A 71,398-nucleotide genomic window follows, 5' to 3' on the forward strand; every position below is an offset into this window, starting at 1 on the left:
CGGTGTCTCGAGCACAAACACAGCAGCCCTTTCTAAATCACATCCGAACTTGCCCAAGCTTATACATATATGTCCAAAAATGATACAACTAGAGCTCAATCAATGCAAAGTATACTAATAGAACTGCTACTTGCTTAACCAGTTGTGTATGAGATGGCCTAACTGTCCCTAAAACCCCCGTTAGCTGTGTCTGAAAAGAGCCTGCACACTCCTCTAGGGACTGCCTCCATTTTGTGCAGGTGAACGACCCCACATGCATGCTGGAATATTAATAAACGCTCTTTGCTTTTGCATACTTTTGAGTCTGGGGTCTCGCCTCAGTGTGTCCTTGAACCCTTCCAGTGTGTGTGTAGGCGTGTGTGACTCCGCATGTGGAGGCTAGAAGGGGCTTCACGGGTTCTCCCCGTCACTCCCCACCTGTTCTTTGAGGGAGTCTTTCCCTGATGTAGGCATATCAGTTTCTCCCCGAGGCTGGAAGCCAACATAGCCTAGTGACCCTCCCATCTCTACCCACCTCAGAGTTGGAGTCAAAATTACCAGGAGAAATGCCTGGCTTGTCACATGGGTACTGGAATTGGAACAATTCAGGATCAATACTGAGCAGCAATCACTGCTAGCAGCTGAAGTAACGCTCCTGCTTGAACCTACCCCCTTTACAGTGTGCCGATTTATTCAACATTCTCCTCTGGTAAGTTACCTGTTCGCATCTCTGGGCCATTCCCTTATTATTGAGTTTCAATTGATAGCCACTTTTTTTCACAGCACAAATCAGAAGTGGGTATCTCTCTCTTAGACCCCTCACTTGTCCTCCTTGGGTACTGCCACTGAAAACTGGGCTACCAGGGCCTCATCCTTCCAAGTCCTGTCCCAGGCAGCCTCTGATCAATGTCCTCTTTTCTCTTCAGTGCCACCTGGCTATCCTCTAATCCAGCCAGTATGTCCCAGGACTCCTCTTTACTTTGTTTAATTTTTGGATTGAGAGCCTAGCCTTTAACTACTGAGCCCTATTTTTATTTATTTTTTATTTTAATGTGTGTTCTGTCTGCATGGGTGTGAGTGTACCATGCCATGAAGTAACCAGAGGCCAGAAGGAGGTATCAGGCCACTCCTTGACCTGGAACTGTTACAGATGGTTGCAAGCTACCGTGTGGGTGCTGGGAATTGAACCTTGGCAAGAGCAACAAGTGCTCTTAACAGCTGAGCCATCTCTCCAGCCCTGCCATTCATCCCATTCAGGGCTACCTGGTACAAACTGCCCCCTGCCCTAAGCGGCTGGGGCTTCCTCACATCCTGGGTTTCTTGCACCCCTTCCGGATGTACAAGGGAATGTAGGGACTGTCATCCTGAAGACATCACACTGCGTTACCATCAGTGCAGAGAAAAGCTTCATCAGGTAAGACGGTAGCAATGGGAGATGGAAGGACAGTTCATGTAATAATGTGCTTGCTGCATGAGGACCTCAGCTAGATCTGAGTTGAATCCCACGTATAGTGGTCATACCAGTTCTGGGAAGACAGAAACAGAACATCTGGAGCTCATTGGCCAGGTAAGTCTTGTAGAATTCCCATGTACTTGTAGTTCAATGAGATTTTTGTCTCAAAAAAATAAGAGACCGCTAGCAGCACCTCGATGCAAGAGTATGTACACACACACACATACACACACACACACACACACACACATTCACACACGACATGCACGTCCGCATGCACACACCCATGGGTAGAAGGGTAAGATGTACAAAGGCCCTGTGGCTTCTGTTTGCTTGAGGAAGCATCAATTTGCATGAGGGTGGCGTGTGGGGGGAGGGGGAAGCAAGATTAGTGATTTAAGCATATCTGGCTGAGAAGGAAGAAAGAAGAGGTTTCTTAGAGCCCCACAACAGTTCAGGGAGCTGGAGTGTGGGACTTTTTGGTGGCAAGAGAGCCTCGGTGATGGGCTAGTGGTGAGGGAGGACAAGGACAAGTCCCAGATCTCTGGTTAGTCCAGCACAGGAAGAACCCAAGCCTCAGGCAGTTAACAAAAGAGGCCCGGAAGGAGGACAGGCTGAAAATTGATGGGAGTGTGGCCAGGGAGGGAAATGACCGGGGAAGAAGGAAGATGGGCTAGCCAAGGACCTGCAGGGGGGGGGGGGGGGGGGAAGTAGTGGGGAAACTCCGGGAGGATCTGAGAGGGGGTAGGGAAACAGCAAGAGCTGACAGCTTGCTTAGAGCCGAGCCAGGAGAGGACCAGGTGGAGAACCTGCCCTGGAGATGTCTAGGCTCCTGGAAGGTGTAGGACACAAAGTTAGTTCAAGCTTAGACAGAGAGCAGAGTCGCTAAGAAGGGACAATTAGGTGGTCGGCGCTTCGTTACGCTCAGGGGAGACAATAAGTGGGTCTGTGTCCACCAGGATGGGGTGCGGTGAGAAACAGTACTAGGAAACTCCAGGCCATAGGCCGCACAGAGCACTCCGGGCTTTTGGGGTCCGAGGGGACTGGGAGGACCTGGGTACAGAATCCAAGGGGGCGGGGTGGAGTGGAAGACATGGGGAGGTGGGTCCTAGAAGGCAGTATGGAAAGGGTTGGGAGAATGGGGCAGGAAATAGGCAGGGCAGGGTAAAGGAGGCCGTGGGAGACGGGGGGTGGGGTAGAGGGGGCAGGGATGATCGGAGAGGCAGTGTGGTTCAGGGGGTCAATGAATGGGGAAGTGGGCGCGGCAGAGTCGAAGGGGGAAATGAGAATGAAGGATAGGCGGAGGGGGGGGGACAGGGAGGGAGGATCCTAGGGCTAGTGAGAGGCGGAGGGTGGAAGTAGAAGGATGGAAGGCGGGGAGAGACAGACTGGGCTAAGTCTAAGGGGGTAGTAGGGGTGGTGGTGGCGTTGGTTGGGGGCGGGATATGGGCCGGGTAGAGTCGGAAGGGCTGTTGGGGAGGCGGAGATGGGAAAGGGAGGATGGGGGAGGAGGGACGGGCAGGACAGCATCCCAGGGGCGTTGTGGGGGTGGTTGGAGAATGGAGGGCGGGAGGGTGGGCGGGGCAGGGTCCGAGGGGCAGTTGTGGGTGGGGATGGGGGGAGAGGATTGAAGGTGCTGGAGGCGGAGCAGCCGAGGATGAGTCCCGGGGCCTAGTCTAACTCCACTTTTTCTCCTTCCGCACAGCGGGTTTCCGCTTCCCTCCAGGGCACTGGGTGAGGCAGTGAGGCCGAGGCTCGACGAGGTAGCGCCGCTATGTGGCCCCCGGACGCAGAGCCGGAGCCCGATCCGGAATCCGCGGACCGCCCCCGAAGTGGCAGGACAGTGCCCGGGCTCCGCGCCCTGTTGCCTGCGCGCGCCTTCCTCTGCTCGCTCAAAGGCCGCCTCCTGCTGGCCGAGTCGGTGAGTGCGCGGGCTCCCCGGGTGTCCGAAGCCCGGTCCCCGCACCCCTAGCCCGGGTTTCTGCTCCTCCAGCCCAGGAGAGTCTCGCGAAGTTGGGCCACCGCCCCCAAACTTCCGATGGCTTCTCTGTAGCTGAGCGGGAGTCAAAATCAGGCGGGAGCCGTGGTTTACCCGGCTTCTCCAGCCTACGAAGTCCTCGAAAGGGACCAGAGGACAAGGGTTCGGGGACCTGGTCAATGCTGGCACCGCGGCCTGGCTGCCGTGTGACCTCGAGCTCCTCCGCTCGCTTAGAGCTCCTTCGTCCCCTGTTCTGCACACCCTCCCACCTCCCTGGTTGAGACCCGGCCACCCGTGGGGTGCAGATCCTGCGGAGTGGGTGAGACCGGGGCTGCGTAGTGAAGATGCAGGCAGACTGCTGTCCCAGGGTGGCGAGTCAGCGGGGTGACTTCATTCCCTTCCTCCCTCCCCAGCCACACTCCTTCCTCCTTCCCCCTTGTCCCCACCCGACTAGGGAGGTCTCCTTTGTCCTAACAACACTCCTGCATCAGCGCGTGTGGGGCGGGAACTGGCACGGGGCCTATGGGGATGTTAAGAGGGGCGGGAGGAAGAAGGAAACAGCCCATGGCGACAGTCATTTGTTGCTTAGATCCCTAGCAACTTGATATCTGATCTGTACCCACTTGAGGGGGAGGGGCGGATGGGAGTTGATAGAAGTAGAAAGTGCCTTTAACTGCATCCAGGAAATTTGACAGGTGACTCAATCGAGGGGCCCTGAGAAAAGATGGGAGGGTTTCTGCCCTAGGACTTTTCCCTTGTACCCCAGGACACATGGAGGAGGCAAGACCTAGAGCCCTCTCTTAGACTGGCCTTCTCAGATCTCTGGAAGTCACGAGGCGGGGGTGGGAGAGGGATTTGAATCACAGGCCATTGAGGAGGCTTTCGTCCTACCCTACCCTCTACCTAATACCCCTTCATGGATAAGGGGTGAGTGCCAGCCAGAACTCACAAGATATCCTTGACTTAGTTGGCCTAGGTGCCAGAAATCCAGGCCTAGGAAAATAAGAAGGGAAAGGGGTGAGTGAGCTCAGAGGGTACAGGGGAGCCTCTCCTAGTCCTTCCTCCTCTTGGTCCCAGTGGAAGTCAGAGTCGACATGGATAGAAAACTAGGGGAACTGGCCACCAAGAATTGGGGAATGAGAAAACAAGACTCAAGTGTGTATGTGTTATGGTGGCGGGAAGGAAGGGTGTCACCAGAATCAGACTTAATTGAGGGAGAGAATGAGAACAGAAAGGGGAGACAAGAGCAGTCTTTTAACAAATACAGTGGGAGCTGATGACTGGCCACCTCAAAACAGGCCTTCTCTAAGCCTTAGTTTCCTGTTTGCCCAGGGAAGTTCAGCTTCCCCCTTGGCATGTTCAGGGGAAGGGGCAAGAGTGGGGTCCTAGAGATCATCAGTTCGTTCCTACAGGACATTGAGTTTCCCCCTTCGGCCCCTTAAACCACTGAGCCGTGGACAGACTCAAACCCGACCATAGTGGTAGACATGCGCCAAGGAAGATGGAGATCTTTAATGCCCTAAGTACAAATGTGATACCCTATTAACTGGGTGACACCAAGTCTGCTGCTTTAAAAGATAGGCTGTGGGCGTTGAGGAGCAGAGAAGTCTAGAAGTCTTAGAATCAGCGAGAACTGGGCTTGAAACGCCTCAGCCCTAGCATCTTCATCTTGTTTCCCTGCCACGCACAAAGTCTGCAGGACTCACCAGTGACCTTGGCATCCCCCACCCTACAGCTCTGTGGCTTCTGTAGATTAGTATAACCAGCCCCACCTGAATGGTACGGCGGGAACCTACTATCAATGCCGTCTCCAAAGGAGTTAGAATTTTGTTGAGATAGGGTTTCATGTATCCCAAGATGCCTAAAACTTTTTGTATGAAACTGAGGATGACTTTGAACCTCTGCTCTTCCTGCCTCCACGTCCCACCAAGCCTGGTCTATGCGGTGCTTAGGATCGAACCCAGAGCGTGTGTGTAGTAGGCAAGAACTTTACCAGCTGAACTGCATTGCATTGCTAGCCTCGTGCATAGGTTTTTTTAAAAAATAAAGATTTGCAGATGCACAAAAGTGTCAAAAGGTCTCTATTAACACCCCTGCATCCACCACGTGAACTGCACCGCGGTGAACACTGCTCTGCCTCCTTTATTACTGTGTCCGTCAACCTCCTTTGTGTTTTCATACATTCAAATTCGGTTGCAGACTTCAGTGCATTTCAACTTCATTCACTTCGGCATGCACATCATCGTTCAGTGACGTTAGGGTTTTCATGAAAAGTACACATCTTAGGTACCGGTAGGGGTGTGAGTTTTGAAAGCAGTAGCTTTTAGCTCTGGCTTGCCCCCTTGTGGACACAGCTGAGTTAGGTACGGTCCATTGCAGAGTCAGGAAAGAAGCTGAGCAGCCCAAGGAGGCCTGAGGGCGGGAGGACGGGGGTGTAGGCTAGAGCTTCAAGATGGGGTCATAGCAGGGATTCAGCAAGGTATGGGGACTCAGGGTCCCGTCCTGGCCTGGCCTGGCCTGGGGGAGGTTGCGGGGGGGGGGGGGGGTGGCCAGAAGGTTCGAATCTCCTTGCTCTTCCGCAGGGACTCTCATTCATTACCTTCATCTGCTACGTGGTGTCCTCGGCATCTGCCTTCCTCACGGTACCTCTGCTGGAGTTCCTGTTGGCTGTTTACTTCCTCTTCGCTGATGCCATGCAGCTGAATGACAAGTGGCAGGGCCTGTGCTGGCCCATGATGGTAAGGATCCGGGGACCCAAGAGGAAAGGGTTGGCTGTCACCTGAAGAATCTGGGGTTCTGCAACTCAGCCTCCACCCCTGCCCACCCAGCAGCACTGGGACAGCGGGACCTGATAAGTTGTAAGGTCCCCCTGTTGTTCTGTGAAGCTGGGCACTCAAAGAAGACTCCTGACCACCAGGTGGCGCTGTTGCTCTGGTCTTGGAGAAGGAATGTGCCTCAGCCACAGGCATTCAAGCCATTTCCAGCAGGGTGGAGTCACTGAGGACTTGTGGGACTCCTAGATTCTAGTCATCTGGCACCTGGCCGTGAACACTCGAGGACCTTACAGTCCCGAGAGAGTGCCCTTTAATAAATAGAGTGGATCATAGGAAATGGGTCGCAAAGGCTCCCTTGAATTTATCTCCAGCATCCATGTAACCACCTGGTGGTAGCTGCCCTCACTGTAGCCCCACCCTAAGGACTAAACAGAGACTATGATCATAAATGGATTTCACTGTGGCAAGGTCAAGCCTCTTGGAAAGCTAGACTTTCTCCACTTCCCAATTGTGCCAAACTGCAGAGCCAGTATAGCATAGTAAACAACCCATTTGCTACCCACAGAGCAGAGAAAACCCAGCGGGACCAAGGATGGGGCAATATAAGCTACTGGAAGCCTGCAAAACAAGACACAAGAAGAATAGATTAGGGCCAGGGCATAAAGGTGGAGCTAGGACAGGGACTCTGTGGGTGCTAGGGCTGATTGTGTTGGTTGCCCATGCTGTGGCACCTTCAGTGAAGACATGTCCCTCTCTCCCTAGGACTTCCTGCGCTGTGTCACGGCTGCCCTCATCTACTTTGTCATCTCTATCACAGCTGTCGCCAAATACTCAGATGGAGCTTACAAAGCAGCTGGAGTGAGTGGCTGCCCTGCTCCCTAGTGGACATACCCAGCAGTGCCCCTTCCCTGAAGCTCCAGGTCACATCCCCCTTGGCACTTGCTTCTACAGTGGGACCTAGGCAGATCCTGCCCGATTGGCACTGGGTCCCTATGTGGGTCTCTACCATGCCAGTCTATTATTAATTAAAAATTTAGTCTGTCCCAAGTTGAGCGGCTGTGTCTACCAGGCTCACAGCCCATCTCCCCTATTTGCCATAACTTAGGCTGTGCCTGTCCATGCGTCCTGGTTGGGCCATTTCCTCACTGCTGCTTGCATATGCCCAGTCTCTTGGTCCATGAGCCCAGAGTCTTCGTGATGCTTCCATCCACCCTGTCCATGTTCCCTGCCATATGTCATGCGTGTATCCCACAGGTTTTTGGCTTTTTTGCCACAATTGTGTTTGCAATTGACTTCTACCTGATCTTTAATGAAGTGGCCAAATTCCTCAAGCAAGGAGACTCTGCGAATGAGACCACAGCCCACGAGACAGCAGCAGGAGGTGAGTGGCCACCCCGCATGGTTTCTGAGGAACCTCACTGATCCCTTTTAGGATAGCTGTAGGGCTCTGCCCTTCCTTGGGGACACCTGGTTAGTTTGAGGCTGAAGGAAAAGTAGGAAGTGTCCAGCCTGGTCGGAGGGGAAGGCGAGTGTATGCCTGTACCTCTGGCCCTGCAAGGCACACCAATGTCCCCAGGGCAGCTAGTCAGGACACCAATCCATCTGAGGCCAACACACTACACTCTCTTTCCCGTTTCTCCTTTCCTGCTTGGAAGCCCACAGTACCCAGACATACACAGGCACAGTGGGCTTGGTTTTGTTTTTGAAATAGAACCTCACTCTGTGTAACTCCCTGGCCTAGAACTCATTTTGTAGCCCAGGCTGGTCTCAAACTCATAGCATCCCTTACCTGACTTGTTTGGATATTTTTTTCCAAAGAACAGGTTCTTTATGGAGCAGGCCAGCAGTACCGTGTGGCTAGACAGAGGTGCTCTCAGGCTGGTCCTGGCTGTAGGATCTTCCCCATTGTACTAAATGTCTGAAGCAGGACCTGGTTGGTTATGTTTAGAGGCCACCAGCTTCCCGTTGGGATTCCCAGGCACTGTCCCGCTGCTAAAAGTGAATGCCATTCGAAACTCATTCCTGGTCTGTGGCAAACAGGTTAAACCTCCCGGATGTTGTCTTCCAGACTTGGGGGCCTGCAGCAAATGCCGGTCAACCAGCTCAGGGATCGGAGCATAAATGTTCATGGGGAGATGCATTTTGAATATCTGGTGTGGTTTTAATATAAGACAGTAGTTTCTGCAGCAAAAGTATTTATAATTGGCCTGTATGTTAGCTATGACTATGACAAGTTTGTCTTACTTATACACCCCTGGCTAAGGGATGAGGGATAAGAACCAGGGCTTGGGAAGGTGATGAGCATTAAAATACAGCAACCATTGCTAGGGTCAGGTACTAATAAGACATGAGATTCCAGAAGGAATTATTAAATTATAATATTATTCTACAGAATAATAATTATTCTATAATTATTAAATTATTAAATTATTCTACAGAATAATCTTTAATGGTGTGATTCCAGGAGCCTTTAAAGTTATATCACTAATTGACTTTAACATGATGTTTTATATTCGTCTCACAATGTAAAATAATATAAACAGCTAAACCCATAAAATAGCTTTACAAAACAACCAAAAAGCTTGTCCATTTTCTAGTGTATTTTAGTTCAGAGACAATAAATTCTTCTTTGTCCTGCTGAATGGGGGTAGAGAAAAGGGTGCAATTGTGCAACTCCGCCATCCTCAGGTGAGAGGGGACGTCCTGGGAAGGATGCATTTGGACTTTGGGCTGAAGAGAAGTGCCTGCTCTATCCCCTTGTAGGCCAAGGCCCAGCCTGCCACTATGGGAGAAGCTGGGCCCAGGGCTCCTGCTGGCAGTGCCCCCTCCTACCCACACTCCAGGACAGTTGCCAGCACTCTCTACTTTCCTTTCAGATCATTCCAACTCCAGCTCCGACTCCGACTCAGACTGAGGCCTGCGCCTGCGCCTGCGCCTGGCGTCACTCAGGCCTGCCACCCATACTGTCCTGATGGGGCTACAGGAGCATGGCAGTGGACGCCCACAGGAGAGAAGACCGAGGAGCAGGTCTCTGAGATTATGCCCCCTGAGCCTCACACTCAAAATTGGCTGTGCTGGCTTAGCACCGCTGAGCTGGCACATGAAGAGACTGAATATCCTACCTTCTCCCGTTTCTGTCCTAAAGACCTGAGCCTTTGAACCTCGCCCATGGGAGCAGACACATCATACGGAGCCAGTCACTGCAGTTCAGGTGGCTGCATGGGGTGTGGTCACAGCAGGCTGACCCACCCAGCCCCGGTGGGCTCTGTATGGAGGGCTCCTGTTCACACCTGCACTTTGTTGAGAGGACTTTCAGGAATCTTTGTTCGAGAAGTTTCCCTCCTCACTGTAAAACGGGGAGAAACCCAACTAGCCAAGTCTTCCATTGTGGGTCTGAGACCTTTTCAGCAAAGAGCCCAAAGATCTGTCTGTCAACCAGGGCAGTGGCAGTGACAAAGTCACAAGTGGCTGGGCGGGCCCAGTCAAGCCCTTTCCTCTTGGGAGCCACCTGGACAGGCCTGCTAACATGGGCCTTCTCTGTGTTCACTTGGGGTTTGATACTGTGTGTGTCTTTGATGTTTTCTAACTTTTTTATAACTTTTTTATTCAAAAGCAATGTAACAAATGGCATTTTCTGTGACCTGAGGGGCCCCATGAATGAGCCAGAGTTCCGGGCCCATGTCTTAAGATGTTTGTAACCTTCTTCCTACCTTGCATGTAAATCCCTTCCCTAAAAGAATGCCACAATGGATTAAAAACAAAGTGCCTATCTGCTCAGAGTGTGCCCGACTGAGAAACCCACCCGCCGCCTGCAGTAACTGCCCATTTCAACGGCCACAGTGTCTCCTGGCGTCCAGCAGTGGCGCGGCAGTATTTATCCGTGCTGGGCAACAGCATCTGACCACCACTGCCTTTGACTCAATCTTAGTCAAGGCAGTGAAGGGTAAGCAGGCAGCCTGGTTAGGATGGTGTGTCCTCCAACAACCAAAACCTGGGTCTTGAGCAAGGGAGCTCAGAGCAGCTGCTATAAGGAACCCAGTCACCACTCAAGCCCAAGTACCCGGAGAGCGGCAAAGCCTTCTGCTCATCACTGGATATGCACACTAAAACACGTGCATAGCCAGAGGCAGAGGCAGAAGCAGAGGCAGAGGCTGTGCAATGCCCTGGAGCCTGGCAGACTGGTTACAGCCTGTTGATTGTGGCTATGCCACCTCCACAGAGCAGCTGTTGCAGGAGTGGGGAGAAAGGAGAGACTAAAACATTTTTATTTGTCCATTTATTAAACAAGAACTCCTTCATGACAATACAGTATTCATTAGTGATTAGTGTTGAAAATTATTTCCCTCTACATACAAAAATACAGATTTGAACACTATGAAAACAATCAAGACAAGTACCATGAAAAATTGGTCCTTCAAAGGAAAGTGGGGAGGCTGAGGGCAGTGTGAGGCTTTGTCGGCTGTCAGGGGCAAATCAAGGGGAACAAATACCATGGGGCTCCCACGGGGGTTGGGGGGCCCACCCACGGTGGCCATGTCCAATGGGCCAGGAGGCGAAGTTCAGTACTGCAAACAACACACATCAGTTTGTTCAACAGCCTTCACCTTGGAATGCCCACAGCCATGTCTATAAACCGCCAAAAAGACAAACTTTAGCTGTACATGGTGACACACTCCTGTACCGCAGCATTTAAGACAAAGGGCAGGATGATCAATTACAAGTTAAAGGCCAGCCAAGACTACCTAGCAAGACCCCGTCTCAAAGAAAACCAGACTACAGAAACAAAATGTAACTATGAACATTGTCGTCCCCCCACCCCACCCCCGAAGTACCACTAGTTAAATGAAGTGCCAGTGGCCCATCCTGGCAGGAAGCTGTCATTCAGCCACCTGATGACTTTTTTTTTTCCCCACAGAACCACGTTTCGACTCCTCAAAAGGACAAAGACAAGGAGCTACAAGTTAATGTCTCAGAGAATCCGTACCTTTACTCAACAACGGCTTGGTGAGCTTTTCCTGACCAGACAATCCCAGGAGCAGGGCCAGGAAAGCAGAAAGTGGCTAAGCTGTGCCCTGGCTTTATCCAGCCCGTCACAGCAGGGGACCCACTACATTCAGGCCACTCACCAGGAGCCTCCACAATCCTACCTGGACTCCAAATGGGGTGAGTCCCAGAGAAAGGCTGGGGTGCTGCTAGGAAGCAGTGGCGCTTGGCTAGGGTGGGAGGGCAAGAAGCCAAATGCAAGCTCTTTGTGTCAGACTCAGTGAGCAGGAAGGCAGCACACAGACACAACTTGAAAATGCAAAACCACTTTCCCCCTGCTGCTGGAGAGCAGCCGCTCTCCCGGTCTAACGAACAGTTGAATGATGTCAGGTAGAATTACAGGGACACGACCTTTTTTAAAGAAATGTCCTCTGACTCTCAGGCCTAATCAGCAAACGTGCAGTGTGGGGAGAACACAGTACATGGGGTAGGAGTGTCTGACTTTGAAAACTACATAGGAAGTTTAAGACGAAAATGGCCCAAATTTCAAGACCTACGGTACTGTGGAAAACAATATTGAAAGGACACAGTCATGCTACAAAAATAGTGTTATCTGTTTTAACTAAATGTATCCCCCCAATTCCGTGATTGACAAGAGTGCTTATGTGACACATGGAAGGCACCAAAGGTGAAGTGATTATTTATCATAAAATATACAAAGACAGAACTGCCTACTTAAGAAAATACAGACTGTAATGACTAGCTCAGTGTTTCTGCTGTGGGTTCCTAAAGTCCTATAAACTTCAACATACACAGACAGTTCACTCCCTAGCGTTTCTTCCAGCTGGAACCATGTCAAACAAAATCAAGTTATTAAAAAGCAATGATTTTAGGCAAATGGGTCAATTTCATCATGATCTGAATGATTTTTCCAATGGTTGGTAATGAAAGGTGGGCCTGGGCCACAGCACTTGCTCTTGCCCTCTCTAGCCTTGACCCAGCCAATCTAAGCCCTGAGGGGTCGTCCTCTTCACTGCCATGAAAGGGGAAACAGAGCTGTGAAACCTGCTAAATCTGCTCTGAAAAAAAGAGGGGAGCAAAGAAAAAAGAAGGAGGCGGCACAGTCAGGCCTGGCCCTGCCTTGGGCTGGAGTGAGCACAAGCCTCCTCCACTGTCCTCTCTCTTGGCCATTCCTTGGGTAGCTTTTCTGATTAGGGGGGGGGGGAAGGTAATTTCTGCTGAGGTATTAGCAGCATCTCTCTTTTCAGAAACAATTATGAAAGAAAAACAAACCTCTTGGCCCTGCCCTACATCCCATTAACAAAGCCGAGTGAAGCAACTGCAGACATGTTCTTACCATGATTAATAACCAAACAAGCCCCGCTAACCTGCCACAGTCAACCAAAGGCTCACCGGAATTGGAAGTATCAGAAAAAAAAGGCTGACGGGGTAAACTAATGACGCAAATGTACCGTTCGAGGGCCCTATAATCTCAACTTGGTTCTGGGTGAGTGGCTAGTGCTCAGAGCACAACAGACTTGTGCCCTCCTCGGCCCACACACCCTCTCTCCTCTTAGGTATTTTTTTTTGAATAGGAGAAACTAGAAAGAAAATAAAAATTCCCAAAGCCTGAGAACTTACATCCAATGCTACACTATCATGAAATCCAAGAGAACATTCCCTTTCAAAAGAAAATTCTAGATCTAACACAGATGGCATTTTCTTTCAGAGATAAAGGCTACATAAACATAGATAGGTCAAATATTTCAAATTATTTTCTCAACCAGACAGATCTGATTTCTTTTTTTTTTTTTTTCCTTTTCTTTTTTTCTTTTTTTTTTTTTTTGGTTTTTCGAGACAGGGTTTCCCTGTAGTTTTTAGAGCCTGTCCAGGAACTAGCTCTTGTAGACCAGGCTGGCCTCGAACTCAGAGATCCGCCTGCCTCTGCCTCCCGAGTACTGGGATTAAAGGCGTGTGCCACCACCGCCCGGCAGATCTCTTTTAAAGATGTCTGCTGAGAAGAGAAACAATAGATTAAGGAGGTGAGAGCTAACAAAGTCAAGAGAACAGGCCTTCTAGGGCTGCACCCCACCAGGAATGCACCTGAGGCAGCTATCGCCTGCTCAGACCCAGACTAGATGCCAGCATTGGAGCTGGTGGTCAAGTCCATCGGGGAGCACAAGCCCTCACTCTTCTGAAGAGGAGGCACAAGGACATGTTTCCAGGGCAGCAGGGGGTATGAACACATCAGATGCCATCTATGCTGTCATTCTGTTCCCGCTGCAGCCTCCTCCTCCCGCCAGGCCTGTGATGCAAACCTCGTGTCCACCAAACTCCCTGCCTGGCTGGCCCCTATGGGGTATAGGTGCTGATAAAATAGGAGAGAAACCCTGGAGACTTCACATGTTAGAAGCATTTTTTTCCTGCCTGAGAACCAGTTAACAATTCTCTATCTAGGAAGCGCATACCCCATCCCTTCTGCTACCTGCTCAATGTCACTATTGCTATGCAGGTGACATCTTGAGAAAAAGGCAGTCAGGCAGGAGCACACGAACCAAGGAATATTGTGTTCTGAACACAGATGTCAGAGTAGGAACTATTTACATGGTCACTAAATTAGACACAAGTCTTCATGCTCCAAAGACTGACCCACAGGGATTCTGACATGGGCAGGAATACCTCAGGCCACCTCATAGACAGGGAAGGGGTTTCCTCCCATAGCACAGTTTGTGTCACACACAGAACTAGTCAAGGCTCATTCAAGGCAAGCAAGAATTCACATACATGCAGGGACAAGAGAGTTAGACCTTCATTTCTTCTAAGACTGCCTGGACCACTAGAAAAACCTTCAAAGAAGATAGAAGAAACTTGAAAAGAGAAAAAATGTTTTCAGGTGAGCCACAAAACTCTCTCCAGAAGCACCCAGCACAGGTGGGAGCCGGGTGTACCAGGTCTGCCCATGGGTGTGAGCCTTCTAGCCGGGGCCTGTAAAAGGGCCCCAAGGTCAAGTGCTCACTGCACAAGGACCACGGCTGATCCTTGCTGGCTTCCCTGTGCCCAGGCTCTACCCACTCCGGTGTTTTAGCACATTGCTAAGAAAGATGTGGGCACTGGATGTGGGCAGCTTTCTGCATTCTTGCTTTTTCTGTAGACAAAAGCAATCTGCCCTGCATGGCAATCCACTTTAAGTGGAACTTCTCTGAGGAGAATCCATCCATCACTGTGCTCACCCATCCTAGGAGGCAGTAAGTACCTTGGGTTTCCTTGCTCTCCATTCATAAAGGAAAAGGGCTTCTTACCCTCTGTGCTTTGCAGGAGGGGTAGAGAGCAGTGGTGAATGCCACTCAGTCAACAGACACAGCGCCACACTTTCTCTGAGGATGTCAGTGTTTAGATCCATCCAAACTACCAAATGTGAGAGGACTTGAACCCCACATCTCCATGGCGACACCAGATGTTCCCAACAACTGCATTTCCCTTCAAGTTTCGCTCCAACTGGGAAAGTCAGTCATCCCATAGGGAAACAAAATAAGCTAAGGTTGACTTAAAATGCCCCAAACCTAAGTGACACTGGTCCGTAATAGATTTAATAAACACAAAAATATGCTTTTTTTCAATTTGCAGAGATCATTTAAAAACCCAGATCTAGATTATTTTGTTTGCATAGAAGCACGAAAAGAAAAAGACAGGCATCTTTGCATTCCCTGTAGGCAACCATATTCCTTTCATGGCTTTTCCTCACCACGTTGGCTGTACAGGAGTGGGGTTGTGCATCACGCTATTAGAACGTGTATAAGCCACTTCTGGCTCTATGGGAACTAGTTAAATAGTACAAAGAAATACATATACAAAAGCCACAGGGAAGCTTCGTAACACAAAGGATATTAAATAGTTACTGGGATATAAATAATTACAAAGATAATTCTGACACCAAGATGCAACTAACTCAAGTCTTTCAGGCCTAAGACCCTAGCACTTTTATCGTATCTCAGTATTCACGGTCTCCCAGGGCCTCAGGATTATGTCTCAGCTGACAACACTCTCAGAGGCCTCCTTTCAGCACATGATAAAAATGGTTTTATTGAAGTGACTTGGGAAAATGAGCAGCAATCCAGTCTGAATGCTTCTTTCTTCCGGCTCACTTCAAAGGTGGCTTTTTTCCTGAGGCCCAGTAACATGATAGAGCTCAGGGTGGTCCTTCCAAGGGGGGCACATCTGATGCAGGCAAAGACTTTGTGACCCTACTTTAAAGGGAATTTGATTTTGATTGTGTAGACATACTCAACAAAATCAAAATAACCATGTAAAACAGATAAAAATGCAGATGTCATCCACTCCCCCCATATCACAACATGCAACAGGTTCAAAGTTGTGACAGCACAAGGTATACTGACAGCCTCACAACATTCAAGGACAGAAATCTGTATCAGGAGCTGGGCAAGGGCCAGACCCAGGCCGCACTCTGGAGAAGAAGAGGAGCAGGGAGGGGAGTTAACCAGACTAGCTGTCCTTTGAACATGTGACCTGGACTACTGCCAACATGGAACCACAGCAGCACTGGATTACACTAGATGCTGGCTTTAGGGAGTCAACCTCTAGTACCCCCCAACCTAGCCCCCAGCCAGACACAGCCTGATCCTATTTCCTGTGGACTCTGGAGCCGCGCAGTGGTATCTGACAATAGCTCCTCTCTGCTACACAACCATACATCGCCGCTCTTCCCTGAATGATGCAGAGCCATGGCACACAGGGGCACCCACCTCCTCAGACTCTCCTCCCCCAGCCTTGCCACCCGCTTCTGGGTTATGAACTACAAAAGACACTGCTCAGGCTATGAACAGTCTCAGTAGGAAATGGCGGGGGCTCTCTGCTATTGCAATACCTTTCCAACAGTCACGTCTTCTCCTTGGTGAGGCTACACACAAAATATTAGAGCTACAATAAGGTCTGTAAACATCAACAGTTCGGAGAGAGAACCTGACATGTTAAAACAATTTTCCAAAAAGATATCATTAGTCTCTAACAACAAAAACAACAATAACAACAACAACAACAACAACAAAATTACAGCATGACAGGGGCCTGCTCAATTCATTTACCACGAAAATAATCTTCAGTTTATCAAGAACCAATCCAAAAGCCGGATGTAACTAGAATTCCTAACATGTTCCAGGACTGGTGTTCATAGTGAGGACACTCAGGCGCCCAAAATGACAATAGTGCCTCATGGCACATCTGTGGAAAGATGTGTCCTGGTGCAGATTCAAGTATTTTCAAATCCTAGATAAACTGACTCTGAATCACTTTAGAGCTTGTCTTGGATATTCAGAGAATTAGACACGTCCATACAATAGAAGAGTGAATTTGAGTGTGCTGCTTTTTAACACACATACATACAGACACTCTGCCTGCCCCACATACACGCATGTGATCCGTGAGCCAGTGCCCCTGCTGGTGGAAGTACTGTTTCTTCTGCAGCTTTCACCTGAGAAGGTAAAGGTGCTGGAACTGCCGCAATTCAGCCTCAAGATGTGTAAGGTAGGCAGGGGACTGGCGGAGACGATGGCCTCTACCCCAGGAAGTGAGTATGGACCACAGGAAGGTGATTCATTTGAGGAGGAATCAAGTGCTCTCTCAGCAGGGTAGGAGACAAATGGTCACTGTTTTGTGAGTCAGTGGTCCCACAGGGCACTAGATTTTCCTGTCCCTGTAACATAAAGACCTGGCAAGGAGGTTACAGGAGCACATCTATTCACCAAGCCCCTCAGGGTCCCACCCAGGCCACACTGGCTGCCTAGATGCCCTGGGCATGGGAGACAATGAGGTGGATCTAACCAGCCAGACTCAGCATTCACTCCTAGCTCCCTAGGGGTTGTCCAAGAACCTCACTGGCTGTTGCAGCCCTGTACCGCTATCTTATAACATAGTTCCCTTCTCAAAGCCACTTCACTTTAGACTCGTCACAGATGCACAAGGCAGGGCAGCTCAGAGTCAAATGGGACTGTGTTCTGAGACAGACAGTTAAGCCCTGGAGCAGGCCCTGCAGTCGGCTGCCCCCACAGGCACCCGATGCTGGAGGACCTGGGTTCTTCAGGCCACCACGGATCAGTCACTCTAGGCACCCTTCCCAAAGTGAATTTTTACCAAACAGGACAAAATTCAACTGGACCACACAAAAATCTGGCGTGCTGAGAGAAAGAAAACTTGATTAGAAGAATGGGTGTGAGGGCAGCGGAGGGAGGACTCCTGGAGGGTCTCATGTGTCCAGGCGCTGGATCTCGGGGCGACTGTCCACATCTCTGGACTCAGTGCGAGCTCGGATGTAGTCATTAGTGCTCTGCTGGCGGAGGCTGACTCTCCATTTCTGCACGGCCAGGAATGTGCTCACTGCATAGGCTGCTGTTGCCAAGAAGCCAAATATCTAAAATACATAATCACAGTTTACCCTTGTGCATGTGTCCTGAAGCTGAGGCTGAGTGTCGTCACAGGGACCCAAGCTGTGTGCGGCCCCTTCCAGTAACACCAGATCCCCAGCCCTACTCATGTGTAGCTGTGATCTGGAGGAAGTCAAGTGAAAATCTAGGCTGGCATGAAGAAAACTAAAAGGTCTTCTGAGTGTTTTAAATCTGTTTCTTTTCTTCCTTCTTTTTGCTTCTCTTTATAGACCAGGCTGACTTCGACCTTAAAGAGACCCACCTGCCTCAGCTTCCCATGTGATGCGATTAAAGGCGGTACCACTACTCTTGACTACTTTTTGTTTGTTTGTTTCAAGACAGAGTTTGTCTGTATAGTCCTGGCTGTCCTGGAACTTGTTCTGTAGACCAGGCTGGCCTCAAAAGATCTGACTGCCTCAGTCTTCCGAGTACTGGGATTAAAGTATGTGCCAACACTACCTGGTTTATTTACTCTCTCTCTCTCTCTCTCTCTCTCTCTCTCTCTCTCTCTCTCTCTGGGAGACAGGGGGTATCATGCATTTGGAGGTCAAAGAATAACCTTGGGTGCCAACCCTCTCTTGTTTTGGACAAGGCTTCTTGTCGTGGGTCATGCTGGCCCCCTAGATGTCCTGGGCATGAAAGATAAGGAGGGTGAATCTAACCGGTCATACTCAACACCCACCCACGGCTCTCTGGGGGCTGATCCATCCCGGTACCTCTCTACCTTGGGACACGCCGTTTCCTTCTCAATGCTAGCTGACCCCATGAGATTCTGCCCCAGGACCATTGGTATTATGGGTGTACCTGTTACCACATCCAGCTTTACATGGGTTCTGGTAGCTGAAACTCAGGGTCTCATACCTACATGGCAAGCACTTTGCCAACTAAGCCAGTCCTCCAGCCCATTATCTTTTAAAAATATTTATTAATATTGTTATTACTGTATTATTTTGAGGGTCTATGTGGCCCTGGCTGATCTAGAACTTTCCATGTGAAATTTAAGGAAACCATCCTGCCTCCTGAGTGTTGGGATTAGAGGTGTGTACCACCACACCCGGCCTTGAACTTTTTTTATTTTTAAATCACAAAAGCACCTCTTTTACTGCATACAATTCATGGTTACTGGACCCACAAATAAAAATATAACAAAGACCAAATATCATATAGAAAGAATTGCATCTCATAAGAGAACTCGACAGGAAGCCATCAAGCCCAGGCTCTGTACCACCACACCCTCCTACTGCCTCTCACCTGGGCAGCGCCAGGCAGATGAAGTAGAGTTTTAACCTCTTAGTCTAACTTGATGGATCTCCTGACATGTTGGAAGAGCAATCAGCTTTATATTTTATTGCTTCATGCTTATTCCTGGTGGTAGTGGCGCACACCTTTAATCCTAGTACTTGTGAAGAGAGGCAGGCGGATCTCTGTGAGTTTGAGGCCAGCCCCTGGTCTACAGAACAGCCTGTCTAGGACAGGCTCTAAAGCTACACAGAGAAACCATCTCGAAAAATAAAAAATAAAATGCTTATCACATGCATTTATGCATTATTTTGTGCGTTGGGTGGGAGGTGTACCATGGCATATAGGTGGTTACAAGAGGACAATTTGGACCTGTGGATGGGACTTAGGTCATCAGGTCTGGCAGCAAGTGCCTTTTACCCACTGCGCCACCATCTTGCTGGCCCCATTTCCTACCCACCCTCACCCATCACAAGTGATACATGTTCTTTATAAACCAACAGCAAGACAGAACAGAGCATGGAGAGTGAACCCTTTCTGCTATCTGACCACCATCCCTCATCTCTGGAAACACTTAAAGGAGGGTGACTAGGACACATGCCAGGGGACAGTCTCAGAAGGTGCAAACTCAGCCTATTTAAACCAATCTAGTCTGCTTACCACGGCAGCAATTTCCGCTCCGGTTTTGTGGTTTAAAGCAGCCAGTACAATTGAGGCAATAAAGAAAAAGAAAGTGCTGAGTCCAGTGTTGACCAAATCCTAAAGAAAAAGAAGAAAAGTAGAATAATTTGCAAAGCAACTGAAGAACTTTCCAACTGAGGCCCACGAAGCTTGTTTCTCTTGTGCCTGCAGACGTCATTCTCAGTGTCATGGGGATTGCTCACTGGAGAGGACGCGGGCAGGATCGGTTCACAATATACCTTTACCTCTTGTTATCAAGTCTTGACTAAAAGAGCAACCGAAACTGGTAATGCTGCGTACCAAGCAGAGTTCGGGTTAATTTATTTGCCTGTGCTCCTGAGCATCAACCCTAGGTCTTTTACATGCACAAGCCAACAGCGTGCCACTGAGTCGCACAGTCTTCCAGTGTCACCTTTTTACTTCATTTTTAAGACAGGGGCTCTCTATGTAGCCTTGGCCTGAACTCAGAGATCCCCCTGCCTCTGCCTCCCAAGTGCTGGGATTAAAGGTGTGCGCCACCAAGTCTTGCTTCACGTCACCTTTTAAAAAAAGTTCTCGTATCATTTAGATTAGGCCAAGCTTCCCAAAAATATAAATATACTGAAACTGGGGCATCTTCCGGTATTCTTTCCTGTACGCCATCTATAACATAGCATTCATACACTGAAAACAGACTTTTTTGACAGACTTTCAAGCTTCTATACCACCACAGCCTGCAGGATTGTCAACAAGCCTTTAGCAAAGTGAGTGAGGTTACTAACTAGCCTAGTGCTGCATGGATGTAACTGCTGCCTTCCTGTGGAAAGGGCGGTAGCAGTGATGCAGAGACAGCCACACGGGACCTAGCCAATGGATGACTTTAGACACGCTGCACTGTTTCTCTGTGTTTTTAAGTGCTAATAGCAATCTCTTCTTCCTGGAGCTGCTCTGGAGAGTAAATGAATGAGCCAAGAACAGTGTCTGGCCTACAGCTGGGGTCCTTCTTTAAGCATTCACCAGCACTTCTGTTACCCCTGTTTTAGCATCAGGTCTTCAGTATCCTGGGTCACACCTCATGGCCTCTGAGTTTCAATGGAGAAGCAGAGAAAATCTAATCTGTTTAAAGGGCTGCTTGACTACACCATCAACACTGGCAAGTCCCTCAGGTCTATCCAGACTCCTAAAGGTTGATTTTTTTCTTTATCTTTTCATTCTATTTTTCTTTCTTTTCACTCTTTAATATTTTATTTTTGAGACAGAGTCTCACTGTGTAGCCTTGGCTGGCCTCAAACTCGTTATATAGACCAGACTCAAAATAACTGAGATCTACTTGTCTCTGCCTCCCAAGTGCTAGGATTAATAGCACATGCCACTACCCAGTCAACACTCTATCTTAATAGCACCATGCCTGTGCAGCAGAGACCCAGAAGCCAGGGCTCCTGCTGAGCGTCTGCATGGGCTAGAGGAAAGCTGCCAGGCAGGGAGCGTGAGCTCTGTCCAGAGCTGACTCCCAGCCATCATATTATTTAGCACACTAGCAATTGCTGGCACAAGCACAACCCTGCCTGGATCCACTGAATCGATGCATAACCAGGAGCACTCGTCTCAACAGTGACCCGAGGAGACTGATGCTTGCCTATAATCTCAGCACTGAGAAGTGGCGGCAGGAAAATCAGGAGTTCGAGGTCATCCTTGGCCACATAATGAATAAGAGGCCAACCTGGAATACATAAGATCCTGTTTCAAAAATAAAATAAAACCTAGCATATAATTGTCCTCCACTTTCAAAGCTACAACAAAACTAGCTGAGTTTACAACTGACAATTTTTCTAATCAGTACCTCCTGCAGGAAATCCCTACCCTCACCCCACCCCTTTTGTGTTTTGCCCAATGGGATAACATGGGGACTATCTGATAAGAAAGATCTTCCCTGCTTTGTGACCCAGGGCATACCACAACAGCAGCCCCACTATACACACAGACAGCTTCCGTTTCTTTTCCCCAGGTGCCTGCAGGAACCATGCACCAGAGAGTCAGAGTCTACTCTGGGCTTTTCCCATGGCCCTAGGCACTAGGGTAGGGTGTGTGGGCTGCAGCCCTGAGTGAAGGCAGGACCTTCAGCTAACCCTTCTCACTCTCCCAAGGCTGTGGTGCCTATGGGTTCCTTTACAGGTAGAGAGAGTGAGGCACTCTTATGCTCTGGAGTACCTACCTCAGTGATTCCCTCTGATCTTGTACAAGCTCATCAACAAAGCAAGAGCAAGAAACCATGATATAAAAATGCTTTGACATTCAAGGACAAATAAAAACAACAAAGTTCAGGAAAGCAGGACTGACGAGTTCTGAGCATTATCAGACCAAATTGACAAGAGGGTCCAAATGAGGGTTAGAACCCAAAGTACTAAGTACTAAGAGAGGATGCATTCCGTCCACAGACCTTCTGGTCAGACCTGCAGCCCTCAAAGGCTCTAAGAGAGGATGCATTCCCTCTGAAATATTCCAGTCAGACCTGCAGCCCTCAGTGGCTCTGCATTTGACAGTACTCTTGGGATTTGCAAGTTACTAGTATTTTTACTCATATTGTTAATTCTTTCAGAATCAATATGTTGCTGTTTTTTGAGACAAGGTCTTGTTATGTAACCCAGAAAGTCTAATTCTTTATGTAGACCATGAAGGCCTTGAACTTGCAGAGATCTTCCCATCTCTGCCTCCAAAGTGCTAGGACCACAGGTGTGAGCTATCACACCTGCAAGAATTAATATTTTTATAAATGAATCTTGGGTCTAGTCTGATAAATATGCTAATGTATTATTTTCTTCCCAGCCTTCTACAAATAGCAACACGACCAACCCTCCAGGTAAGTGTAAATACAAACGGCACCCTTGAAAGGACCTACACAACTGTGTTACGATGTTTTACCATTAAGTTAGAATTCACTTTAATTGTGGAATTTTACTCAACCCAGTAAGGAAAGTTAAGGACCAAATGAACTAGAGCTAAACATGACGAGAGTCCTCTTCCTGGAAAGCCACGTGGTGTACTCACTGTCAGGCTCCAGTTGATCTGAGGGATCCTCATATGAAGGTTGAGACTGAAGAGAATCAGCAGGACCCCAGTCACCACAAATGCACTGCAGCTTACAAACTCAAAAAAGTAGAGGCCTTCGCACGGGGAGCACTCCATGATGGTCTCAATGCAGATGAATGCAATCAGGGCCAAAATCTAGCAAGAAAATTGGAAATACATGTGTGTGTATATTTAGTACACACTTATGGACATGCATACCTGCTGCATGAACTTAACAGTATACAGCAGCAGGGTTCTCCTCTGCAGAGAGCAGTGTGACTGATAGAAACACGACTAGCCTTATAGGCAGGAAGACAGAGCAATCGGAATGGAAGGTCAAGTTGCTATGAAAATAGTGAAGGCCCCTCCACCGCTATACTAAAACCAACCAGGCATGGGGTCCTTCCAGGCCCTTTGGACCTCCAGAAGCAGGAAGAAAGGCAATATCTCTGCAGTGTGTTAGCGTTCGCTTTACAGTCGGGAAAGAGAAGCTGTCCGGCTTCTCTTCACTTTTCACTTGCTAAAGACAAAGAGCCCTGCCTTCGTTAGCACATATGCTTTTGGAAAGTGGATCATTGGATTTCATCAACAGGTGGGCTTGTAGTTTACTTTTAAAAGAATGAACACTTTAAATCTTCTAATAGAATCAACTTCTTCTGAAAAGTCAAAGTAACATTCTAGAATTGTATCCCCAAAATTCAGAGATCACAAAACTAAAGAGATACCAGTAGACATGACCTTATGGACATCTAGAGTTCAGGAGAAAAAGGGGATCCCAGGCTATGTTAATGGCCCTTCAAGCAGGGGTGCTCTTAATACCTAACGCCAGATCAGTCTTGGGTTCCAAGCCTCTACCTACATAGTTATCCATGTCAACCCTCTTCCAGATCCAACACCGCTCCACTGAGACACAGGTCAATGAAGCAGAGCAAGCTGTTCCAAGGCCTCCAGAGTCAGCAACACAGCATCCCCTTAGGATGACTCAAAATGTGCAAGTTCCACCTCAGCTCTTGCCCATCTTTCCCGAAGTCTCATTCACACCTTTCCGGCCTTTCATACAACGCTTCCTCCCTGCAAATCCTCCCTGTGGTTTTCGCTGCCAGGGATGCTTTAGTCCACTGTCTATGTGTTGCCACCTTCCTCTACTCTTATGGCACCAAGTACAGAGCCAACAGTTAGGCCACCTCCCTCTACACCAAGTACAGAGCCAACAGTTAGGCCACCTCCCTCTACACCAAGTACAGAGCCAACTGGGGACTTGGTAAGACACAACAGCCTCACACATACCCTTCCTGAATTTGTCAGATTCTTCCTATGAAAGGAAAGGTGGCTCTGTCATTCCTGCTGTCAAACCACTCACCTCTCCTAATCTACATGGTCAGTTTGCTTTTCTATCCAAATCAACACACAGGATATAGGCTTGTCTGTTAAGGGATACAAAATTTCATTTAAGAATTAGTTCAAGAGATCTATTGCATGATGGCCCAGTACCTCATACAATAGATACAAGTTTTCTTAGTCCAATAGAAAATGAAAAAAAAAAAAAGATGGCTCTCTAAGCATATACTACTAATTCTTTATAGCATAGACCTTAATTCTCCATCTGAATTACATGCCTAAATTGAATCAATTCAGTTCATATAAGGAAAACACCAAAATGTTAATTTTCTTTTTTCACCCCTGTAATCAGATCTACTAATCTTGGGCAAGAAAAAGCACTGTGCTGATATTCGACCACATTTGGGTGGAAAAGTACATTCTTAAAATAAAAATGGTTTAAGAGGGGCTGGAGAGATGGCTCAGAGGTTAAGAGCATTGCCTGCTCTTCCAAAGGTCCCGAGTTCGATTCCCAGCAACCACATGGTGGCTCACAACCATCTGTAATGGGGTCTGGTGCCCTCTTCTGGCGTGTAGGCATATACACAGACAGAATATTGTATACATAATAAATAAATAAATAAATATTTTAAAAAATGGTTTAAGAATATGTAAATGTGATAGGCCAATCATTACAACAAGGAATACAACAGACAAGAATCCCTGCGTGTGATCTAATAAATGTTCAAAAGTCAAAAGGGGAAGCTAAACTGATGGTAAGAACAAGAGGAAGCGTAAGACACAGGAGGTGAATGAAGACACCAGCAGGCAGCTTGTAGAAGCTGGAGACTTGTGTGGCCTTGGGAGGCTTGGCTGCCAAAGGGGCGGGGAAGCAAGAGAAGGCCCAGAAGGGGAAGCTGTCAAGAGCAAACTCGCTGGGGCTGCAGCATGGTGAGAACCAGGAAGATGCCCAGGAAGGAAGACTAAATGCACAGAGCCAAGGTTTGGGAATGCAGTAGGCCTGTGGTCCTTTTCTCCAGTACCAGGGAAACACTTCAGGCAGCAGATGAGACCTATGTCCCTCTCCTGGGTGTAGTTTGAGCATAAGAGACCTCAAAGCCCATCCCCACAGTAACACACTTCTTTCAACTACTCCAACAAGGCCACACCTCCTAACATTGTACTTCCTAAGGGCCAAGCATTAAAACACACAAGTCTATGATGTGAATAGGTCATACCTATTCAAACTACTACATTCCACCCCCTGGCACCTATAGGCGTGTAGCCATAGCACATGCAAAATGCATTTAGTCTAACTTCAAAAGTCCCCATAGTCTACCACAGTCTCAAAATATTTAAATTTAATAATACCTAAAATTCAAAGTCTCTTCTGAGATTCATTCAACCTCTTAACTGTAATCTCCTGTAAAATCAAAATAATTAAAAAAGATCACATACTTCCAACATATAATGGCATAGGACATGCATTACCATTTCAAAATGAAGGAAGGGGAGCATAGTGAGGAAATAGTTGATCAAAACAAGACGCAAAGCCAGCCGGGCAAACTCCAAACCCTGCATCTCCATGTTGATGTCAACACTCTTCAGATCTCCAACCCTTTCATCTTTGCTGACTGCAACACACTTCTCTCTCTTGGGCTGGTTCTGCTCCGTTAGCAGCTCTCCTCAGCAGGTGTCTCCCAACATCTTGGGGTCTCCAAGACAACACAGGCTTCACCTTTACAGCTTCATGCAACAGCCACATACTTTGTCCCAGAGGTATTCATTAATGGAGGGAGATTCCATAACCCCTGTCTTCTTTCCTTGAATCAAAAGCCAGAAACATGTGGCTGAAGCTGCCAAGTTCTGCTGTTTGCTGGGGCTGAACCATGGGCTACTTGTCCAGTTACATCTTCCCCAGCTTTCTGTCTTTCATGGTTTCCTTCACTGCCTAAGCTTGGCTGTCCTGGCCCAACGTATAAATTTTCTGATGTTAAAATCTATACAGATAATTTTTAACTCTGAAAACATGTATTATAAATCTTACTTTTTAGCCTATTTTTTCTCCTTAATAGTATTCAAAGGTATTTCTAAATAAAAGGAAACATTATTTTTAATTATTATAGTATTTGCATGTAAAGATAAATCTATACATAGGATAATTTAATCTCTAATGATAGCTATTCCGGTGGGAATAGGCACAGAAAATGCCAAAATGTCTTCCAGCACAGTGAAATCTACGAAATCTGTGAGGTAAAGCCACCTATTAATCAAACAAGAAGAAAGGAAAGATTGGGCCAGCTGTGTTGGGAGACGCCAATGTCAAGGCAACCAAAGAATTAAACCAATGGACTGGCAGCAACCTTGCAAAAGACACACACATAAAAAACCGTGGCAGGTCTGAAGGGATTGAGCAAAGCTCAGCTTCTGCTCATCAGGAGGACCCTGCCTGACGGCTGGTCATTTTCAAAGGGGACTTGTAAGCTGACATTGACAAGACTGGGGGGCATGTGGGAAAGACAGAGGACAACTTCTGGGAATCAGCCCTCTTCTTCCACCATGTGAGACCTGGGAACTGAACTCAGGTCATCAAGTTGGCAGCGAGCATCTTTACCCACAGAGCAATGTTGCCAGCTTTGTTCCTGCTTTTTAAACAGTGAGAAAGCCCTATGTTACCAGGAACCGGGATGCGAACTGTTAAGGCCTTTCAGGACTAGTACTCTTCCCAGCACACGGTGGAGCTGCAGACCCATGCTGCGCGACTTTCTAAAGGCAGGCTTATTCTAGAGGATAAAGCGAATGCTTCAGAGTGCCTCTCTTGCTCCTGCCCCTTGCAAAGTCCTGGAAGGGATCCCAGCAATGCACTCACATGGCTGTGCTTTCGCAAAGCCTATGAAACCGAGCTATTTCAACTGCAATCTGCTCAAACCACCACCTCCTTCCACTCCAAATTCTGCTCCTTGTGGCAAACGATAAGGAAACAGCAACGGAGACAGTCAAGGGGTTCAACTAACTGGAAGTTGAATTAATTATATTTGGGGCTAGCTGTCTTTCCCATAAATGGTTAAACTCCTATAGCCCTACCAGTGTAAGAATAGCTTCTGAGATACCCTACATTCTCTACACTGACAGAAATGACTCTGTACCAGAGGGACGGGCCCTCAAATCTGTAAGATAAATGTGTCCTGCACGCCAACTGGAAGCATATGGGTAGTGAAGGAGAAACGGGATTTGAACCCTATGGAGCCATCACGTTGTTTTGGAAATTTTTCTGGTCATCCCACACATCAGGCTGTGATGGGAACTTGAGAAATGGAGTATCTTGTCTTGGGGATCTACTAACAATGCAGTTTATAGCCACGAGCCTGCTCAACAGCTGCCCTTCTTTGGGTGGGATCACTTTAGAGAACTCACTCCAAGGCTGAGGGCGCAATCCTAGAGCAGTGTCACAAGCTGCAAGCCTGTATGGGAGGTGCACATCGCCACCTGTCAGGCTGCACCCTCGAGAATTCCACAAGGTTTCTCTGTGTAGTACCGGCTATCCTGGAACTCACTCTGTAGAGACCAGACTGGCCTCAAACTCAGAGATCTGCCTGCCTCTGCCCCTGCCTCCCGAGTGCTGGGATTAAAGGTGTGCACCACTACTTCCTTGCTCAATTTCCACAAATTTTGAACGGACATTCCAACCAACAATCCCCACTAAGATGGTATACAAGGCTACCTCCAACTCTCAAACATCCAGAAGAAATCAGTGTTCTGGAGATTCCTACATATGTTCATCAGTAAGTCAATACCCCCTCCTCAAAGCACATAGTGCAGACTCAAAGCAGTAAGGAACTGAGGAAGAGAAGTGGGTGGGATTACATGTGCCAACAGTAAAAGACTTGCAGAGATGCCTAACAAAGCAATAGCTGAGGTGGAGCACTTAGAAGGGGGCTGAGTTCAAGGTCATCCTCAGAACATAAATTAGTCTGAGACAAAAGTCTAGGTGTAGTGGATGAGGAATAGGTAGAGACGAGAGGATCTCAAAGTAGGAGCTAGCCTGGGCTACACCTGATTTTAAAGGTCAATGAGGTAAAAATGCTTGCCTTGCAATCCTGACCTAAATTTGATTCCAGGACCCCACGGTGGAAGGAGAGAACAGAATCCCAAAAGCTGTCCTCTCACCTCCACACCCTGGTATTTGACTGACCACACTCATACACATAAAACATATTTATATACATAATAGTAATTAAAATGTAACACATAGCATTAAGCATATAAGACACACAAAAATAAGGGTGCTTGTATACTGATGCATTTATATTAAACAGTGAAAACACATTTCTATGGAGTAGGCCTGACTGAGGGACAGGGAAATCAAAGAGTTTTCTCTTCTTTGTATTTTGAACATTTCTGTGGTATATGAATATATGGAAAAGATATACACTTAGAATTCACACTTATATATTTATAATATATGCAAGACAGAGAGCTAATTATAAGTATACTAACTATATACATATATAATGAGTAGCTCACATGTACCTAAGTTTAAGAAAGATCTACAGTAAAATAATAAAATACTGTTTCTTAAAAAACTTAACCCATAAGTAAGTGGGTATTTTTTAAAAACTACACGCAGGGTTGAGGATGTAGTTCAGGCCATGGAGTGCTTGCCCAGCATGTGCACAAAACTGAGCATGGTGGCACATGCCTGTAAACCTGTGCTCGGGAGATTTGATTAACGAACAACTCATTTACACGGTAGAATGCGGATAGGTGAAAGATTGCTATTGTTTTTGTTGTCGGGTTGTTTGGTTGTTTTGAGACAGCTGTTCCAGGTTGGCTTCTGAACTCAAGATCATCCAGACTTGGCTTTTCAAATGTTGGGATTACAGGCATGTGACACTATTCCCCACTTTCCATTGCTTTAGACTTTGGGGGGGGGGGGTTATTTGTTTGCTATTTTGTTTGTTTGGTTTTGATTTTTCGAGACAAAGCTTCTCTGTGTAATAATCCTGGCTGTCCTGGAACTCGCTTTGTAGATCAGGCTGGCCTCCAACTCACAGAGATCCGCCTAGTCAAACAGTGCATTTTTAATGGGAAAAAATGATCATACATAGATCATTCATAGATACATATATATTTGTAATAGAGTCTCATGTAGCCCAGGCTAGCCTTGAATTCACCAAACAGTCAAAGACGGCCTTCAATTTCGAATTCTCCCACTTCTACCTCCTGAGTTCTGGGATTACAAGCATGAGCTATCATGCTACTGGGGATGAAACCAGTCTACCAATTGAGTGCCGTCCTCAGTCATAATACTGTTTAAAAAACAGCCAGGCATACTTATGAGTTAAATGTTAATGGTCTAGGAACCAATCCTTATTTACTTTAAAAACCATTCATGAATATTTTAAAATGAAACAAAAAACTGTAATGGAAAATGAAAGCCACTCTGTACACATCTATGTTGATTCCATTTCTTTATTGGAAGAGTTCGTCCTCTCCAGGGTCTGCTTGATGACCACACAAATATCACTTTACCTCAAGCTGTCCAAGTGTCCACAGTAAGAGGCTACCCCAGTCCTACTTAAGCTCGAAAGCAAAGACTCCCCCACCCCACCCCCAGGAAGATACTGGCACTAACATCTGCAGAGGTACCTGTAAGAATCAGTCTAAATCCTAATCTGTCAGGAGCTCGAGGCTGCAGCAGAGCTCGGAGACCTCTGCGAGTGAAACATGGCCTGCGCTCAACAGTACAGGCCATTACAGCTCACGGAGTTAGTTTTTCTCTTTGCGATGACAAAATACCTCATGAAAGCAACTTAAGGGTTTTTTGGCTTACAGTCCATCAAGACGGGAACTTGAGGCAGCTGGTCACACGACATCCAGGGTCAGGGTAAGAAAAGACGGGCACTGCCCGCAGGACGGCGCTGCCCACATTTAGGATGGCTCACTTCAATTAACCTAATCTAGAAACGCCCTCACAGGCATGGCCAGGTTTGTCTCTCAAGATCCTGTCAAGCTGAAATTGCTATGAGCCATCATAGCTTCTTTTTAGAGGAACTGGGGTCAGTCTCTGCAGAACAGAAAAGCAGGGAGGGTAGTGCAGAAGCCAGGTTCTGCTTGCAGGGCACAGTAGAGTGGGATCCTGGAACCAGAAGAGGCGCCAGGCCTTCCCACCCTCTGAGTAGAGCAGAGATGTGAAGTGGCTCTGTATGTGCACAGGCTTTGAACCTCAACCACAGGCTGGAGAGATGGCTCAGAGGCTAAGAGCACTGCTTGCTCCTCCAGAGGTCCTGAGTTCAATTCCCAGCAACCACGGGGTGGCTGACAATCATGTATAATAGGATCTGGTGCCCTCTTCTGGCATGCAGGGATATATGCAGGCAGAACATTGCATACGTAATAAACAAACAAACAAACAAACAAACAAACAAACGAAAACCCTCAACCATACCATGAGGTCTGCAGAGGGGCTCAAAAAACTGTACTTTGGGAAATACCACAGAATGTCAATAGTTCACACTGAGTGTACATCTAGATATAAGGAAACTACCCAGCTCTGAGCATATGCCTTCTAGCATCATTATACCTACTCAGGAAACAGGCATCTCCACTACATGATCCAGGCCTGTTCAAGGTCTTCCCTGTGCCATAGTTTATCTCCTACCTGAGATGCCTAACAGAACTTATCTAGAGTCTTTCTACATTTGGGGCATGGGAAACCCCATCAGTACATAGTTTTTCTTCAAGGACACAGCACAAAGGTTGAGTGGTCAGTGCCAAAAGAGTGTCTGACAAAGTGCATGCATGATGACCATTTGCTATAGAACATCTTTCTAAGAAAGAAAAATCTGTGGGTGCTTCCCTCTTTGGCGACCACCTCTCTAGGAAGGCTGATGTGAACAGTGCGTTCCCACCACTCAGACAACAGCACAGCCAGAGAGTACCTTCTGGTTCCAAAACAAAGGAGCTCACAGCAAGTGTAAATTATTTAACCGACAATCAACATTTCTTTAAGTTAACTTTGGCTTCTCCATTTTTCTCCAGATAAATAAACAGAGTCAAATTTATGGATTTAAGAGTGGCAAAGGAGGCCCGGTGTGGAGGTGCACACCTTTAATCCCAGCACTCAGAAGGCAGAGGCAGGCGGCTCTCCAAGTTCCAAGTCAGCCTGGTCTACAGATCAAGTTCCAGATCAGTGAGGGCTACACAAAAAAGCCTGTCTCAAAATAATAATAATAAAAATAGTAATAAAAACAAAACAAACAAACAGCCTCGTCGTGGCGCACACCTTTAATCCCAGAACTCGGGAGACAGAGGCAGGTGGATCTCTGTGAGCTCGAGGCCAGCCTGATCTACAGAGCGAGTCCTAGGACAGGCTCCAGAGCTACACAGAAAAACCCTGTTTCAAAAAACCCAAACCAAACAAACAAACAAAAGGTTTGCAAAGTGTGGCATGAATTGTAATTGTTCTTAATAATAAAAACTCGGAGTCAGACATCATGGGGTGACAGCTGAAGATCAGAGAAGCAGAGCAGCTAGTCACTAGAGGCTTAGACCAAAAGGGTGATCCTGTCCTCAGACTGTTCCTTCAGACTGTTCTTTCAGACTGCCTGAGCTCCAGTCTCCTGCAGCCTTGTATTCCTCTCTTCACCCAGCCATATCACTCCTGTCTCCACCTCCCCAGTGCTGGGTTTAAAGACATGGAATCCTAAATTCTAGGATCACCTTTGTATGATCTCTGTTTCTCTTTTATACAGATTCAATCTAATGTGGCCCAGGAAGGCTTTGAACTAACAGAGATCCCTCTACCTCTGTGTCCTGAGTCCTGGGATTAAAGGTGTGTGCCACCACTGCCTGGCCTCTAGTGTCTTAGTTCTGCACTCTGATCTTCAGGCAAGTTTTATTTGTTAGAGCACAAACAAAATATTGCCACAGCAAAGGAAGCTGGTCAATGTGGTGCACATCTGTACTACCAACGCTTGGCAGACTGAGACAAGAGAATTTCAAGCTCCAGGTTAGCCTAGCCTACATAGTGAGTTTCAAGCCAGCTTGAGATACAATTGAGACTCCATCTCAAACAGAAACAAACGACAACAGAAGGAACAGGAAGAAAGAGCAAGAGAAAAAGAAAAATAGAAAGAGAAAAAAGCAGGCAGGCAGCATGAAAAGCCAAGCACCTGCTCTTTAAGGGTGGAGATGGAGAAGGCTCCAGGGCCTTAATCTCCCCCCACACCACACACACACAGACACACATACACTGCGAGAAGCAATTAATTAGTAGTAATCAGTAGAGCAAGAGACTCAAAAGGCAGAGACAACTGAGTTTATTGTTAAGATGGGAACAAGAACAAAAGAGAGACGTTGCCAAGGGCTCAGTGCAGACAAAGTGCATTAAAAGAAGGGTGCAGGGCTGGAGAGATGGCTCAGCGGTTAAGTGTACTGACTGCTCTTCTAGTGGTCCTGAGTTCAATTCCCAGCAACCACATGGTGGCTTACAACCATCCTTAATGAGATCTGGTGCCCTCTTCTGGCCTGCAAGGATACATATGGGCAGAACACTATATACATAATAAATAAATCAAAAAACAAAATAAAATAATTATAAAAAAAATTTTAAAAAAAGAAGAAGAAGGGTGCAGGCTACTAGTGACCTAGGAAGCTAGCTTGCCACCAAAGCCTACTCAACCGTTAGTATTCTGACAGGCTTTTCCAGGCAGGTTCCACGGTATAAAGAACTCTGCTGTTGATCTCCTCAAGCTGTAAAAGTGGAGCTTTAAAAAGGCTTTGCTTTTTAAATATGTACTTGCAGCTTGAGCAAGCACTGTGCACACATTCAACCTGTGAGCTGCTTGTTAACAAAGGCAAGCCACAGAAGATTGCAGGCTCAGCAAATTATAATACAGTTATTTTGGAATATCTAACTCCTTAGGAAATACAAAGAGTGTTATGCAAAATATTCTCTTTCTTGTTTTTAAAAGAGAACCTGGAAGCTCTCCTGTGGTCTGATGATATACTTGCTCATGACTTCAGAGAGCCACAGAGTGGTCAGTATCTTTCTTGCCAAGAGAATACCCACAAAGTTTATGGCAAATGCCACTCTGCCCCACAAACTCCATTTTCAGACCGTCTAGATTAGTAATGGAGCAAAATAACACCACACTTGCAGAGGACACAGGAAGCAAAGGCCTTCAACCCAGACCCACCTGAGGATGTTCAGAGATGATGCTGGCACTGGAGCCCTGCCCACCTCCTTCTCCTCGCGGTCCCAGCTTCACGGGTGAGGCTGAAAGCCCCAAAAGCAGCAAAAGCAAAGCCTCCCCTTTTACTCTCTGCTTTAGTTTCAAGAAACCAATGACACCCAATGGCTCTGGCATCCCTCTTAACCAAATGAAAACAGGGTACTGCTCTGCTCACTGACCAAGCAGTCAGCAGGCTGAGGCAGCTTCATACTTACAATCGACTTGGGTAAAGAGAGTGAACTGTTCTAAGAGGAAGAGGTGGGGGGGGGGGGGCGGGGAACCTAGCTTCTAAGTCCCACTGCCCTTGAGGCCCCAGGATCTCTGCCCGATCTACTGAGGAAGGGAGCTAGCATGAAGGGAGCATGAAGCCTGTGCCCAAAACTTCAACCCCTCGCCTGCTAGAAAGCACAGTGTTTATAAATGACACAGCAGCCTTAGCGGAGTCCAACTCTGCATGGCCGTCCACGGTGCAGAAACGGGCACTCAGAAGCATTCTCTCCTTAATTTACTCTTTACCCAGCCTGTAAAAACCAGGATCACTCAGCTGATTTTTAACTGAGGTCTAATTCAGTCTATAAAATTTCCAGTTGAGTGTACAACCATTTGCCTCTCCCAAAGAGAAGTTTGGTGTTCTTGGGGTTCTGTTTTTTGCAATACTGGGGTCTAAACCTAGGGCCTTGCACATACTAGGCTTGCATTCTGCCACTGAGTCACCCTTCCAAAATCATGACGTGTGTGTGTGTGTGTGTGTGTGCTGCACACATTTACAGTGCCCTGGAGGATGTCAGGTGTCCACCGACTGCCAACTTGGAACTCATGTTTTATTCAGCTAAGAAGTGATGAGCAAGTCCGACTGAGAATTATAGTGGTTTTAATTTTTTAAACATTTTTATTTATTTTGTGTGTGTGTGCATATGTGGGGGGTGGCAGTGCAGGGTGGGTGGCAGTGGGCAAGGATTGATGGCAACTGCCTTTACCCAATAAGCCACCTTGCCAATCAGTTCTTAAGTTCCATCTTATTAATAAGGGAACTGAGGCAAAGATATCTAGCAACCCTCCCTAGACCCCCCCACCTCATTAACAGCAGAGCTGAAGTCAAACCCAGCCACCAGAACCCTTCACAGCACAAGTGAGCACCCAGACTGACGTGCTACCAGAGGGAACAAAGGTTTCTTAGTGAAACTGATCTGAAGCAGAAAGAAGGAGGGAGGATGGAGGGAAGGAGGACTAAGGGAGGGAAACAGGCCAGGCACAGTGTCGTGTGGGGCATGGCCAAACCTTTGTTTCTAAATACTATCTTTTTTTTTTTTTTAAGGAACCAGGGGTTCTTGATCAGTTCAGGACTGTGGTGGGAGAATCAACTGTCTTGCTCAGAGAAGGAAGGAAACGTGTCCCGTGAACACAGGAACTCACACTAGCCAAATCTGAGACCATCTGAGCGTCAATATGCATGAGGGCTGGGTTCGGCTCAGTGGTACAGTCCCCAGCACCAGGCAAACAAAGTGTTAAGTTTATGAACAAAGCTCATGAGTTTATGTGGATACAAGCAAAGACACGGGGAAGCAGGGTAGCACACACCTGCAAGCCCAACATCTGAGAAACTGGTGTGGAGGAGCCACGTTCCAGGTTCTTCCTTACAGCCAAAATTCAATTCGCATGCAAGGAAGAGCAGATTAAAATCACCTTTCAGCAGCCATCATAAAAATACTGTTTGAGTAAGAACGATCCTGTGCCATAAGAAGTAATGAATGAAGTGTGGGAAAGACTTACACAGTCTGTATGCTCCATAAAAATATTAAGAACATAGGAAAAGTAGAGACGCCTGGCACCAGTCACTCTCAGTAGGCTGGGATCACTAAAAGGAATGCGTCATCATTTCTGTGGTCTTCCTGACAGTACCACAAAGTGACCAGAATCCAAACAGCAGAAAACGTCAACAAACCCAAATTGAGGGCCATTCTACAAAATAACTGGCCTGTATCCTTCCAAAATGTCAACGGCATGAAACACAAGAGCTGACAAACTATTCCAGAAGCAAGGAGATTAAAGAGACATGATGCTAAACTTGACATTCAAGTCAAGACACCCTTTGAAGAAGGAGTTCTGAGACAATAAAGGAAACAGGAACAAAGTCTACAGAATCACTAATGCATTAGTGTCAGCTTCCTGATTTGGGCAATTATACCATGATTACGTCAGAAAATGTTCCTGTCTTTGGGACACTAAAGTATGTATGATTTTGTCTGTTTGAAGCCAGGGTGTCTCTCTCTCTCTCTCTCTCTCTCTCTCTCTCTCTCTCTCTCTCTCTCTCTCTCTCTCTCTCTCTCTCTCTTTCTCTCTCTCTCTGTGTGTGTGTGTGTGTGTGTGTGTGTGTGTGTGTGTAGTCCTGGCTAGCTGCCAACTCAGAAATCTCCCTGCCTCTGCCTTCTGGTTTCATTTCCCATAGCCCTTGTTCTATGCTCAGAGTTCATGCACTTGGTCACTGGGAACCCTTCCAAATTCTAATAGAGCATATGCTATACTCCAAACAAGGTTTCTCAAACTTGGCCCCACCGACATTTTGGACTGGATCTTTCTCTGCTGTCAGGGGCATCCTGTTTATAGCATGGTGCTCAGCAGCATCCCTGGCCTGCCCTTGCAGCAGGTGCCACATGTCCTTTGAGGTAGTAACAACCAAACATGTCTCCAGATAATGTCAAAACTTCTTCTTGCTAGGGGTGGTGGTGAAAATCTTTAATCCCAGCACTCGGGAGGCAGAGGCAGGCGGATCTCTGTGAGTTCGAGGCCAGCCTGGTCTACAAGAGCTAGTTCCAGGACAGGTACCAAAGCTATAGAGAAACCTTGTCTCGAAAAAACAACAACAACAAAAACCAGAAACACATTAGGCAAATACAATGAGTGGGTCTTGTTTAGATCCTACCTCAAACAAAGCAAAATGGTACTTGTGAGGCTACTGACACAAAGTGGGCACACATCATTTATTAGATGACAACAAGAAATTCTCAATTGTGCTACAGATCTTGAAGCTGTTGAAAAAGATATCTGGTACAGATGTTCACCTAGTATTTACAGAGTGTTATAATAGCTGAGATCTGCTTATTAAAATATTACAAGATGGCTCAGTGGTTAAGGTCATCCAGGTTAAGAGCACCGGGGTTCAGTTCCCAGCACACACATGAGGCTTAGAACCATCGGTAGCTCCAGTTCCAGCTCTCTTCTGACTTCTGCAGGCATCAGACACACTTGTAGTGCACATGCATGCATGCAGGCAAAACACTCATAAAACACATTTTAAAAAGCCAAAATACATTTTTTAATAAAATACTGAAATTTAAAAAAAGGAGTGAAGGCTGGGACAGAGTCAGAGTGTGGATTGATGCTATCTGTCAAAACAAGGTGAAGGCGTCTGGAGATTTGTTTCACTATTCTCTCTGTTAGTGTGTATTAGAAGGTTCTGTTTCAAAAAGCTAAATTAAAAAACAAGTTGAGGTTGGCAGGGAGACTCAAGTAAATATGGGTGACTGCCACACACTCGATGATTTAAATTCAGTTCCTGGAACCCACACGGCAGAAGGAGACTCTCACAAGCTGTCTTCTGACCTCCACTCACGTGCAGCGGCTCATGTCCCTGCTCCAAACACATGAACAGACGCTTCACAACAAAAGCAGGTGACAAATGAGCACACCACCATCATCATTACCCATGAGGGGATGTGAGTGCAAACTGCTGGAGCACCTCTCCACACCGACTGACTCCAACGATCCCAACTTTAAAACTGCCAACGGTTGGCCTGGACTCCAGGGCACTGACTTCATGCACCGCTGGCAAAGAGGCAAACGGTGCAACCTCCAAGAACGGTTTGGCAGTTTCTTATAAAGTTAAACATATCCATACCATACGGCCTGGCAGTCTCACTCCTTGATACTATCCTCAAAGAAACAAAAAATGTAGTCATATAAATACCTGTTATACAAGTATTCATGTTGACTCAATTCACGACCACCCAAATCTAGAAACAGCCCAAATGTACTTCACTAAGTAGAAAAGCAAGCAATGGTAAATCCGTCACATAGAAACTACTCAACAAAAAAGAGAAATGGATTACCAACACTTGTAAAAGGATTAATCTCAAGACATCCATGTTAAGTGTGTATGGCCAGATTCAAAAGGCTCCAAGTGATATGATTATATTCAGGTGAAACTGAGGGAGATGGTTGAACAGACAGCTCGGTAGTGGGATGCATATTCAGTCTGCACTGAGGCCCAGGATTCCATCCCCAGCACACCCAAACACATAAACCGACAAAAGACTGAGCACATAGGAAAAACTGCTCATCTCAGATTAGTAACATTCTGGAAACTCTTTCTTCTTTTTGACTTACAGTATTTTTTTCCTTTCCTTTTTTTTTTTTTTTCAGTTAAATTGGCATTACTTGTAAGATTTCCTTAACGACTCATTTAAGGAGATATAAAGTTGAGGGTTCTTCAGGGACTGTCCCCAATTCCCTTCTGTTGCTCCAGGCTTCTCTGAGACTCCTAAAAACACATCGCTCTGGGATTTGGCTCCTCTCCAGTCACCTGCTACCTATTGACGAGAGCCTCACCTGTGCCCTGTTCCTGGAATTATGTCTAACTGGTTCCCTGCTCTGCCTTCTGAATGTTCAGTAAGATGGCTGAACCACGACGGACCAGGCAAACAGAACAGAGTCTGTGAGCCGACCACTAGACCATGTCCACAGGTAACGGGGCATCCCCAATGAGTTGTAATTAATGTCTCGTGTCAGCCCAAAGCACAGGCTCAGGTGAGACCACATACATTTCTAAAAACCATTAGAGAAAAACCTGTAGAACTGACCCATTGCCTACACTATTTCTGGATTAGACCTTTGAAACAGCACTGGACACAAGAAATTACAATCATCCCAGTGGCAGCTTCCTGGGAGCAAGTGAACGCTAGCCTGCATGGCCTGAAGGCATAAAGATCCAGCGTGACAGAAAAGCAGAGCAGTCAGGTGAAGACAGGCCTGGTGATCTACGTACACGTGTCACAGGGAGCTGAGGTCAGAAGCAAGCTTGCTTTTGGTGGGGGACTGGCTGATAGGTCAACAAGCTTTTCTAGAAAGCTTGATTTTCACATCCACCTTGGAAACCCATTCATTAATATGCAGATATTAACATTAAGCTCAGGCCTTATTAAAATGGATTCTTTTCCATGATTCCTAGCACAAAACACACCCATCTAAGAATGATTTGTAAAACATTTGTTTACTATAAAAAAAAAAATCAGCACCACAGAGCAAAGCGAGCCAACAGCATGTCAGCTACACATAATAAAAACAAATTAGACAACATCCAAATATCACAACTCTGACATCCCAGTTCAGTTATCAAGCAGGTCCAACTCCAGCCTGCTCCCCACTGACAGCTGCCTGGTCAACACTGCCTGGGACAGGTTTCTGGAAGCAAGCAAGAGGGTGGGAAGCCCAAGCCCAAGCCCAAGCCAGCAGTCAGGGACCTGTTTTCCCTCTGGTGTCCCCAGGTTAGATCCAAATTTGCTGCAGTCCTAGAGCAGAGACGCAGGTGCAGACAGAGTCCAGGCGGTGGGCAAGGAGGTTCTTCTTACTCATGGACAGGAAAATCACGAGCTTGTTCCCTCATCCTGACATTCCAGACCCCAGGCGCTGAGGCAGCACAGGTGCATGTGGATGCCCACAACTCTCAGAACTGCTCCTCAGAGATGCTTTCTTTTTTAATTTATTTATTCTGTGGGTGTGCACTAGTACATGTGCGTACAGGTATGTAAAGTCTCAGAGCACACGTAGAGCCCAGTCTAGGCTACATGACACCATGCCTCAAAAAAGAACAAGAGTCAGGCGTGGTGGCACACAACTTAAATCCCAGCACTATGGGGTCAGGCATGGTGGCACACAACTTAAATCCCTGCACTATGGGGACAGAGGCAAGCAGAAATCCGTGAGCTTAAGGCCAGCCTGTTCTACACAGGGAGTTCCAGGGCAGTCAGGGCTACATAGTGACCCTGTCTCAAGCAACAATAAACAGGTACAAATAAAAACAACTTGAGTAAGTAATTGATAATCCTCCTCTTCTTTAGAATATGACTGACAGTTCAGTGCAAAATGTGTTCTCTTTCTGACATGGTTTCTGTGAACCAGAGGAAGCAGAGCAGAAGTATGAAGCTGTGGTATTTACACACAGACCAGCCGTTAGTATTTACATAAACGTGATTCCTCAGAGAGCTGGAGTGATTCCGTTAACATGGACAAAGAAAACTTCACACTGAAAGTTACGATGAAGAAAAGAGAACACTGTATTACAACAAAGTCCCAATTTACTAAGCAGCAACACTCCCAAATGTGTGTAGAACCAATAACAGAGCCTCTAGAAACACGAAACAAAAACGTATCACGGACAAAGATGTTAGCAGCACAGCTGCAAGAGTCAGCATTCTTTTCTTCATAATTGGTTCCAACCAGTAAACAAAACATCAGCAAGAACACTGAAGAGCTGGGGGAGAAAGGCCTCAGTATCACCCACCACTACTAAACCCTTGAGGGAGAAAGACCTCAGAATCACCCACCACTTCGAAACCGTTGAGGGAGAAAGGCCTCAGTATCACCCGCCACTACTAAACCCTTAATAGCAAGTACAGCAAAAACTTCATGACACTGGATTTGTTATGATTCCTTGAATATGACACCACAAGTTCAGCAAACACAAGTTAACAGAGAATCAGTACTATCTATCTGTCTATCTATCTATCTGTCTGTCTATCTATCTATCTATCTATCTATCTATCTATCATCAAAACATAAAGCTTCTATGTAAAGGAATCAACAGAATGAAAGATAGGGAGTAATTTTATAAATCATATATGTATAAGAGTCAATACCCAGAACAAACAAAAGAAGATAGGTGCACACCTATAACCCTAGCACTCAGGAGCTGAGGCAGGAGGATCTCAAATTCAAGGCCAGCCTGGGTTACACAGTGAGACTCTACCTCTAAACAGGCAACAGACAGAATAGATAGGAGAGACTATGAGGCCAAGCGGAGCACCTAGACCTTTCACAAACTGCTATGTGTATACAAATGATACGCCGGGTGGCTGTGGCTCACACCTTTAATCCCAGTACTTGGGAGGAAGAGGCAGGTGGATCTTAGTGAGTTCAAAGCCAGCCTGTTTGAGGGAGCCTGGTCTACAAAAGATGCCTGGACAGCTAGGATTGTTATACAGAGAAACCCTGCATCAAAAGACCACCAAATAAATAAATAAATAAATAAATAAATAAATAAAGGGATACAAATGATACAGCCACTCTAGAAAACTGTTTACTCAGTTCTAAAATAATTAAAACAGGGAGCTGAAAAGGTTTCGTTGTTTAAGTGGCCCAGCAATCACAGTCCTAGGAAGGTGTGTGTGTGTGAAGTGAACCAGAGCCTAAGCATTCTACCAGTCTGCCATGCCCCTAAATCCTTTTAGATTTTATGTGTCTCTGTGTGTATATACACATATTTGTAGTAAGAGGTAGCTTGTTTGTTTCCCAGCCACTCGGCAGCTCAATACCAGAAATATTAACTAAATCACTGCTTGGCCCATTAGATCTAGCTTCTTAATGGCTAACTCTTACATATTAATTTAACCCATCTCCATTAATCTGTGCATCGCCACGTGGCTGTGGGCATGTCTGTCTCTGGTGGCAGCTCCATGGCAGAGCAGGACAGAACAGAACTGGGGGAGGGGGGCATACTAAACTGAATGCTGGGTGAAAGAAGGCAGAGTCAGAGAGAAGTAAGTCATGTAGCCCCCTGGAGACAGCCAGAACTTTACCCAGTAAGCCACAGCCTTGTGGCGATACACGGATTAATGAAAATGGGTTAATTTAAGATATGAGTTAGCCAGAAATAGGCTTAAGTTATTGGCCAAACCGTATTGCAAATAATATAGTTTCTGTGTGTTTATTGCAGGACTGGGCAGGACAGAAACCTCCTACTATACTACATATATGTATATATGCATTCATGTGAGCACATCTGTGATGGAACCCAGGGTTTTGCGTGTTAGCTATACTGAGCTGCGTCTCTAGCCCAACCTTACTCCTAGGTAAGTCTTCAATACTATCACTCAACCATGAAACGAATGTTCCATTTCCAAAATAGTACCTACAGCAAAACAAGAAAGGGTCCATTAGAGTGGGCTACCAAAGGCTGCAAACACATAGCTAGGGGTCATTTCTATATATATTCTGAATTTCAATAAAGTGTGTGTGTGTGTGTGTGTGTGTGTGTGTGTGTGTGTGCGTGCGCGTGTGTGTTGCTGTACGGAAGTGCTCACGTGGGTGCATGCACATGGCTGAGTGCACGTGTGCGAGTACACATGGAGGTCAGGGATCTGCATCTGTTGTCTGTCCTTAATCGTTCTTCATTATTGATGAGGGTCTCATCAATTCAATGAGCTGCAGTAATCCCTTGTTCCTGTCACTCTGCCCCTATCCCCTGCACCAGAGGAGCAGAGGTGCTGGTGCTGAGCTCAGCAGCTAGAGAGCTGAACTAGGTCTTCATTCTCACGGCAGGAACAGTACCCATAGAGCCTCTCCTTAGTTCTTCAGGGAACGTTCTTAAGAGAAATAATGTATATCTATTTTCAGACTGCATTATATCCAAGCATAAGTCATGAAACAGTATCCATAGTATCCCATCCCGGTAATCTGCAAACAGGAATAAGGCTAACACTGCATACACCCAAGTATCTGAGGATGCCATACTTGATAGCTGAGAAAACTGGCAATTTTTACTTTAAAAAATTATTTTTTCTACAATAGCCTGATTTTTTTTCTTAAGGCATAAGTATTTTAAGAGGCTGTTCTCCTAGTCTGTGGTTTATAGTCGAGTTACAAGTTTGCTATTCCTAATACAAATGTGTTCGGCCGAGGTCCTGACATAAAGGAGCTTTGTAAGGCCTGTGCTGCCCCAGGTTCCCCAAAACACTTCACCAGATGTGAGGCTGGAGCAGCAGCAGAGGAACTGGCTTCAAGTGACCTGGGGAGTCTCGAACGCAGGGGAAAGCAGCCAGGAAAGCAGGAAAGGCGAGGAGGGACGCAGGAAGCAGAAGAGATGTGTGGGAAGACAGCAGCAGCAAGGCCAGCGCTGAGGACAGCAGTGTGGCTTCAGGGCTTCAGGAGACCCACACCCTCACTCGCCCCTCCTGGAACTGGTCATTTGTTTCACCACCCCCAGAAGAAGGGACTGCAGACTGCTTTTCATGCTCAGGACCTTGACCCCAAGGGGTAGGCCCAAACCCAGGCTAGCCAGGTACCTCTAACTTGACCCAGCCAGGTCCAAACAGGGACAGTCTCATGCTCATTGGGATTTAACCACCAAAAGCAGGTTAGCATGGGGTCTGGCAGACAGCCAGGGACAAACATTTAAAATGCACGACCTCTCACAATACATTACAGATACAGTTCAAACAATGAAATGCTTAATCCTGCTTAGCCATTCCTTTACGACTCTCTGACCCTTCAGAGTTGTTTGAGTTGTGCTACTATAAACCGGGAAACACACAAGAGAGCAGGACACATTCTGAACACTGCCCTGCACTGAGCACCAGAACCTCATGCTGCAAATGTGCTCGGCTCCATGGGCCTCTTAATGCAGCATTCCGAGCAAGGCTGGGGCCCTTCTGCAAATAAGCCAGGGCAACAAGGTTTCCAGACTCCTCCCTGCAGCTCATTCCTCTCACCTAAAACAGAGCATTCCCCGCTGCTGGGTCTCTTGGCTTGGTAACAACTACACAGGGACTGGCACCTTCCTGAGAAGAGCACCTTCCTCTGCAGGTCTGCACGTCCCTCCATCCTATCACTCTCTCATGGGACGCTAGCTGGCTGAGGGTTGCCAGCCCCCAGCTATCTCAGACAGAGCCACCACAGCGGCACAAGCCCTTATCTCCACACCAGCATTGCCCCTAAGTTCTCAGCCCAAGGCAGTCAGTGCTCAGAAGCCTCTACCAGAAAAGCCTGATAAATAGATGCCCTCCATAAGCTGGCCAGACTGGCAGAGAATGGAGTATCTGAGTGGCCTCAGGCAAAAGTGGGACAAAAAGCTGGGCAGAGCTGAGACTTCTTTCAAACGCACTGTCTGAAGTGCTGAAGGGAGACATGGGCCAATGGGGCTCGGGAGTCACAGGCTGCCCTTGATCAGGAAGAAAAACAGTCCTACAGAAAGAACGAAGCCGTGGCTCAAACCCTGCAAGATTCCAGAGACCTGTGAGTGTACCCCAGAGCCTATCATCAATAAAGCCTATAGCCAGCAAGCATGTGCCTGGGTGACACAGGTCAGCTCAACACAGTGTAACCTCAAAGCAGCCGGGCAAGCCACAAAGGTATGGGCACAGCAGTGAACCCGTGACCCTCACTAAGTGGGAGGCTAAAGGAGAAGCACGGCTTGAGTCCAGAAGTTCAAGATCAGTCTAGAAACAGCAAGAGAAGAGGGGTGCAAGGCAGGAAGGGAGGAGGAACACACTCAGGTAGAAACTCTACCATTGGTCTACACCTAACTCTACTGCCTACCACACGTCATTGATTGCTCGGTGGACTGACTGATAACTTCGGGATTTTCTTGGGAGGGCAACAAGAACTGAACCCAGTGCATGTTAGACAAGAGCACACCTTTAATCCCAGCACCTGAGAGAAAGAGGCAAGGAGGCAGAGGCAGGAGGATCTCTGTAAATTCAAGGCCATCCTGGTTTACACTACAAGCTCCAGGATTACACAGAGCAGGGGGCTGAATGACCCTTTCATGGGGTCACCTAAGGCCATCAGAAAGCACAGACACTTACATTACATGTCATAACAGTAGGCACAACTGCAGTTATGAATAACAATGAAAATAATTTTATGGTTGGAGGTCACCACAACTTGAGGGACTGTATTAAGGGTTGCAGCATAGGAAGGCTGAGAACCACTGACATAGAGACCCTGGCTCAAAAGGGGAGGAGGGCTACTGAAAGCTTTTCATTCCAGCAAACAGGAGCACTTGTTAAAATAATTCAGCAAGTCAATTACTTGTTTGCATTTAGGCACTCAAGTGGTATTGAATACACTATATCTACATGCAGCAAAGAAAATGCTGCAAGGGCTACATGTTTATTAATTCAAAATAAATCTGTTTTAAATAGTATGTCTAGAAGATACCTACAGCTTGCATCTTTGCTTAGTTGAGAACTTAGTTTCCTATCTGGCTTAATTAACATCAGGCCACAGCCGCATCTGTAAAATCAATTCCCCTATTAGATGAGCGAGACAGTAGCTACTGAAAGAAAGAACAAACAAAAGAAATAAGCTGCTGGTAGAATGCTTGCCGAGTCAATCCCCAGCCCCAAAGGGGAAAAAGCAAACATCACTGCTCCCCACAGAACCTCTAAGCCAATGGCAAACAGATGCAGAAGGCAGGCATGGTGGGGCATGACTGTAATCCCAATACTCAGGATGCTGAGGCAGGAGTATTGAGAACTGGGGGCTAGCCTGAGCTATACAGGGAAAACGCTGTCTCAGAAGAAATAAACAAACAAAAACATCCTCTCTGGACAACAGGCCACCTTCCCTGCCAGCAGATGCTGCTAGCACAGGCCTGTGACAGGGCAATCAGAGCATGCAAACCTCCGCCTCCCTTCATCCTCAGGCATCCATGTAGGGCACACCTGCCCGATTTAAGCAGTAGTCTCTGAGAGCAGGATGTTGAGAATGAGACGGCTGAACCGGTCTGGCTAAATTCTGTATTTGTCACATCTGGACACTCTACTAAGAAAGTAACTGTAAACACCTAGCTTTTCTTTCTTTCTTTCTTTCTTTCTTTCTTTCTTTCTTTCTTTCTTTCAAAAAACTCTTTAGTTCTGCTGATCTGGTCATTTTAAAAACAAACAAACAAACACCCTGCCAGCTTCGTATAGAACTCCAAATGGAACACAAATGTTTTGACAAATCTATGGTATTGTGGACTCTCCTGAGACTTCCTTGCAATCAGTTTTTTTTTTTTTTTTTTTTTTTTTTTTTTTTGTGGGCTTATCACAGGACATCACAAGACACAGGTCACCAGCCAAGCAGAGAAAAACCAGGAAGGGAGTGCTGGGCCAGGACAGCTGCCAGAATGAGGACACAGGTCCCTGCCTCACCCCAGTTCATTCACTTGCAGGCCTGGCAGATGGGGCTGGGGGCCATGCAGTGGCAATGTGTTACTGAGGCTACTGAAGGGGAACGAGGGCCTTCCAGCCGGGCTGGGGTGGGTTTATATGGAGGGACCTTGAAAGGAAAAGAAGCTGGGTCAGAACTGGGAGGCAGAACCTGTGGTGTTCACTATAATGGCTAATATTTACCAAGTACTGCCCACAGCTAAGTGCCAGGCTCGGTATCTTCTGTTCAGCCTTTGCTGGCAGGTAACCCTCTCACCTGGACATTTCAGATCTCACACAGGTCACTCAGGCCCAGCAAGGCCAGGCTGAGGCTCTAAGGCACAGTCCTACATACAGGCAGTAAGCATTTAATGTTTGTGAATTAAAGGGACCAGGGATAAACAGGAAATCTAGAAGAGGGGGCTCGAGACCACCAAAGAGGCTTGTCAGCACTCAAGCTATGGAGGGACAATGTTTCAGGCTGGAGGAAAGGGGTGGGGACATATAGAATCAGGAGCGCCTAGTGAATACTGGTAAAATTGTAGCCCTCAGCCCCTTCAGAGCCCGGGATAAACTGAACAACTCTGAAATGGAGTAGAAAGGTTACTAAGTAGTTTCAGTAGTTTACCTGATGCTATGGAACCTGCATATTTCATCTCTCCGAGCTACTTTACAACTGCTTAAATTGTACGGAACTAATTTGCTTAACTGAAAATGATTTCTGTGTGGCGGACAAAAAGCTTGAGTGGTTATCTGCTGCTGTGGAATAACCCTCTGTACACTGTGAAGATTGCTCTCATTGTTAATAAAGAGCTGACTTTGTAATTCAGGAAGAAGGAACGAGAGAGAGTGATCTTTGAATTTTCCCTTGAACAATTTGTAACAGTTTATTGATTTCCTCTCTAATAAAATGCTTATATTCTGTAATAAGCATCATTTTTTTAAAAAAAATCCTTTAAAATTAACAATCTTTAATCCTAGCACTCAGGAGGTAGATGCAGGCGGATCTCTGTGAATTCAAGGTCAGCCTGGTCCATAGAGTAAGTTCCAGGATAGCCAGGGTTGTTACACAAAGAAACTTGAAAAAAAAGAAAAGAAAAGGGGAGAGAGAGAGAGAGAGAGAGAGAGAGATCTTAATTCAGAAGCATGGATAGCCAGTAATGGTGGTGCCTGATTCCTTGGACCCCAAAGGCAGGGAGGCTAATGGAGTCTATTGTCCCTTGTCCTCACCAGCAATCTCAGGGGAGCTTGGGAGATGAACCTCAACCACAAAGCATTTGCCTGCATGCCTGAGGCCCTGGGTTTGACTCCTAATACCCACCAGAGCAGATGTGTCATAATGCTTTTTCAGTTATTCTGCTTATTGTTACTCTCTCTGTATGCATATATGTGTATGTGGTATATGTAAGGGATGCTTGCATCTGCCCCAGCTCTCATCCTGAAAGTCATGGGACAGTTTTCAGAATTTGAGTCTCTCCTTTCATAGAGGGACCCTAAAACTGAACTCAGGCCATCGAGTTTGTGTGACAAGCATGTTTACTGACTGAGCTGCCCCTGCCAGCACGCACAGCTATTTATTGATTTTGATCTACTCTAAAGTTATGCAGACAGGTCTGAATCTCAAGTTATACACACTCACAAACCCCCGGGCGTGCACAGCTGAAGGGGTTTCTACAGAAAGAGCCCTGAGCCTAGGTTTGGCGCTCTCTCTCTCTCTCTCTCTCTCTCTCTCTCTCTCTCTCTCTCTCTCTCTCTCTCTTTCTCCTACTGAAATCTTTGAGCCTTACACTGTTTTTAATAGCTACACTGGAATCAACGGGAAACCACAAAAATGAAGGCTTCCATTGCGCTCATCATCAAACTGCAGTGGCAGCAAAGAAATCACCCAGAACTGCTATAGCTGGATGAGACTGACAACCGTAGGTGTTTGTTACCTCAGTAATTCCCAAGCTCAGCCAGTCCTTTCAAATCTGTGAAGGGCATGAGTATGTGCGTGTTTGTGCTGTTGAGGACGCGCCACACCTCCAGCCTCCAGAGACAAATCCTGAAACTGCTATTCTTTGCTTTAAATCAAGTTTTAAAGAGCCACCATGACTCTAGCCTAACTCTTGGCGTAGGCATCCACTCGACCCTGAGGGGTACCAGGGGACCCCATCTTGGCAGAGAGGAGCAACTCCCTCTCGAAACACAGTTACCAGAAAGCAAAGAACTCCAATAATAATTACAGGATCCCTGGTTTTCATTTTACACTTCTCTAAGCGAACGGCTTAGCAAAGCTTCCTATGGTTTCCCCAACTTTTACAAAAATCTGTCTTATGAGCAAAAGCTTCTGCTTCCCAGGAGCAGCAGACACCCTATAAATTATAAAGTCATCACAGTGCCATTTTATCTCCATACTTCCTCCCCAATAGTCTCCACTCAAAGCAGATCCTGGCAGCTTATTTATAAATATACAATAACCTTCCCTTATAAGTTCCTTATTTTTAAGTACCTTGACCTTATAAACTCTGCTGAGTGACAATCCATATTTCTCCTCTTTCCTCACACAATAGTCACCTGCTCATCCAGTGCCTCGTGATGCACCAGGCACCGGGGAAACAGTGAAAAACCTAAAACAAAAACTTATCCCCCCGGGGCTGACAAAGATTTAAGCAGAATGATGGGGACACCAAGTGGGGCTGTCCTCCAGGGACTGGGGGAAGAGAAGGGCTCTCAAGCAATAACCTACAGAACGGAGCCAAGAGGGCATTTTTCACAAAGGGAATAAGGGCAGAGGAATAAACCCAAGTGCCAAGACTAAGGCAGGAGAATGCTAACCAACATGCTAGCTAAGGACAGGAATATATAGCTCATTGGTACAGTGCTCACCCAGCCCACTTGAGGCCCCGAGTTCCACCCCCAGCATCTCCAAGTCAACAAGAAGGTAAGCAAGGCTCTTGATCAACACAAAATAACCAGTATTAGAAAAACTCCAGTCAAAGGAAAGAATGTACCGTATTATGCTTTGGTTTATATTATGCTAGACTTGAAATGTAATTAGTGCTCATCCCTCCCCCACTTCTGACTTCAATTCTTCATTGGTGAGAGCCTCATGCTACAGTCCTGGTAGGAAGAAGAGGGGGTAAGCAGGCTTGTGTAGGCAGGAGAACATGCCAGAGGGGCGGGTGGCAACCTGTCTTTGTAACAACCCATTCTCATAGAAACTGATCCAGTCCTTGAGCAGAGAACTTACAGGAAAGAAGCAATCGCCATTCACAGTGTTCTGCATCCAGGATCCAAACACTTCCCGCCAGACTCCATCTTGCCACACTCTGGCATTGAATGAAAGCCACGACACCTGGGACTCAGGAAGATGCATGCAAACTCCACCCTGTTTCTCCTTCTGGGACTCTGAGAATTGTCAATATGTCCTGATTTTTCATCAGGAACACAGTTCCTCTAGGGCTGTCAGGACTGGGCCTGGTAACCTGAGGGATGCCATAAGGACTTAATGAGCTCACAGCTGCCAGTCTCTGTACTGGAGACCAGGGACATACAGACACCTTGCATAAGTTATGGGAGGTGTTAAACGAGTGTGTGTGTGTGTGTGTGTGTGTGTGTGATGTTTAGCAATGTAAAAGGATTGTTATTCCAAGTGCACCCCTGGATATTTAACAACAAAAACCAGTAACAATTCAGAAGCAGCATCTAGGCTACTCGTGAGGACATTTACTGATGTGGTCATACTAACAAGCAAACAACGACAAAAAACCTAGAACCCAGAACTACGGGCTTTGTACAGAGGTGCTTATACAGCCTTTCAAAACAGAAATTCCAGAACGGGGAAGATGGTTCAGTGGGTAGAACACTGGCCACACAAGCGAGGGCCAGAGTGTGGCTCCTTAGCAGGCCAATGCCAGCGAGAGCAGTGGTGTGGCTCCGACGGGACGCTTGCCGGCCACGTAAATGCCAGGCAGGCGGGGCCATCCACCTGTGATCCCCACACTAAGAGGAGAGGAGATCCCAGAGCAAACTCTCTAACTAGACTAGCCACACTGTTGAGTCGAGGTTCAGTGAGAGACCCTGCCTCAATACACAAGATAGTCAGTGATCAGACTCTGGCATCTACATGCATACACACGTGCACGCAGCACACACACATGCACACGTTCAAGTGCACACACAAGATCAAAATTTCCAAGAATCTGCCCATTTAAGTCTGTCATACTAGGATGATATTTTTTCAACTTCCTTTAAAATAACAACATTTGCTGGGCATGGTGGTGAATACCTTTAGCCCTGGCACCAAAGCAGAACAAATCACTAAAATAAAGCTACAGTTTAATTAACTATATTTATTAAAGATGATTCCTTTCAAATAGAAGTTTCCCATTAACTTAAGTGGTATCAGCTACAAATATAGAATGCTTGTTTTTTATGGAAAAATGTATTTTGTTGCGGTAGCCCTGGCCAGCCTAGAACATGATATGTAGACCAGGCTGGCCTCAAACTCAGAGATCTGCCTGCTTCTGCCTTCTGAATGCTAGGATTAAAGGTGTGCTACACTATGCCTTGCAGGAAAATGTATTGAAAAAAATGTAAGCTTCAAGTTTGTTCAAGTGTTCAGTATTTATTATCTAAGTCATTCTCCCCAAAGGCCTCCAAATTATAATGGACAGTAAAGGGAAAATTGCAGATTATAGCTGATTCATTAGCTTTAAAATTAATGTGCACTAAGGTGGAGCTGGTAGCAATTATTTAAAAAATATTTTTAAATATTTATATGGAGGTGTATGCAGACAGCAGCGTGTGTGTGCAGATGTGTGCATTTGTGTGCAGAAGACATCTGAGACAGGATCTCTTATTGTCCTGAAACCTGCAGATTAGGCTGGCTAGTCAGGGATCCCCAAGGATGAGACACCTCCTAAATGCTGGGACTACCAATGCACACCACCACACCCAGGTTTTTGGTTTTTTTGTTTTCCTTTTTTAAGTAGTTTCTGGGGAACCTCAAACTCAAGCTCTTTGCTGACTGAGCAATCTCCATATACATATGAAGATATTATACATATATATATATGTATATATATATATACACGTATATATATATACACACAAAAACATCAGTAGTTTTTAAGAGAAAATACTTGCATGTAGTATAAAATTCAAAAGGAACAGGGAGATATATAGAGAAAAAAATCTCCCTGCCACTCAAGGTCTCAGCCACCCACTTTTCTAACTCAGAGAAAGATCAGAGATAAGCTGTTGTCTTGGTCTAATCACACCACTATAACCAAGTAATCTATTCTGGCTACAATATAAACAATAAAAAATGTATTGCTTACTGCTCAGGAAGCAGCAAAGTCCAAGATCAAGGTTTTGGTGGATTTTGTTTCCAGTGAGAGCCTAATTCTTACAGATGGCACCCTGTATGCACCCACATATAATGGAGGAGGCAACCTTTGACCTTTCTTACAGCAGACTAACACTATTCCTAAGGACTAAGCTCTCAAGGCTTCCCAAACCTTTTTTTTTTTTAAAGCCCAGGCTATCCTCAAATTCCTTTTCCTCTTGCCTCAACCTCCCAGTGCTAAGATTAAGTAAATACCACCTCACCCTGCTAAGGCTGGCTCCACTTCTTAACAATCTCATTAGGTATAGGATTCCAGTATATGAACTAGGGCTGGGGTACAGCATTCAGACCACAGCAAGTGCCAACAGGCTTCAGTGGTTTGGAACAGGAGTGACAGTGAGCCTAGGGCTTTGCAAATTTACAGTGGCCAGGCGTGAAAAGCAACTTTTTAGATTCTCAGGCATGATAAAAGACACAAAGTCCATTCCTAAGGAAACTCCCTCCCACCCCACCCAAGACATACACACCTCTGCCCATCACCACCCTGGAGCCACGCTGACTTTCTACAATTTTAGATTCAGCTTTTCCCCATACAAAATAATCTTGCTGAGTTGGGAGGTGGTGGCACCCACCTTTAATCTCAGAATACAGGAGGCAGAGGCAGGTGGATCTCTGGTTTTGAGGCCAGCCTGGTCTCCAGAGTGAGTTCCAGGACAGCCAGAGCTACACAGAGAAACCCTTGCTGGCTTTTTGGTATGCATGAAGACAACAGCTCTCCTGTCCATGATGCAGTATGTCTGTCCATTTGTTCAGTCACCTACTACAATTTCTTTCTCCAGAGATTTGTAGTTTAAGAGTGGATGGAGAGCCACACCGTCAGCTTCCCAGCTAAGTATTTCCTTCTTTTCAGAGTTAGCAACTGGTTTGTTTTTTGTTTTTTGATTTTTTTGAGATAGGTTTCTTTTTTTAATTTTTTAAATGATTTATTTAACTTTATTTTATGTGTATTGGTGTGAAGGTGTCAGATCTTGTGGAACTGCATTTTCATACAGTTGTGAGCTGCCATGTGGTTGCTAGGAATTGAACCCGGGTCCTCTGGAAGAGCAATCAGTGCTCTTAACCGCTGAGCCATATCTCCAGCCCTAGGTTTCTTTTTTTTTTTTTAATTGATTTTATTGAGCTATACATTTTTCTCTGCTCCCCTCCCTTCTACCCTCTCCCATGGTCCTCATGCTCCCAATTTACTCAGGAGATCTTGTCTTTTTCTACTTCCCATGTATATTAGATCTTAGGGTCCTCACTGTTATCTAGGTTCTCTGGGTTTGTGAATTGTAGGCTGGTTTTCTTTGCTTTATGTCTAAAAGCTACTTATGAGTGTGTACATATGATATTTGTTCTTTCTGGGTCTGGGTTACCTCACTCAATATGATGTTTTCTAGATCCATCCAACTGCCTGCAAATTTCAAGATGTCATTGTTTTCAAGATAGGTTTCACGGAGATCCGCCTGCCTTTGCCTCCCAAGTGCTGGGATTAAAGATGTGCGCCTCCACCGCCAGCTGTTAGCAACTGTTTTGCTATTTCTTTTCTCTTTTGGTGAGACAGTTTCACTCTTCAGCACGGACTAGCATCAAATTCATGGAGATATTTCCACCTCAGCCTCCACACACTGGGATTACTTACAGGTGTGAGTCACCACACCAGGCTTTTTAAAATTTTCAATTCCAATAATTTATTGCTAGAATACAGAAGTATGGTTATTTTTACATGTTGATTTTATATCTGATAACCCTGCTAATTTACTCACTAATTCTAGCTTTTCTACATATTGCCAGATAATTATCCATCCACCTATCCATCTCTGTAGCAGTCAGAGCTTCTGAATCCTGTTGAATATGAATGAAGCACACTGCCTGGCTGCCGTCTTGGGAAAAGCATTTATTCCTTTCCGTTAAGTGGGAAGTTAGCTACAGCGTTTTCAAAGTCCGTCTTTTCCAGGATGAAGCTCCCTTTTCTTTTAAGTTTGTTGACAACATTCACCAGAAAGGGTGAACTTGGGGTTGTGAGATGTCACCCGACGACCTTCATCCCATCCCTGGAGCCCACACAAAGGTAGAGGAGAGAACCAGCTCACAGAGTCATCCTCTGACCACACGGATGTTCACCAAGAACTGGATCTTGCCAGCAAGTTCCAGAGATTTGCCTGTCTCTGCCTCCCCAATGCTAGATTTACAAGCACAAACCGCCATATTCAGCTTTTTCGATGGGCGCTAAGGATTAAACGTACAAGTGAGTACACCAATTCTCCAAAAAAGAAGACAACCAAGTCTGTCCCAATTAAACTTCAACTGGCCCAGACCTTCTAGCATAACTGTGGGATCTGGGACTGATAAGCTCTACACAGTAGCTACAGCCAGTGTTTATCACAGGTGAAGCTGTGTAAATGTAGCTGTTTAATGCTACATGTAGTTTCTTTATGTTCCCACTGGGCTTTATTGAGAATCCAGGTTTGGTTTCGTCTGTTTTACCATCACAACCCGCAGGTCTCCAGAGAACAATAAAACAATCACTGACTGTACGCACAGGCTTGAGGGTACACACGGACAAGGTTGCCCAGCAGGTAAGAGACTTTATAGCGCCCAACCCTGAAATGCAAATGTTCAGATTTGCCTCTGAGTCACCTAAGAAAGCACCTTAGGTTACTTTAACTCCTTAATCCTTACAATTCCTCAAATGCTCAGTGTCATTTTCTCGCACAGTATTATTACCGAGGAAAGGGGTGGGGCGGGGCTTAGAGATTTCAAGATCAAAGATCCGAGGTAAAGGTAAAGTTTATTCTCTCTCTCTTAAAGGGGAAGCAGCCTTCTGGTTAGGACAGACACAACAGCCACCACCCATCTAATGGCTTCCAACGTTTTTAAAAACAGATTTTAAAATGTGTACTTATGTGTATGAGTGTCAGCCTGAGTATATTGCCACCTGTGTGGCAATGAGGCCAGGGAATGGCATGGGATCCCCTAGAGCTACAGGTACAAGCAGCTCTAGACAAGAGTCACCAGACGCAAGTGCTAGCAACTAAACCCAAGTCTCCTCCTGCGTGAGGTTTCTAATACTAAAATAATATATGCAAGATCATCTGGGGAATCTTGTTAAAAATTAAGTTTCAGAAGGTCTGAATTGGCTGATGCTGCAGAGGCCTAGGGTAGTAGAAACGCTGGACCCCATGTTGGAAAAGCAGGTATCTACAGGTTTCCTTAGGCCTCACATCACAATGTTTATAAAGACTTTTTCTTTTTTTCTTTTTCAAGACGGGTTTCTCTGTGTAGCCCCTAGCTGTCCTGGAACTCACTTTGTAGACCACGCTGGCCTTGAACTTGAACTCACAGAGCTCTGTCTGCCTTTGCCAGGATTAAAAGTATGTGCCATCATGCCTGGCAATATACTAAGACTTTTAAAAGCCAAATTTTACTGAAGTAAAGAATTAGTACTTTCTTGCCGGGCGGTGGTGGCGGACGCCTTTAATCCCAGCACTAGGGAGGCAGAGGCAGGCGGATCTCTGTGAGTTCGAGACCAGCCTGGTCTACAAGAGCTAGCTCCAGAACAGGCTCTACAAACTGCAGGGAAACCCTGTCTCGAAAAACAAAAAAAAAATTTAAAAAAAAAAAAAAAAATTAGTACTTTCTTGTTTGTTTTTCCAGTTTACATTTAAAATCTAATTCCTTGGAGTTTTTTTTAATTTTATTTTGTTTTGTTTGTTTATTTTATTCTGAGGCAAGGTGGATCACCCTGAAAGCCCTAACGTTTACCAAGGCTGAGAAGCCAAGGGCATAAGACCATCAAACTGACACATCATTCAAGCGGCCTTTCTTGACCACGCAGAATCTGCAGAGCAGACAGAGCAGTTAGAGATTTCAAAGGCTGGGCCCTAATGTCCTTCCACAAGAAAAGAAAATCCTACCACACAACCACGCCTTTCCAAAGGGGTAAATGCCACCAGCTCCAGCTCCTGCTCACAGAGATAGCAAAGTCCGGCAGTAAACTGATAACCAAGGTTCAGTGCAAACCACTCCATCTCCATTCTGAAAGACAAGTTGAGAGTTCACGGGGCAAGCTCTATTTACTTTCAAAGGCCTAGTGAGTAAATCAGCACGGCCCTTGACTAGGCCCTGCAGTCCACCTGGCTCCAAGTGCAGCCCTGCCCTCTTTTTCTCGCTTCTGATGATCTGTACCGTAGGCAACCATTGGCTAACTTAGGTGCCTCTTTTAGAACAGGATTCCATACACCCCCACACCTATATTCTCTTTGCTAACAGCAAAACCTAGCACAAAAGCAATAAATCCTCGAGAACATTCCAGATTACTGGATTAAAATTGGTTTAAAATTTAAAGATAGATAATTTGTTCCGCTTATTTCTCACTAAAGCCCTTCAAAACTATGGATCAGAAGACCGAGCCTTCCATACAGATGAGAGAAAACCCTCCACGATTCTACAACCTACAAACACTGGGACCTTTATTTAAACGGTGGCCACGCATGATATTTCTCCCCCCGCCCAAAAAAAAAGGCGAACACATACACTCAGCTAAGCACAACAGGATACTGAAAGAAAATGCACGCATATACAGCTCCGTGCAAATGGCTTCTCTGGCGGAGAAGTCTATAAAGTTTCGAGGCCTCGGTGGAAGGCTAAAAGTGACAGTGAGTAGGAGGGGGAGCGAGGTTTTTCTAACCCGGACCGTAACCTGTCCACAACAGAGATAAACCAAAACCCAGACAGACCTGCTACAAAACCACAAAACAGAAACAAAACCCACAAGCCCCTGAATCAAACACTCTGGAGGCTAAAATAAAATAAAATAAAAATAAGAGGACTCTGAGAAATGTGCTCTAGAATGCCTAAGTACAACTGCAAGTTCCTCCTGTCACCTCCCATACTGGCCGCCCTACCAGAGTGACTTAACTCTGGGTACCAATTGGGCAGTCCCAGCCAGTGCTGAGTGGAGGACTACGGGATGCTAAGGAGGGATCAAACGTCCGCAGTAAAGACTGGAGGCTTTATGGGTAGATCTGGACTCCCCCACTGCATCTGGGCTACATGCCTCCATTCAACAAATATTTATTGAGCGTCCACCATCTGCTGGGCACCCCGCTAGGCGCCAGGGAGGAAACCATGCCACAACCCCCGGCCTCTCTGTTAGCAGAGAACCGTCTGGGGTTACACGAACCGGAAAACCTGCCACAAGTTGCTAAGCACAGTAGTAGCCAGGGGATGGCACGGCCCTCGCAACCGGCTCCGCGCTCCAAGCTCGCGGATGAAGCCGGGAGGGCACAGGTAGGCCCCGGTGCAGGTGTGCAGACACCAGGAATCCCTGAGGCTTTGGAGCTGCAGAAGGCAGGCTCCTGCCGAGGGCGCGGTCCCCAGAGCAGCAGGAACCGCAGCCCGAGGACCTTGGAGAGTGGGGTGCGCGGAGCGGGGGCCGCGCAGCTCGAACTTGGCTCGGGCCCACCGGGCCTGCCCCCCGCGGCCGGGTGCGGGGAAGGAAGGCGCGGGCTAGGCCGCCGACCCGCCCGCCCGTACCTGGAGCCCCGCCTGACACCTACCACTTGGGCGACCTTGAGGCGGCCGAACGCACCGCGCAGGTAGTCGGAGTCGCAGCGCAAGCCGGCCAGCCCGCGGCGCTGGCTCACCGGTTCGGTGGTGGGCTGGTACGGGCTGCTGGCGCCCGAGATCATGGAGGTGCTCGAGGCCTCGCCCTCGAAGCCGTCCAGCTCCTCGCCGCCCCGCATGCTGCCGCCCAGCGCGGCCGGTTCCCCCAGCGCCAGGAGCGGGCGGATTCAGCGCGGCCGCCGCATCGCCGTCGCCTGACCACCCCGCCGCCGCCTTTGCACCCGCCGCCCTCTGCGGCCGCGGCTCGGTCCGCTGGGGCTCGGCTCCCGCCGCCTCGGCAGCGGAAAAGGAGGGAGACGGGAGCGGGCGCTGAGGGAAGGAGGCGGGAGCCGCGCGCCGGCCCGGAGGGGGTGGAGACTGCGGCCGGCGCGGGGAGGGGCGGGGCGCTGAGGGCTGGGGGCGGGGGTCGTCCAGGAGAGGAGGGGCGTCGCAGGCTGGGGCGGGGCCGATGGGCCTTGGTCACGCCCCCACCACGCCCTCACCTGCTGGGCATCCAGCCTGGACTCCGGCGGTCACCAGCTGCCCTGGCTAGGAGAGGACCGATGGAGCAAAAGAGGGAAAAAGTGTGGAGAGGATGGAGTTTGACCAAGGAGCTGCGGAGCTGCGTCCTCCGTCCGCAGCCTCAGAATCAGCTTCAGAGAAAGTAGGATCTTCTGCCGGTATTTTGGGGGACTTCCCTGTGAAAACTATGCTTGGGACTGGAGAGACAGTAAGGAGGTTATGGGCGCTCCTGTGGCTCACAAGAGTGTCTGACCCCCTCTTCTGGCCTCGACAGGCACCTGCATTTACATGCACATACCCTCCCTCCCCACCCCCACACACAGTCACACATCCACATAAAAATACCTTTGGTGGATGGCTCGATGGGTAAAAAAGACTTGCCACCAAGCTTAATAACTCAAGTTTAATCCCGGGGACCCACATGGTGAGGGCAAAGAATTTAGTCTCTCAAGCTGGCTCCTAATCTCCACATGCACGCCCCCACCCCCACCCCACACCACCCCCACTACACACACTAAATAAGTAAATGTAGTAAAGATCAACTATGTCTCCTCCCAGTACCAGGCACAGTGCCCGGTCCAAGCTGGACCGGACTGCCACTGTGTGACACGCAATAAGGAATAAGTGTGTGAGTTCCCACACTGGGCACCCAGAGACAAGCTAATTCTGTGCCAGAAGTACAGTATGCAGGGGTGAGAAGCCCGGGCTATGGAGCCTGCAGAATCCACACAACCCATGTCAGTTTAGGTTCTGGAGCACACAGTAGGCCCTTAGCGACTAATACTAGTTTCCTTTCTTGGCTGAGAAGGGTTTTGCTACCTCTAAGCGACAAGCTAGGGGAAACGTCAATTTTGCCCTGGAGGCATTAATTATAGGCCAATTTGTCATTCACGTGTGAAGACTAATTTTAAGCTTAAGTAAAACACTGACTTTCTAAGAATTGTCACTTTGACACTGAACCTTCCAGCACTCTGCCTCCTCTGCTCTGGGCCCTGGGGAAGGCACTTGGATGAGGTGTTATTACTATTTCACACAAGCAGAGACAAGTGCCGGAGCAGGAGTGGCTTGTCCAATAGCACATAAGCAATCTTGAGTAGAACACAGGTTCTAATTTTTTCCAAAGGTGAAATACTGAAATTACTTGGCTTCCCAAATACTTGGGGACGGGGTGGGGGAGACGGGACTTACTGTAAGCTAAGCAATATGCTAAGAACTGAGGACAGGGACATTGAGAAGGCTCAGTGGATGAAGGTGCCTGCCACCGATCCTGACCACTTTTGTTTAGTTCCTGTGACCCACATGGTGAAGGAGAAAACCAATTTTTGCAAGTTGTCCTCTGACCTCCAAAAGCATGCACCGGAGTCCTACCATCCCAAGAATACATGTGATAGCTTTTTTTAATTTGAAGGCAAACTCTACTCTGTCTTAAAAATCCTACTGAAATGACAGCTACAGGGATCTCCTTTGCAAAGGGCATAAAACCACAAGAGACAAAGAATGGGGAAGGAGACACTGACGACAAAAGACTGGAAGCTGAAAAACAAATACGCAAGCAGTAAGTGATGCAGCACATCTAAGAGAACAGAGCTCCAAGCTGGCAGTGCGAAAGGCCGAAAGGCCACCGAGGTTACATATCAGAGCAAAGGGCTCAGGAGCACCAGAAAACATCTACAGGCAGGGGTGACGGCAGGCACAAAACAAGATGATCCATTGAAAGCTTTGAAGAAGTACAAAAGGATCCCTGGATCCCCACACATACCCCAGGCCTCAAGAAGAGCTGAGGTCTCTCAGTGTGTGTGGTCTCTCAGTGTGTGTGTGCGCGCACACACACACACATGCATGTATATACATTCGTGCACAAGAACTCTATCCCCAAGCTTATCGAAAATATTGCAGCACATCAGAAAAGATTCAGATGCTCCGCATGTTATTTTCACATTCATTCCCACTGCAAGCTGAATGGCCTGCACATTGGAGGGCCTCCCAAGGTCCAGAATTGTCAGCCTTTCCCCAGCGTCAGGGTCTACATCCACAATGTGGGTCTGAGGTCTCAAGGACAGAATTCTCTCCATTCTCTCTGCTCCTGCAACTCGATGGAGGGACCCCTACAGGGCCTCTCTGAGTCTGCGCATGCATGGCATAATCGATAGCCTCTTGTGCAGCTTCTTGCAGGGAACAGTGGTGATCTGTGCACACGCACTTGGTGTGAAAATCACTACTGGCATGTGGAGCACTTCTCAGTAAGCTCTACCACTTTCGTCACAGTTTTGGTGGGAATGTGGCCCACGATGGTGGGTCCAGGTAAAAGAGGTCCAAGAGTGTCTCTTTAATAAAAGAAAAAAAAAAGAAAAAAACTTGGGCAGTAGTGCCTCACGCCTTTAATCCCAGTACTAGGAAGGCAGAGGTAGGTGGATCTATGTGAGTTCTAGACCACCCTGGCCTACAGAGTGAGTTATAGGAGAGCCAGGGCTACACAGAGAAACCCTGTCTCCAAAAACAAAAAAAAACAAACAAAGCAAAACAAACAAACAAACAAAAAACAAAATTCACTTATTCAGAAGACATGTGTGAGGTGCAGGCACATAGTCCACAACACAAGCACGCAGATCAGCCTCAGGAGTGACTTTCTACCTTTCCAACTCCAATTCAGGCCATCAGACTAGCATGGCAAGCACTCTGCCCACGTTGCCATCTCTGGGGTTGGGAGTAGGAATCTCTTAAACAGAGTTAACTAGGCACGATAACAGGCAAGGCAGGGCACTTTACTAAAAAATGGAATGAACTAAGCGAAAGTTTGCTTATTAAAAGTAGAGATTCTCGGGCTTCTTTCCCAAGAGATCAAAAAGCCAAGACCTCAACTGGACAGCTTAGGCAGCAAGGACAAAGGACCTATAGACTGACAAGTTTCCTCCAGGTACAGCTGGCCAGTTCTCCGTGCCACCGAGTCAACAGCTTAGAAATATTACCTAAGCCACAGACCTCCAAATGAGCTCTGGAGGGCCAATCAGCTTTGAAGTAGGATGACTTAAGGCCATTGAGTGTTTAAGGAACACCAGTCATGTAATATAGGTCGAAACAAGGAAAATCCCCTGGGAAGAAGGAAGCAAGAAGACATGGACAACAGTCATTACCTGCTTCCATGTGTGTTTGGACTAAGCAATGAACTGATGTCTGCAAAAAAAAAATAAGTTATTAAGGCCTATGTATATCATCTTATAAATATATCGTATTTGTATATTTGCAAATATATACGTATCATAATTATTTGCAAGGAAGATATGTAATAATAAGATTTAGGGGGCTGGAGAGATGGCTCAGCGGTTAGGAGCACTGTCTGTTCTTCTAGGGTTCAATTCCCAGCACCCACATGACAGCTAACAACTGTCTGTAACTCCAGTTTCTGGGGATCTGATACCTTCACACCAATCCACATAAAATAAAGTTAAATAAATTATATTTTAAAAAAAGGTTTAGACACTGGTGTGGTTATGCATGCCTATAATTCCTTATTTAGGATGCACAGGCAGGATGATTGACTCAGTTTAAGCCTTAAAGCAGTGGTTCTCAGCCTTCCTGCTGCTGCAGCCCTTTAATACAATTCCTCATATTGTGGTGACCCCCACCCACAGATTATTTTGTTGCTACTTCACAATTTTGCTAGTTATGATGGTAATATAAATTCTTAATTCGCAGGATATCTAATATGAAACCCTCCAAGAGGGTCTCGACCCGTGGCTGAGAACTGTTGGTTTAAGGTCAGTCTGGTCTTCAGAGTTAGATTTAGGGCAGTCAGGTCTACAGATTAGGGCCTATCACAAAAACAAAAACAAATGAATTTGGGTGTGGTAGTGGCTTATACCTGTTATCCCTACACTCAGGAGGTTACTTTTTTGCAGTTAATATGGGATACTTAGTGAGCTCTAAACCAGAAGGGATGGGAATACAATAACTTTAAAGCCAGGCAATGGTGGTGCACACCTTTAATCCCAGCACTCGGGAGTTCAAGGCCAGGCTGGTCTACAAAGTGAGTTCCAGGACAGCCAGGGCTATTACACAGAGAACCCCTGTCTTGGAAAACCAAAAGATAAAAACAAAAACAAAATTTAAATGAAGATAGTGCCAAGCAGAGCATGATGACAAACGCTTATAGTTCTAAGCACAAAGGAGGCTGAGGAAGGGGAGTCTAAAGATGAAAGAAAGGAAGGAAAAGATAGACTACAAAACAGAGGTTTTTAAAAATTATTTATTCTTTTTTTAAAGATTTATTTATTTATTGTGTATACAACATTCTGCTTCCATGTATGCCTGCAGGCTTGAAGAGGGTGTCAGATCTCATTACAGATGGTTGTGAGCCAACAATGTGGTTGCTGGAAATTGAACTCACAACCTCTGGAAGAGCAGCCAGTGCTCTTAACCACTGAGTCATATCTCCAATCCCCAAAACAGAGTTTTAAGAGGAAAAAACCCTCTTGGACAAACATAGGAAAAGATGCTCAATGTCATTACTTATGAAAATGCAAATCAAAACCATTTCACACTTGATAGAATAGCAAAACAACGAAAAGCAGAGCTGGGTAAAGCTCACACCTATACACAGTCCAAGCACTCAGGCTGAGACTGGAGCATGGCCATGAGGTCCTGAACCAGCCTCAGCTACATAGTGAGTTCTACCTTGCCAAAAAGAAAGGGGGGAGGAGAGAGAGACAGAGACAGAGACAGACAGAGAGACGAGAGAGAGAGAGAGAGAGAGAGAGAGAGAGAGAGAGAGAGAGAGAGAAGGAAGGAAGGAAGGAAGGAAGAAGAAAGGAAGGAAGGAAGGAAGGAAGGAAGGAAGGAAGGAAGGAAGGAAGGAGAAAGGAAGGAAGGAAGGAAGGAAGGAAGGAAGGAAGGAAGGAAGGAAGGAAGAAACTACCAATGTTGATGAGGTTATGAAAACTTGGAACTCCACATATTGCTGGCAGGAATATAAAATGATACAGCCACTGTACTGAACAGATTAGCAATTCTCAAAAAAAATTACACAGAATTTCCATATGGGAGTCAGGGACACGTGAGTAGGCTCAGCTATTTGGGAAGCCGAGACATAAGCATCTCTTAAGAACATGAATTCAAGACAAACCTAGGGAAATAGTGAGATCTTGTTTCAAAAACAGACAAAATGTGGTGGAGAGATGGCTCAGCAGTCAAGAATAAATATTATTCCTGAAAAGGACCCAAGTCCAGTTCCTAGCACCCACATAGTAGGGAGGTGCTCACGAATGCCTATAGCCTCAGTTTTAGGGGATCTGGTGCCCTCTTCTGAATTCCATGAGGCAAGGCACTCATGTGCACAAACACATATATTCATATCCTCCCCCCAAAAAAGACAGGGGCTGGAGAGATGGCACCACAGTTAAGACACTTATTGTTCTTCCAGAGGACCCAAGTTTGATTCCCAGCACCCACAGGGTGGCCTCCAACCATCTGTACCTCTACATATTCTAGGGAATATGATAACCTCTCCGATCACTGCAGTTACCGGGGATGAACCATGGTGAACATACATATATGAGGGGGAAACACTCAGACACAAAAAAAATTAAAATAAATAAAAAAGGTAAAATCCTGGTGTGGTGGCACACATCTTTGACCCCAGCACTCAGGAGGCAAAGACATTCGGGTCTCTGTGAGCTCAAAGCCACCCTGTCTACATAGCAAATTCCAGGACAGCCAGAGAGACACCGTCTCAAAAAACAAAACTAAACAGGCAAATAAACTCCCCCAAAGTGAAAAAAGGGCCAATGTCAATGTTATGGCTCAGCCCACAAAAGCTCCTGCTGCCAAGCCTGAGGAACTGAGTTTGATCTCAGAGTCCCATAGTGTAAAAGTAGAGAAACAACTCCTGAAAAATGTCCTCTGAGCTCCATACATGTGCCATATCATTTGAGTATATACACAGCATCATCATCAACAAACACACACACACGTACACACACACACACACCAGTGTAGCAATTCCACTCGAGTATATACTTCAATCAACAGCAGGTGCTAAAGCAAAACTTACAGTGTTCACGATCTACAAGAGATAGAAGGTGAACATAACCCAATGTCCATTAGCAGATCAACTGATGAAAAAAATAGCTACATGATAGAGAACTAGCCATAAAAAAGCCAGGCATGGTGGTATATACCTTTAATCCCAGCACTTGGGAGTCAGAGGCAGGAGCATCTCTGAGTTCAAGCTCAACCTGGTTTATATAGTGAGTTCCAGGACAGCTAGGAACACCTAGAGAGACCCTGTCTCAACAAAACAAACAAACAAAACAAAGCAGAAGCAGAAAGAAAGAAATGGTGCACTGGCACTGACACATTGACACATGCTAAAACTTGAACTTTAAAAACATCCTAAGTGAAGCCAGGCAGTGGTGGCCCATGCCTTTAATCCCAGCACTCGGGAGGCAGAGACTGGCACATCTTTGAATTCCAAGCCAGCCTGGTCTACAGAGTGAGTTCCAGGATGGGCTCCAAAGTCACAGAGAAACCCTGCCTTGAAAGGAAAAAAAATGCTAAGTGATTGTGAAAGAAGCTAGACCCAAAAGACCACATACTGCATTATTTTATTTATATGAAATATTCAGAATAGCCAAGTGTTGTAATTAAAAACAAACAAACGCTGTGAAGAGACGTCATGCCATGCAACAGGGCTCACATGGGATGTTTACTGGAAGAGGAGAGAGAAGGGGAAGAGAGAGGGAGAGAGTGAAAGAGAAAGAAACGGGAGGTGGGCAGGCTCACCTTTTAAAAGAGAACACAGCACCGGGCAGTGATGGCGCACGCCTTTAATACCAGCACTTGGGAAGCAGAGGCAGGTAGATCTCCATGAGTTCCAGGCCGGCCTGGTCTAAAGAGCTAGTTCCAGGACAGCTAGGATTGTTTCACAGAGAAACCCTATCTCAAAAAAACAAAACAAAAAGGGGGGGGGGCATCACGAATGAACACAGGAGATCCTCTTAGTGGGTACAGCTGAGGAAGAGGACCTTAAGGGCATGCCAGTACAGATGCCTAAATACTAACACCAAGTCCAGAAGAAGAAAAAGCAGGTTAATATTTTCAAGGGACTGAGCCAAGGGCAGTAGGGACTAATTATTTATTAAGTATGGAATTTCCAGCTGAGTGATGAGAAACTTCTAGAACTTTCTCATAATGGTGATGGTCATACATGGTATCAAAGTACTTAATGTCATTGAATGACACACTTAAAAGGGGCAAGAAGATAAATATATTTATATATGTTATATTTATGTTTTATATGTATCACATACATACATACTCTTGAATATTAAATAATAAGACATAGAGACATAGTGCAAGAGAAAAACGCCTATGAATTTAGAACAGAGGAAATGAAGATGGAAAAGAAACATAAAATGGTCATTCAGTTACTTTTTCAAGAACTGAAGGGCATGGGTGTGTTTTATGTGAAGAACCCTCCTTCCCCCAGTGCCCAGAAGAGTAAATGGACCACTCCCAGTCCCTTGGACAAAGAAACAAACAGACACATCAGTTACAATGTAAAGAGCGGTGCCTCCAGGGAGCAGGAAAGGTAGCTGGCGACAGGCCTTGTATTAATAGAGCTATTTCATACTCTCTACCATGTGCACACATAACTTTGAATTAAAAGCAATTGCTTAAAAGGATCTTAGGGCTGGAGTGCAGCTCGGTGGTAGAGTGTTCGCCTAGGATGCCAAAGGCTCCAGGTTCCATTCCCAACACTGCAGAAGAGTAAAATAAACCCCTGGGAATTGGTGGTAAACAAAGCAACATGTTTGCCAACAGGGACAGGGAGAGCTGCTACGGTGGCTAGTAAGTCCAGGAGGGTATGTGTTGAAGGTATGTGGGCAGAGGAGGGTACTCACAAGGCTATATGGATCACCAGCAAAAGGATTTCATGCCCTGGTCCAAATTTCAGCTGAGATCTGAATATGAGCACCGGGGTGGTGCAAGTTGGTGGAAAGGCATTTGACAGAAAGAACAATGCAGGCAAAGGACGAATAAAACCACAGTACTCTGAAGATGGCCTGGGGAGAGGCGGGGTGTTGGGAAGCACACCTGCAATTCCAATACCTGGAAGGCAGAACCAGTCCAAGACCTTGTTGCAAAAAAGAGAGATAGGAGGAGTGTGCATTTAGGGGCAAGAGACAAAGATCTGTGGGTTCAAACCAGAATGATCTACATAGCAAGTTTCAGTCCAGCCAGGGCTACATAGTTAGATCCTGTCTAAAAAAAAAACCAAAAAAACAAAAAACAAGCAAACAGAAAACTAGAGAGGGCTGGCAAGATGACCCAGCAAGTGAGGGTGTTTGCTGCCAAATATGACGCCCCTGGGACTCACATGGTGGAAGAAGAGCCAACTCCTGCAAGTTGTCCTTTGACCAACACATAAGCAAACAAACAAACCAACAAATAGATAGGACTGGAGAGAAAAGCTCAACAGTCAAGAGATCACTGTCTGCTCTTGCAGAGAAACCCAGATTCGATTCTCAGCATCCACATGGTGGCTCACAACCATCTGCAACTCTGGCTCCAAGGGATCCAACACCCTCTTCTGGCCTCTATGAGCACCAGGCATGCACATGACACATATACACATGAACATGATACTCATCCACATGAGCACCTGTTGTGTGCTGATACACATACACATGAGAACCAGGCATGCACATACATGATACACATGCACATGAACACCAGGCATACACATACATGATATACATGCACATGAACACCAGGCATGCACATGAACACCAGGCATACACATGATACACATGTAGACCAAACACTTGTGTATATAAAACAATTCTTTAAAAAATAAAAATAAATGTAATTTAGAGAGAAAAAGGAGGAGGGAGCAAGTGCAGAATTCAAGTGGAGGACGGTCAGATGAGGCCAGAAGCTGAAAAGCCACATGGACCTTGTGAAGCATTTCAGAGGATGGGCTCCAAGCGGAAGGCTGTTTGGCACTGAAGCAGCCCAGTGGCCTGCCTCTTGGGACTCTCTCTGGCTTCTATACAAGAGATGGATGGAACAGAGGCAAGATTAGAGGCTTTTTTCCAGTACTTATTAACTGTTCTCTGCTCCTGGACACTCGCCTACGTTTATTTTTAGTTCCAGAGAGAGACTCAAATTTTTCTCTTCTGATTTTTAACACAAGTTCACAGACTTCCAAGGGGTGTTTTTGGGAATCCCACATGGATCCTTAAATAGTTGACAAAACCTGGTATTACGATCCTGTCTTCAGTGGTGGATTGTAGTGTATCAGGAGTCCCTAGCAATAGCTGTGCCTCTGCGTGTTGGCTAGTGCTCGAGGCAAATCGAAGCCAGTACCTGTTAGAGAAGCAGGCAGCACTTGGATAGGACCCTGCTGCAGGGACTGATCCACAAGTCTGGGGCTAACTTAGTGCAGACTCAGACAAGGCTGAGGAAGAAGCCAGATGCTACTTTATTTCAGGCTGTGGGAGGGGGAGCGATCCTGCCAGAAGGCAGCCTCTTATCTGTAGTCTATCAGTGGATACAGAATGAACTGCTCAGAATAGCCAGGATGGAACAGAATGAGTTCATTCCTGCAGACATGCTTGGGCCTAACAAGTGCCAGGGGCCAAGTCTTCCTCAACTAGGCAGTGAGAGCCCAAACAAGCTCTTGGCCATTCGCCTTTTCCTCTTCACTCAACTGACTGGTGGGTGACCGTTTGCTCTGTAGCATCCTCACATCAGCAACGTTCTCCTGGATCAAGCCTGGCATTCTCTCAAGTCCATTTGCTTCTCATTTAGATCTGGACTTGGATCCTTTCGAAGGCAGCTACCTCCAAATCAGGGAATTCCTCACTGTACACCCCCCTCCACACACACACACACACACACACACACACACACACTTTCCTGATCATCAGAATCCACAGCCTCCTCTGCCTCAAATGACCAAATCTACAAGTTTAGATTCCAAATTCCATGGCACAAATATTTACCCAGATTCTGGTCCCAATGGACCCTGTCTGTGGGGGAAGGACCTGACCACAGCAAGGCGAGAGGGGTTCCCACTTTATCTCACCCAGGCCATGCCCCACTGTATCCTTGTGAGTGCTGGAGGTAGAAGAGGTTTTTCGATGGTTTCAAGGAGCTAGCTGGTGTCACTTTCTATGTTTAACATATGTATTCCATAACCAGCAGGAGCCCCGGAGACACTTCAGTCTCTGAAGGAAAATACAGACTAGTTGTAAGTAGGTTTCAAGCATAAAGTATAAGATGAGAATGCTAAGATTATAATTAAAGGGCCTAGAGAAACAGCTCAGCACTGGCTACTCCTGCAGAGGCCTCAGGTTCAGTTCCCGACACCCACATGGTGGCTCACACCTCTCTGCAATTGCAGTTCCAAGGGATCCAATGCCTCTTCTGACCTACAAGGACACCAGGCACAAATATGGTGCACAGACACACATGCAGGCAGGCAAACATAAATCTTTTATTTTTTTCATAAAAGATTATCATTAAAGCTGGCAAGGCACAGCTATAATCCTAGTACTTGTGAGGCTAAGGCAGGAGGATTACTGTGGGTTTGAGACCAGCTTGGAACATATAACAAGATTCTGTCTCATTAGATAAGAAAAGCATGGGCTGGAGAGATTAGTCATCAGTTAGGAGTACATGGTGCTTTTGTAGAAGACCCAGGTCTGATTCTTATCACCCTTGCCAAGTGGCTCACAACTAACTGTAACTCCAGCTCCAAAGGGTATCTGCACTCAAGTGTGTATACTCCCACACAGGAACACACACATATCATTTAGAAAATAAATCCTTAAAAATTATCAATAAACCGGGTGGTGGTACTGTACACCTTTAATCTAACACTTGGGAGTCAGAAGCAGGAGGATCTCTGAGTTCGAGGCCAACCTGGTCTACAAAGTGAGTTCCAGAACAGCCAGAGATACACAGAGAAACCCTGATCCAGAAAAACAAAACAAAACTAACTAAATAAATAAAGCATTAAACTGTCAGTAGCACACGTCTGTAATCTTCTTAGGAGGCCAGGACAGTAAGATGATGCGCTGGAGGCACGCCTAGGCTACAGAGAGAGAGTTCAAAGTCAGCCTGGGTAACTGAGCGTTGGGAGCTGAAGATGTGTCTCGGTGGCAGAATGCTTGCCTAGCACACGTAAAGCTCTGGGGTAGATTCCCAACACCAGAAAAAGAAGAAAAGTCCCCAAACACAATTACCAGCATTAGCAGGAACCAAACTGATGAGAAAAATTTCTATTTGATGTTTCAAAGACTCGTATCCGAAAGATTCGAGTCTCCTCTGTGGCAGCACCACATTCCTCCAGCAGCATTCCCACATGACAGGGGAGGGGCTAGGGTCTGGAGAATTCCAGGCAGAAGTGGTTGGTTTAAGGGTTAGAGTTAACTGCTGTTTCTGTTAAAAAAAACAAAAAAAAACAAAAACCTTGTCCCCTTAGCCAGAAAAATGCTTTCTGGGTCTTCTCTAAAAATAGTGCTTGCCGGGATTTTCCAGTTTGACATTTTTGTGACCAAAGACAACTTAAACCAATCCATTGAGCACCTCACCTCTCATCGATCTCCAGGGGCATCTGACCTTTGGGAGACCCTACTCTTTGTGTTCCCAGGCACCTCCATACTCTGCTGGCATTTGGTGCTGGCAGGGATTCGCTTGGTTGCCTTCCCCCTCTTCTCCTCCTTCTGGGCAAAGGCCAGAAGTGTGGCCACAAGGAAAAATGCTAACTGACTTCACTGATCCCCAGGACTGGCATCCTGCTAGGCCAAATGGTGACTAATCAAGCCATGTGAACCTCAGGAAGCCATTGAGGAAACCAGTAGGCAACACCCACAACCCAGCATCTACTGATGGCGCACCCCATGTGCCAGACATTGGGCTATGTGCTGGGACCACTAGGCTCCTGCATGAACCAGGAACAGGGAATAACTGCAATCATTGTGATTTTGCTCAGTATCCAACCCTGTCACTAATGGTAGTGCTCCCTATGTTCCTGAACAAGGAGGCTGCAGTGGTGTGAAAGAAAATGGCCCCCAAAGGGAGTGGCACTATTAAGAGGTGTGGCCTTGTTGGAGGGAGTGTATCACTGTGGGGGTGGGGCTTGAGGTCTCTTTTGCTCACAAGCTCCCCTCAGAGTGACTGCAGGTCAACTTCCTGTTGCCTGCAAGGTGTAGGACACTCATGCACCCCAAGCCAGTCACTGGGGTGTAAGGGTCTTTTTGTCTCACTCTTCCTGGGTAGGAATAGTTATATTATACAACAATAGTTACTATTGTTGTGAAGACACACCAAGGCCATGGCAACTCTTAAAAAAGGAAACATTTGGGGCTGCAGAGATGGCTCAATGGTTAAGGGCTCTGGCTGCTCTTCCAGAGGACCTAAGTTCAATTCCCACATGGCAGAGTACCCAAGTTCAGCACCCACATGGCACCTCACAGCTCTTATTTCAGTTCTAGGGAGCCTATGCCCTCACACAGACATACAGGTAAGCAAAACATCAATGCATATAAAATAAAAATAATTATTTAAAAATAAAAAGGAAACACTTAATTGTGGTGACTCGCAGTTCAGAGATTCAGTCCATTATCATCATGGCGGGGAGCATGGGCAGGCATGGTACTGGCTACACCTTGATGAGAAGGCACCATCCTGCCTGGTTTGGAATAAGTACAGGATTTGAGACGAGCTGATGAGATTCCTACCCTAGCGGGTCTTTTTCTCTAGAATGTAGTGGTTCTCAAACTGTCATTGCATAGGACTCATTGTAGGGGCAGATTCTCAGCACCTCCCAAGAGTACAACGCTGGGGGCTAAGGCGGCAAAAGGAATCAGCTGCCTCAAAAATCTGTAGACATCCAAGGCCACTACAACTGCCCCCTTGGGGGGGAGGGACATGGAATTTCCTTCCTTCCTCTTTTGTCCTCCCTTCTTTTCCCTTGTGTTAGGAATGGAACTCAGCGCCTTGTGCATGGTAAGACAGCTGCCTTGCTGGGTACATATGGGCTCTGATGCTCCTTCCAGGCCCTCTCAGGATCTAATTGCCTTTCTGCCCAAGTACTGAAAACTGAGTTCACATTGGCTCTTCATATTCCCATCCAACACCACAAGGTTCATTACACTTTGCCTTCTTTTGGTTATCCATCCCACACCCCCTCCTCTGGCACTGAGAGAAATGCCCGATCATTCTTCATGTGTTTACTGGACCAGGGTCCCTTTATACCGTATTCTCCCCTCCTTACTGCCACCCTCATCTTTATACAGGTGTCCATAGATATCCTGTCACATGGCTGGTGCAACCCTCTCTGGTTCACACACCCATACCTGGCTGCAATGAAACCACAAGGATACCCTCACAAAAGTGACTTGAGGGAGAGTGGGTTTATTTCCACTCATATTTAAGGGTAGATAGCCCACTCTGTATTATCTATCATGGTGAGGAATTCCTGGCAGTAGGAGCTTGTGACAGCTAATCATGTTGCGTCCAAGTCAAGATATAAAGATGAAGCCGGGCAGTGGTGGCACACGCCTTTAATCCCAGCACTCGGGAGGCAGAGGCAGGCGGATCTCTGAGTTCAAGGCCAGCCTGGTCTACAAGAGCTAGTTCCAGGACAGGCACCAATGCTACAGAGAAACCCTGTCTTGAAAAAATACAAAAAAAAAAAAAAAAAAAGATTTATAAAGATGATTCCAAGTGGTCAGCTTTATCACCCCCCTCTTTGCAAAAGATTTATTATGTTCTGTCTGCATGTATCCCTGCAGGCCAGAAGAGGGCACCAGATCTCATTATAGATGATTATAAATCATCGTGTGGTTGCTGGGAATTGAACTCAGGACCTCTGTAAGAGCAGCCAGTGTTTTTAACCTCTGAGTCATCTCTCCAGCCCTTTTCCTTTCTTTCTCTCCTTTTCTTCTTCTTCTTCTTCTTCTTCTTCTTCTTCTTCTTCTTCTTCTTCTTCTTCTTCTTCTTCTTCTTCTTCCTCCTCCTCCTCCTCCTTTCCTCTTCCCTCCTCGTCCTCCTCCTTGTCCTCCTCCTCCTCCTCTTTTTGAGACAGGGTTTCTCTGTAGCTTTGGGCCTGTCCTGGAACTAGCTCTTGTAGAGCAGGCTGGCCTCAAACTCACAGAGATCCACTTGCCTCTGCCTCCCAAGTGCTGGAATTAAAGGTGTGCATCACCGCCCGGCTCTTTTTTTTTAAAAAAAATATTTCATCATCATGTGCATGGGTGTTTTGGCTTCATGTATGTAAGCAAACCACATGCATGCCTTGTGCCCACAGAAGCCAGAAGAGGGTACTGGATCCCCTGGAATTAGAGTTGCAGGTGGTTATGAGCTGCCCCATGGGTGCTGTGAATCAAGCCTGGTCCTCTAGAAAAGTCTTAACTGCTGAGCCATTTTTCCACCCATATTCCTTGCCCTTTTTGAGACTAGGTCTCTCAATTTGCAATCCTGGCTGACCTAGAACTTGTTATGCAGACCAAGCTAATCTCAAATTCAGAGATCTCCTTGCCTCTGCTTTCTGAGTGGTATAATTAAAGGCACATGGCAGCTTTCTC

At 46.6% G+C, this 71,398-nt stretch overlaps 2 protein-coding genes across 5 annotated transcripts; one reads left to right on the forward strand and one right to left on the reverse strand.

Moving 5' to 3' along the window:
* The first annotated feature begins 2,179 nt into the window (after window positions 1-2,179).
* On the forward strand, window positions 2,180-9,953 carry Cmtm3 (CKLF like MARVEL transmembrane domain containing 3). Of its 4 annotated transcripts, XM_038312559.2 has the most exons (7): window positions 2,180-2,285; window positions 3,138-3,353; window positions 5,993-6,148; window positions 6,947-7,042; window positions 7,439-7,565; window positions 8,782-8,872; window positions 9,061-9,953. In XM_038312559.2, exons 2-6 carry the CDS (start codon window positions 3,207-3,209, stop codon window positions 8,823-8,825), a joined length of 570 nt encoding a protein of 189 aa, XP_038168487.1. In that variant the 5' UTR covers window positions 2,180-2,285; window positions 3,138-3,206; the 3' UTR covers window positions 8,826-8,872; window positions 9,061-9,953. The 4 variants fall into 4 exon arrangements, 3 of the variants coding, with proteins under 3 accessions (XP_038168487.1, XP_038168486.1, XP_038168489.1); XR_005283297.2 differs by lacking the exons at window positions 2,180-2,285; window positions 8,782-8,872 and having other exon boundaries at window positions 3,065-3,353; window positions 9,061-9,211; window positions 9,330-9,953; XM_038312558.2 differs by lacking the exon at window positions 2,180-2,285 and having other exon boundaries at window positions 3,065-3,353.
* Window positions 9,954-17,348: 7,395 nt separating this feature from the next.
* Cmtm4 (CKLF like MARVEL transmembrane domain containing 4) lies at window positions 17,349-56,603 on the reverse strand. Its single transcript, XM_038312562.1, has 4 exons — window positions 56,237-56,603; window positions 22,546-22,722; window positions 19,501-19,599; window positions 17,349-17,588 (listed from the first exon to the last, which is right to left on the reverse strand). Exons 1-4 carry the CDS (start codon window positions 56,420-56,422, stop codon window positions 17,424-17,426), a joined length of 627 nt encoding a protein of 208 aa, XP_038168490.1. The 5' UTR covers window positions 56,423-56,603; the 3' UTR covers window positions 17,349-17,423.
* Between the last annotated feature and the right edge of the window lie 14,795 nt (window positions 56,604-71,398).

The sequence above is a fragment of the Arvicola amphibius genome, chromosome 15, assembly GCF_903992535.2.
Source record: "Arvicola amphibius chromosome 15, mArvAmp1.2, whole genome shotgun sequence".
NCBI lineage: Eukaryota > Metazoa > Chordata > Mammalia > Rodentia > Cricetidae > Arvicola > Arvicola amphibius.

Excerpts from the sequence above, each read along its gene's own strand:
- Cmtm3 (XM_038312559.2), top strand. The coding sequence starts at position 3,207 with ATGTGGCCCCCGGACGCAGAGCCGGAGCCCGATCCGGAATCCGCGGAC. Across the intron at positions 7,043-7,438 it reads GAGCTTACAAAGCAGCTGGA|GTTTTTGGCTTTTTTGCCAC; the intron begins GTGAGTGGCTGC and ends TGTATCCCACAG. Across the intron at positions 7,566-8,781 it reads CCACGAGACAGCAGCAGGAG|TGTATTTTAGTTCAGAGACA; the intron begins GTGAGTGGCCAC and ends TCCATTTTCTAG.
- Cmtm4 (XM_038312562.1), bottom strand. The coding sequence starts at position 56,422 with ATGCGGGGCGGCGAGGAGCTGGACGGCTTCGAGGGCGAGGCCTCGAGC. Across the intron at positions 19,600-22,545 it reads AGATCAACTGGAGCCTGACA|GATTTGGTCAACACTGGACT; the intron begins GTGAGTACACCA and ends CTTTTTCTTTAG. Across the intron at positions 17,589-19,500 it reads GAGCGGAAATTGCTGCCGTG|ATATTTGGCTTCTTGGCAAC; the intron begins GTAAGCAGACTA and ends TATGTATTTTAG.